Source organism: Muscardinus avellanarius (assembly GCF_963383645.1).
Source record: "Muscardinus avellanarius genome assembly, chromosome: 11".
NCBI lineage: Eukaryota > Metazoa > Chordata > Mammalia > Rodentia > Gliridae > Muscardinus > Muscardinus avellanarius.
This window is the reverse complement of record NC_137797.1, coordinates 11,140,829-11,208,876: the sequence shown is the minus strand read 5'-3', so window position 1 is coordinate 11,208,876 and position 68,048 is coordinate 11,140,829. Positions and strand designations below refer to the sequence as shown.

The following is a 68,048-nucleotide window of genomic DNA, read 5'->3' as shown; positions in this document are numbered from 1 at the left end:
CACACATCTTGAGGGGTTTTGCTTTGAGAATTAGGTAAGATGATGACTAGAGAAATGTTTTGTAAACTGTAAAGGGCTAGGATAGGTGGGAGCTTATCATTACCAGGATATAGATGGCACAAAGATCTCATCCCATGTGCTGAGTTCGATTGCTTGGTAAAGGCCCCCTGAATCTAAAAACTGTGAGGAAAGGGCCTGTGATTGACTAGTAATGTCTGTCACAGGTAAAGGATGGGAGAAACTGGCATGTGAGTGACACGTCATCAACAGTGGTCTTGAGCTCTTTGAGAACAGGGACTCAATGTGTTGATCATGGTGTACCCAGTTCCTGGCACAGGGCAGATCGTTGGGCTCATTAAAACATCGCCAAGCCAGGTGTGGTGACACACATCTGTCATCCTAGTGCTTGGGAGGCTGAGACAGGAGGATGGAAGATTTGAGGACAGCCTCAGCAAGCAGTGAGACTCTGTTCCAAAGTAAAAATAAAAAGGTCTAGGGGTGTAGGTCAGAGGTAGAATGTCCCTAGATTCAATCCCTATTGCCACACACACACAAACAAAAAAAAAAAAACCCAGCTTTGCCCAGTGGATGACTCATTCTGCCTTCTTTCTGTGCCAGGGACCAGGCCCAGCTGGATACGGCCTCTGCGTCTTCCATCCAGGTGGTGGGTGTGGTGGAGGCTCTGATTCAGCACGCAGACACCCTCTTCCCTGGAGGTGAGACTCCTGCCCGGGTGACACCCCACTGTCCCCTCCACCTGGCTGCGGGCTACCCAGTCCTACCCACGGTCCCTGGGAGCCCTGAACTCACCGCGAGTTCTGAAGGGAACCGCTCCTCCACTCCGGGCCTGTTTCTCTTCTGTGAAATGAGGTGACCCACCTGCCTTGTGGGACTGTCACCGAACGGGACAGCGGTCCTGACACACGGGCCGAGGCCGGAGGCTGGCCCGTAAAGGCTCTGACTGGAGACTTGCTCCTGCTGTTCGCAGACATCAGCTTCAACGTGTCGGGCCTCTTCTCGGCCCTCGCCCCCCAGGACCAGGGCGGCGACAGGCCGGCCTCTGAGGAGCGGCCACCTGCCCCTGTGCCCACCCCGGCTGGCAGCCTGGCCCCCACCCCGGGGGCTCCCAAGGAAAGGTGAGGCCTGAAGGCGCATGGCCCCTCCCGGCTCCACCTGGGGTGCCAGGTGATGGCATTATTGGTATTTTCAATGCCAAGGACCGGGCCGGGAGTTGGGAGTGGGTGGGCGTGACTCGGGCAGTGCCCTTCAAGTCCACGTGTGTCCCCTTGATGAGTGTGTGCTGTTACTAAGCACCTACGCTGCCCCGGGGGTTTAGGGAACTGGGAAGTGAGCACCTGACGGCTGGGTGTGGTGCGCACGCCTGTAATCCCAGCACTGGGGAGGCTGAGACTGGGGGGGGGTGAAGGTCGCTGGACCCCCTTGGCAGTGTCTCAAGACTCATTCTCAGCAACCTAGCAAGACCTTGTTTCCAAAAAATATATAAAATAAGCTGGGCATGGTCGTGCACGCCTGTAGCCCCAGTACTTGGGAGGCTGAGACAGGAGGATCGCAGGTTCACAGCCAGCCTCAGCCACTTAGTGAGGCCCTCCGCAACTTAGACCTTGTTTCAAACTAAAAAAAATAGGGTTCAATCCCCAGCACCAAAACAAAAACTTAACAACAACAATAATAATGATAATAATAGAGTTGAGTGTTTAGTTGCATGCAGAATGCCCCGGGTCCGATCTCCAGTACTGCTGAATAAATAAATAAAGCCCTCTGCTCTTCTCTCTGCTCCCTTCACCTGGAAGGCTTTGTGGCACCGTGTGCCCTCCACACCAAGCAGGTATTGGTCACTATCCCACAGACGGCGTGGCCCACCCATGCGTTTCCTCAGATGAAACAGACAAATGAACGCTGCCCTTCGAGCCGGGGTTCCAGGCCACAGGGTCACATGGCTGCCAGGGCTCCCTGCACACAAACCCTGACTCGTGCCAGAAACACCTTCCCGGGGACCCAGCCTGGGGGACTGGTCCTTGGCACAGCCCTAAGTGATGGAGAGCAAGTTGTAGAGGACCCAAACTCTACATACAGGTGGGAGATCCCCCGAAATTCAGGTGGAAGGGGGAGAAGCCTGACCTCACCCCTTCTTCCCTCATCAGGGCAGAGTCCGAAGTACCACCCAGACCAGCCTCCCCCAAGGTCAGCAGGAGCCCCCCGGAGATGGCTGCACCCGTGGAAGACGCGGCCCGGCGGAGTGAGTTGACTGTGGGCAGGAAGGGGACAGGCGGGCGGCCCCAGCCCAGCCCATCTACCTAGACCGCCAGGGACAGGGGTAGTTAGAAGCCCGGCTTTTGCCACCTGGCACTCTGGGCTCCGATTCCAGCTCTGTGACCTCGGGCAGGTGACATCACCTCTCTGGGCCTCAGTCTCCTGTGTGATGGAGCAGGGATCACACTTTCCTCCGAGGCTGTGTGGAGAATGGGCCAGGGCTCCAGCACAGGGAGAAGGGAGACTAGCTGATGTGGGCATGGGGGCGTCGGGCCTTCCAGAAGCCCAGAGATTGCAGAAGGTGAGGCTGGAGGTGATGGCTTCAGAGGGCAACGGAGGGGAAGAGGCAGGGCGGGTAGGAAGTCTGGCCCGAACCCCTCTGGTGCGCTAACCTATGAACGTGGCCGAACACCGAGAGTTGAGGCAGGGGTTTGGGTGGGGGTCCTCACCAGGGCGACAGACATCTGCCAGCCCTGTACTGCCGGGGTACACTGAACCCCTGGGAGTAGCTGGAGCAGCCTCAGGAGCTGTGGGGCCACCAGGGCCTTCCTGGAGGAGGGGGCTTCTGGCCATTTTCCTAAATGAGCAGAGAAAGGTGCTAGTTAGCTTAGAGAGAGCCAGCGAATCGCCCCAGGCCCCCGCTGATGGAGCCAGGGCCAGAGTCCAGAGCCCCTCGGCCGCCTCACGGGTCAGGACTTTGCAGTGGGAATTCTGGGAGGGGGTGGCTTCTGAGAGGAGGTAACCAAGACCCAGGTGTCACAGGGACAGGTGGCTTACATCAGTCTACAATGTGAACTGGGCACGGTGGCGCACACCAATGATCTCAGCTGCTCAGGAGGCTGAGGCAGTATTGCAAGTTCAAGGCCAGCCTGGGTGACTTAGCAAGACCTTGTCTCAAAAGATAAACGCCAGGCGTGGTGGCGCACGCTTATAATCCCAGTACTTGAGAGGCTGAGACAGGAGGATCACACAGGTTCGAAGCCAGCCTCAGCCACTTAGCGAGGCTCTCAGAAGCTTAGTGAAACCCTGTTCCCAAATACAAAATACAAATGGAGGCGGGCGTGGTGGCGCACGCTTGTAATCCCAGCGTGAGGGAGGCGGAGACCAGAGGATCAGCCTTAGCTATGTAGCGAGGCCCTTCACAACTCAGTGAGATCCTGTTTTCAAAAAATAAAAAGATGGAGCCGGGCATGGTGGCGCACGCTTGTCATCCCAGTGCTTGAGAGGCTGAGACAGGAGGATCGCAGAGGTTCAAAGCCAGCCTCAGCTACTTAGTGAGACCCTGTTTCTAAATAAAGTATTAAAAAATAGGTCTAGGATATAGCCCAGAGGTAGAAAAGCCCCTGGGTTCCATTCCCAGTACCACACACACACACAAAGAAGAGATTAAAATATATAAGGCTGGAGGTGTAGCTCAGAGGTAGAATGTCCCTGGTTTTCATCCCCAGTACCACTAAATAAATAAATAAATAAATAAATAAATAAATAAAAGGAACGGGGCATGGTGGCACACAACTGTAATCCCAATGCTCCTGAGACAGGAAGATCACAGGTTCAAAGATAGCCTGGGCAGTGGAGTGAGACTCTCACCCACCTAGGGAGACTCTGTTTAGAAAAATAAAGCTGGGTGTGGTGGCCCATGCTTATAATCCTAGTACTTGGGAAGCTGAGACAGGAGGATCGCAGGCCAGCCTCAGCTATGTATTGAGGCCCTCTACAACTTAGTGAGACCTTGTTTCAAGATAAGAATAAAATAGGGTTGAAGGGTTGGGGGTGTGGCTCAGAGGTGGAATGCTCCTGAGTTCTGTTCCTAGTACCGCAAACAAATAATTTTTAAAAAATAATAACAATGATAATCTGGGAAGTGGGACAGAGTAACTGGGTGGGCACAGAGGAGCTGCTCCAACCGAATCACCGCGGTGGGCTCTGAGGAGTGAGGTGCACGAAGAGAGACCTAGTGGAGAGGCCCCTGCACAAGGGACAGCAAACACAAAGGTCCTGTGGTAGGAGAGCTTGGTGCACGCACCCCGGGCGGGTCTCCTAACTGCGCTCCTCTCCTTCCTCCACAGCTAAGCGCCCCGCGCCAGCCCGGCCCACTGTGCCGCCCCCCCAGCTCTCCAGCGCCCGCTCCTCCCCTCCAGCCCCACCCCTGCCCCCCGGCTCTGTCAGCCCCGGGACCCCCCGGGCTCTGCCCCGCCGTCTGATGGGCAGCAGCCTCCGGGCCCCCGCGGTGCCACCCCCATTGCCCCCTGTTCCCCCTCAGCCTGCCCGACGCCAGAGCCGGCGTTCACCGGCCTCCCCCGGCTCACCCTCCCTCGGGCCAGCCTCCCCCAGCCAGGTCTCTACAAGCATGCGTGCACAGGTGGACCTGAGGGCGACCACAGAAGACGGAGGGGCCCCTGAGGCTGCAGGTGGAGTCCCCACTGTCCCCGCAGCGCCCCCCCAGCCCCGGCACAGGGGCCTTGCCTCGGACACCGACTGAGCAGGCAGCTCCTCCCCAACTAGCCCTCTGTGCCCTTCCTGCCCGCCCTGTCCTCCGGGACAGCCTGCCCCCCAAGTGCCTTGGTGCCCCCTGGGTTGGCCCCCACAGCCAGGAGGGCTCCCGACGCCCTCTGCTTCCTGTTTCCTTTCCAACCTGGGCTTGGGAACCCTCCCCAGCTCCCACTCTCTGGCAGGGTCCCGGGGAGCCACCAGAAGGAAGGACAGGCTTGCCTGATCCTATAGGACTTATTTTTCTCTTGCCAATGTTATTTTTTTTGTAAGGCTGGCAAATAAATTATTTTGGACAAAACTGGAGCAGCTGCCCAAATGATAGTTTTATTTTCTGTCCGCTTTCACAAAGGAGAAGAATGACATGTTCTTTGCCTCCTTTCTCCCTTCCAGTCTGAGCCGAAAACAGCGTTCTGAGGGCTTGCTCTGAGCTGCACACTGTGTTTCTCTGTGCTCGGTTTCCCGTTGACTCTTCTTCCAGGGAAGTAAATAGCCTCACCTCCTGCAGGCGAGCAGGCTGAGGCTGGGAAGAGGTGACGGCTGAGGTCACGCCAAGCAAGGCCTGCCTGGAGTGAGGACCTAGGCCTCGCTGATTCCAAAGCTGGGCTTGTTCTCCAGATCCTGAGCCGTTTCATCTGAGACAGTCTGACGGCCCTGCCACAGTGGTGGTGTGAGGCCCAAATGAGTCTCTGCTTAGAACTACCAAAGCCCCAGCATGGCACACAGAAGCCATTGCTACTGCACTTTCCCCACCCTGGGAGAGAAAAAGCAATCGAGGCTCCCAGGAGCAGGGCTGGATCCGTCCACGGCCTTCCTACAGCCGCCCTGGGCAGGTCTGCCTGTGTGGTGACCTGCAGGTCATGCTACCTGCATGGCTCAGGTCTACACCAGGAGCTTCTGGGAACAGACCAAGGTACAGTTAGGATCAAGTGTCCTTAGCCCGGCGTGGCGGCGCTCGCTTGTAATCCCAGTACTTGGGAGGCCGAGACACGAAGATCATAGGTTTGCAGCGGGCCTTGGCAACTTACTGAGGCCCTCTGCAATTTAGATCTTGTTGCAAAATAAAGAATAAAACAAGGCTGGAGGTGTGGCTCAGATGTTGAATACCCCTGGGTTTAATCCCCAGTACCACGATAAAATAAAATAGGTCTCGGTGTGTAGCTCCAAGGTAGAATGCCCCTGGGTTTAGTCCCCGGTACAAATTAATTAATTAACTGCTTAAATAAGATCCAAGCCGCTTATTGTATGTAAATTATACCTCATTAAGCTTCCCAGGGGACTCAGCACACAGTACAGCCAGCATGGAGCACCATTACCCTAAACCGGGGCTCAGCGCCCAGGAAGACGCGATGGCCTCTAGTCACAACACATTTCCCAGGATTCTAAGCTTAGAACTGGGGCGTCCACGGTTCAGGGGGCGCTGAGATGTGACCCAAAGACAGCTCTGTGGGCGGGTTTCCCCCCCTAGCAACCAGTCCTCGAAAGCTTCTGATTGGCTGAGGAGCGTTTGCGCTCCGCGTTTCCACTCAGGGCTCCTTATTAGTTCAAAAGAGCATCAGTCTCCGAGACTCCCACCCCTTTAAGAGACTAGAAAGAGTTGAAACTTGGCGGCGAGTGGGCCAGAAGAACACGGGGCGGGGCCAGCCGCCAGGCGAGATCCTCATTGGCCCGGTCTATTTGGGGGCGGCGTCACAGCCCCCCTCTCTCTCCGAGCTCGGTAGCTCGCGGCCCGTCTTCTCTCGGAGACTCGCGCTCCATTGGCCAGCGGCCAGCCTGGGGCCACGCCCCCCGGCCCTTCCCGCGCGCCGATTGGCCCCGCGGGCCGCGCCCGGGCGAGCGCGCCGTGCCCGCGGAGGGAGCGCGGCGCGTGCGTGCGTGCGTGCGTGCGGCCGGCCGGCTGCATGGCGCGCTGCGAGCAGCTGCGCGGCGCGGCCCTGCGCGACGTGCTGGGCCGGACGCAGGGCGTCCTGTTCGACTGCGACGGGGTGCTGTGGAACGGCGAGCGCGTGGTGCCGGGCGCCCCGGAGCTGCTGGCGCGGCTGGCGCGGGCCGGCAAGGCGGCGCTGTTCGTGAGCAACAACAGCCGGCGCGCGCGGCCCGAGCTGGCGCTGCGCTTCGCGCGCCTGGGCTTCGGCGGGCTGCGCGCCGAGCAGCTCTTCAGCTCCGCGCGGTGCGCCGCGCGCCTGCTGCGCCAGCGCCTGCCCGGGCCGCCGGGGCCGCCGGGCGCCGTGTTCGTGCTGGGCGGCGAGGGGCTGCGCGCCGAGCTGCGCGCCGCGGGGCTGCGCCTGGCCGGGGACCCCGCCGCCGCCGCCGCCCCGGGCGCGGCCCCGCGCGTGCGCGCCGTGCTGGTGGGCTACGACGAGCACTTCTCCTTCGCCAGGCTGAGCGAGGCGTGCGCGCACCTGCGCGACCCCGACTGCCTGCTGGTGGCCACCGACCGCGACCCCTGGCACCCGCTCAGCGACGGCAGCCGGACCCCGGGTGAGCGCGGGCGCCCTCGAGGGGCACCGGCGGCAGCTCGGGAAGCCGCCGTGGGCCCGGGTCTCCGCCCCCCGGGCGCCCGTCATTCTTAAAGCCCACCCACCGCGGGGGTGGGCTGGGGAGCCGCCAGGGAGGGTTGGTCCCCCCGTGGGAGGGGCGACGGGGCCGGGGTGTGAGCCCGGCAGGTGGAGTGTGACCCGGGGCCGGGGTGTGAGCCCGGCAGGTGGAGTGTGACCCGGGGCCGGGGTGTGAGCCCGGCAGGTGGAGTGTGACCCGGGGCCGGGGTGTGAGCCCGGCAGGTGGAGTGTGACCCGGGGCCGGGGCCGAGCTCGCCGGCTGTGCGAGCCGCTGGCTTACGTAACCCCAGGCGTCCGCCCGCGTGCAGCAGGGCGCGCTCACCCGGCCATCTCATCGTCAGAGGGGACGGTGGCGAGGGTGAGAGCCCGGCACACAGTAGGTGCTGTCGTGTGTTGCAGCCAGAGCCCTCCCAAGTCCGAGGCTCTTCATGAAGCACCTTGTTGATGTCTGTTCTTACGTTTTCCAAATGACTCGAGAGATGGGAGGAGTATTGCTCCGTTTCTCAGTTAGAGAAACTGAGGCCACGAGAGGGGAAGTGCGCCGCCCGCGCGGGGGCACGCAGCGAGGCCGAACTTGACCCCTGTGACACACACTCCCACCCGCAGCTCCTCACTGCAGTGTTCAGCCCTGCAGGGGGGCAGGACAGATGGAGGCTGGCAGGCAGTGGTGAGTGTGTATACACAGGTTAATACCTCACTCGGTAGGCCAGGGACGTGGACAGATGGCCGTCACTCCCTCTGTTGGCCCTTGACCCAGTCAGTCATCGATACCAAACCCTGGGGGGGCGGGGGGTATTGAGGAAGGTGAGACAGGCGCCTTGTGGTGATGGGTGGCGAGGAGGGCTTCCTGGAGGAGGCATGCTACAGGGCAGGGTGGCAGTGACTGAGGAGACGGACACAGCGCCATGGTGGGTGGCAGGAAGGGTCTGGTTCTGGTTCTCTCCTGCCTCTGCCTCAGGCCTGCTTGCCACTGGCCACATCAGCCTCAGGGTCCTGTAAATCTGAGGGAGCTGTGGTGAGGGCTCACAGGGCAGCAGCCCCTGCCTGCCATTGGCCACCCTGTGAGGTCAGGGGTCCAGGGGTCAGGAAGGGAGGTGTGAGGAGCTGGGGAAGAGCTGCCTATGCCTTCCTCACAGGCCTCTGTGAACCCAGACCCCTCGTGGTCTAGGTGTCCACCTGGCTGTGCCATGCGCCCTGCTGGTCACTCCCACCGCCTGGAGGGGGAGGCAGAGGTGTAACAAACAGCACTGAGGTCATGTTTGTGCGCCACTAAATGATGGGACTTCGGAGCAGAGTGGTGTGAAACGTTAACGGAGGCCTCCATTATGCGTAAAATCTGAAGTAATGTGTATCTCTCGCCCCCGGTTTCCCCTTTCCCAACCCCATGGGCCTCCTAACTTTTTTGTGTTTTTGTTCCTGGGTTTGTGTGTGTGTGTGATAGGAAGGATTAGACCCAAAGGTGCTTTTCCACTGAGCTACATCCCCAGCCCTTTTTATTTTGAAACAGGGTCTTGCTAAGATGCCCAGGCTGGCCTTGCATTTGAGGTCCTTACCTCACACCTTACAGGTGTGCGCCACCATTCCTGGCCTGAATTGTGTATGCCTTGTTGCCACGTGGTAGCCATTTGAACTGGCAAATAGAAATGCTCCCTGTCTTAGGAATCTGTGGTCAGCATAGCACGCAGCATCCTTGGACTATGGAAAGTGAGTTAGTGGAATGCCGTGGTCCAAGAGGCAGCGATGGTCACGGACTCCCCCGCTGGGGTGTGGCCCCCCAGTGGGACCTTCACTGTGTTGACTACTCTCTTCAGTGTCTGGTGTAGTGGGTGTCAGTAAACCTGTAGCTGGATGAACCAAGTGGGACATAGGGCCCCCAGAGTGGTCGGCTCAGTCCTGACAGGAAAGGGGCTGACAGAGTTGAGACCATTCATGGGCTGAGAAAAACATTTTGGGGTGACTCAGTGTGGTCCTTCATCCTGGAAAGCATCTTCACCCAGGGAGGCAAATGACTTTGTACCCAGTTCGTAAGAAAACAAGCAGGCTGGGGGTGTATCTCGGTGGTGGAGCAGAGCTTAGCCTGTGAGAGTCCCTGGGTTCAATTCCTAGCAGCACCACCACCACCCCAAAAAAGGAAAGCTGGCAGCAAGGTCTGGGACAGATGTGAAGATGTGAGGGAGACCCTTATATGGTACTGCTCCGGGCCAGCCCGGAGGCCTGGGTCCAGCCTACCTCTGTCCTCATCTTATCTCATCAGGCAAGTTCTTTCTTGTCTGAGGGCCATAGGGCTAAGGATTCTTGCTGTCTCCACTTCTCCCTTTTCTATGCCTTTGGCTCAACTAAATGGAGTATTGTTGGCTCTTGAGAAGGGAGAGAGGAGGCCCAGAGTGTCTGAGCTCAGGCCACCTGAGAAATGTTTACTAGCTGGAGAGCCTTGCTTTCTGCCCTGGCTGATGCAGTGTAAACACTCCCACTATGAATGATTGGTCCTGGGGATTGAACCCAGGGGCGTTCTGCCTCTGAGCTGTACCCACACCCTTTTCTTTCTTTTCTTTTCTCTTTTCTTTCTCTTTTTTATTTGGAAACTGTATTTGTATCTTGCTAAGTTGCTGGGGTTGGCCTAGACTCTGATCCTCCTGTCTCAGCCTCTCAAGTACTGGGATTACAGACCTGCGCCACCACGCCTGGTGCTGTGGATGATTTGGAACTATTAGCATGAGGTTCTTTAATGTGGAGATGGAAAAAGATGTGCAGAGGTACAGCTTCGTGCGGTCTGTACACCATCACCGGTATATATAACTTTAAGAGCAGAAATAGTAGTAAAATGTGGTACAGTGAGCTGAGTAGGCGTGGTGGCACAAGCCAGGAATTCCAGTACTTGGGAGGCTGAGACTGGAAGATTGCAGGTTTAAGGCCAATCTCAGCAACTTAGACTCTCAGCAACCTTATGAGACCCCATTTTAAACGAAAAAGTAAGCTAGGCGTGGTGGCGCATGCTTGTAATCCCAGCATTCCAGAGGCTGAGACCAGAGGATCGGGATTCAAGGACAGCCTCAGATATTTAGTGAGACCCTGTTTCAAAATAAAGAATAAAAAAAATTAGGGCAGGGGTATAGCTCGGAGGTTGAATGACCCTGAGTTCCATCTCCAGACCCGCAAGAACCAACCAACCAAAAAAAAAAAAAAGAAAGAAAGAAAGAAAGAAAGAAAGAAAGAAAGAAAGAAAGAAAGAAAGAAAAGGCTGAGGGTGTATCTTGTACTTTGGAGGAAGAATGCCTCCGGGTTCAATCCCCAGTCTCACACAACACAGAAAAAATGTGGTACAGTGAACCAGGCACAATGGCACAAGCTGTAATCACAGCTACTCAGAGGCTGAGGCAGAAGGATCTCAAATTCAAACCCACCCTCAGCAACCTAATGAAACCCTGTGAAAATAAAAAGGGCTGGGGGTGTGGCCCCGGGATAGAGAGCCCCAGACCCGCCAAAAAAAAAAACGTGTGTGCCACTGCAGCCAGTTTACTCACTGACTTTTAATTTGTTGTTGTTGTTGTTGTTGTTGTTGTTGTTTGTTTTGTTTTACAGGTCTGGGGATGGAACCAAGGGGCATTCAACCTCCAAGCTACACCCCCTGCCATATATCCATATATATATATATATATATATATTTTTTTTTTTTTTTTTTGGTGGTACTGGGGTTCCTGGAAACCCTTCTACCTCTGGGCTACACTCCCAGACCTATTTTATATTTTATTTGGAAACAGGGTCTCTTAAGCCAGCAAGGCTGACTTCAAACCTGCACGATTTCCTATCTCAGCCTCCCAAGCACGGGGATTACAAGTGTGCGCCACCACGCCCGGCCTTACTCTTTCTTTTGAAACAGGGTCTCACTAAGTTGCGGGGGCCTCACTAAGTAGCTGAGGCTGTCTGCGAACTGCAGTCCTCCAGTCTTAGCCTCCCGAATGCTGGGGTTACAAGCGTGCACCATCATGCCCAGCTCTAAATTGACTTTTAATTGTAGCTCCTTTTAACAATCAGCTCACGGGATTTCTGATTAAATGAAGTAGTCCAAATTCCCAAGCCAGCCCAGCTGAGCAATGGGTCAGACCCTCCTGATTGCAAGCCCTTTTGCTGCCCTTCAGGGAGCTGTGTGACCCTGGGCAAGTCCCTAGATATCACTGCGCCTCTGCTTTCTCTTCTGTAGAATGGGCTTCGCAGTGGTGGTGGTCATCATCCAGTCAGGGATATCAGTGTGACGGCAGAATGTTCTGGAACAAAGACAAGCCTGTGGGACAGGCACTGGGGCCTCATTGTGTGAGACAGGATGGTGCCAAGATAGTGCCGAGCTGGGAGACAGGCCTGTCCTTTTCTAAACAGTCCACCTATTGTTAGATGCCTGGGCCGGTTCACGGTTTTGCTTCTGATAGTTACTGTAGCCGCACATATCTCAAGCTTGTAGTTCTCTGGTTCAGTTGGAATTCTCTTGTGATCACTTTCCCTGCAGAGGCCGACTGGGTCAGAGGTGCGAACATTCTCTGCCCGCTGCTTTCCAGTCTGGCTGTGTCAGTTTGGACGCCAGGAGCCTGGCTTCTTGCAGCAGTAACTACGCCTGCTGTTAAGTGTTTTTATTTACAAAGCTCACGGTGCCCCTTTGTGCGCAGTATTTCTTGAACCCCATGTTGCAGCAAGTCCAGGGGAATTCAGAGAGGTTGAGTGACTTGCACAAAGACACACCGTTGCCAGGCTGAAGTAGGGGGCCCAGGCAGGACTGATTAGTCAGCCTGGTTTATATGTAGAGGCTCGGCGAGGCCTTACAACACCCATGGAGGATAGTGCCATGTCCCCATATCAGAGATGGGGAAACTGAGGCAAAAGGACGTTAACTAGCCTGTCCAAGAATGGTGGTGCTGGAGTCTGAGCACGGGCATCTGGCTGCAGGGTTCTGTACCTTCAACGCCTGGAAGCAGGGCTGCGGCTCCTGGCAGTGCCGCCTTCCCAGACCAAGCTGCCTCCCCGGAATCCCAGGCCCGATGCCCTTGGTGCCACCTCCCCACCCTCCTGCTGACCTGGTCTCCTGTCTCCACAGGCACCGGGAGCCTGGCCGCTGCAGTAGAGACGGCCTCAGGACGCCAGGCCCTGGTGGTGGGCAAGCCCAGCCCCTACATGTTTGAATGCATCACAGAGCACTTCAGCGTAGACCCTGCCCGCACGCTCATGGTGGGCGACCGCCTGGAGACCGACATCCTCTTCGGCCACCGCTGCGGCATGACCACCGTGCTCACGCTCACCGGCGTTTCCCGCCTGGAGGAGGCCCAGGCCTACTTGGCGGCCGGCCAGCACGACCTCGTGCCCCATTACTACGTGGAGAGCATCGCGGACTTGATGGCGGGGTTGGACGACTGAGCCCACCCCCCGGCCCTGGAGGCAGAGGTGATGGGCGTGGGGCTTGAGCTCCCTTGAGCGCCAGGCGCTCCCCCGTCCACTTCTTCACCTGGTCATCTGGCCTGGGATAGGTCTGCAGGCCCCTGTGCCTGCTTTCAGCGGTGGCTGGGCACACTGCTGTTCCAGAAGTCACCCCTACAGCTTGAAGGTTTGACCTGGCCTGGCCAGTCACTTCCCCTCATTAAAATATGGGCCCTGGTGCCAGCTAAAGATCCCCCCAGCTCTGAACACTTACCCTCTCCCCCTGCCCAGGGCTCTGGAGTCCTGGGTGACCAGAACCCACTGTCCTGAGAGGACCAATCTGAAGGCCAAGTGATAGTGACTCATGGTCCTAGGTGGACCACGTAGGACCCTAAAGAACAGTGGCCCTTGCATGTCCCGGAGCCCGAGTGCCAATCAGAAGGTCACGTGACGACCCGTGCACGTCCTAGGTCCTGGGTGGACCTGTCGGGACACCAAGTGGTAATGACTCTGATCTCTTAGATTCAGAATAGAATGATCCAGAAGTCCAAGAGACAGTGGCCTCTGGACAATCTGGGTCTGACTGGACCATCCAGAGGTCCAGATTGGGGCCAAGTTTGAAGACACCCCTTCCTGGTCACAGGACCTGTCCAGTGTTGATGGAGGCCACAGCTTGGCAGGAGGCTTTTGTGTCCGCCATGTGGTCAGTGTTTGCTATGCCACCCCCCCACTCCCGGTTATTTATTTATTTATTGTGTGCCAGTGCCAGTTTGGTGAGGCCGCTCTCCATGCCGCCTCCGCCTCGTCGTAACCAGTCCTGTACTTAATAAAGTTCCAGTGTGGGAGTGTTCCCGTGTGTATGTGTCTGTGGCTGGGGAGTGGGGTAGCAGGAGCCTGTGCTCCCTGGAACCGACCCAGCCTTGACCGTCCCTGCACAGAACAACCAGTCCAGTCCCAGAGTGTTCTGTGCGCGGTAGTGCCTTGACCCAGTCACACTTTAAACATGCTGAGTCTTCTTTTGGTGGTCCTAGGAATCAAACCGAGGGCCTTGCACATGCTAGGCCGGCACTCTACCAAGTACCATACCCTAGGCCCGCTGTGTATGGGGTGGGGGTTACTGGGTATTGAATCAGGGGCATTGTACCTCTGGGCTACGCCCCCCATCCCTGTTTGCTCTTTATTTTTATTTATTTGCAATACTGGGGCTTGAAACCCCCCCCCCCCCAGAGGCTATCTCCAAGCTACACCACCAGCCCTTTTTATTTTATTTTGAAATGGTCTCACTAAGTTGCTGGGGGCCCCACTAAATTCCTGCTTCAGCCTTAATCCCTGTCTCAGATTATGGGTGTGTGCTACCATGCTTGGCTCCATTTTGCCCCCCCACCCCCGTGATACTGGAGGTTGAACCCAGGGGCATTCTACCTCTGAGCTGCAACCCCAGCTCTATTTTATATTTTATGGTCTCACCAGGTTGATGAGAGTCTCAGTACTTGCTAAAGCTGTCCTCAAACCTGCAAATCTGTCTCCGTCTCCCAAGTACTAGGATTACAGGCATGAGCCACCATGTTCAGCTCAGAGTCTGCGGATTTGTTTCAGTCCTTTGGAGACTCAGAAGTTTCCTATTACTTGTCTTGTAACTCAGGAAATCGAGGTTTGGATGCCTGATGACTTATGCAAGGGCGCATAAGTGGACGGTGATTGGAACTTGTGACTGCAAAGCTGTAGCCCCTCTCTGGAGAGACAGGAAGGTGGGTGATGAGGCCCCGCCCTCCGGGGGCTCAGGTGAGGTGCTCCTGGAGACGGCCTCCCTCCTGGGGTGCTGCTGGGGAACGACTCTCCGGCTAGCGCCAAGCACCCCGAGGCACGTGCCTGTGTGGCATGGTGCCCGGAGGCCAGGGATGGCTGAGTGGATATGCAGGGCCTCTGCTGGCTCCTCGCCACCGTGCTCTCAGGCTCCTTCCAGCTCAGCCTCCGTCACCTGCAAAGCAAGGCCTGGGAAATCCTCTCCAGCACCCTCCTCAGGAAGAGGGAGGGCCTGGCTGAGCCTGCCTGGTCATGAAGCAGAGCAAGATGTAGCCCATTCTTGGGGGCTTCAGGGGCCTCTTAGAACAAACAGCTCCGCCTGGCTAAGGCATGGGGTTACTGGCTGCCCCTGCAAGGGGGTCTGGACCTCTCAGCTCTGCCGTCCACCCACCCACCATGGCAGGGCAGATTCTTACCAGCCAGGCTTGGGTCATATGCCCATCTGCAAATGTATTTTCAGGGGATGGAGCAAGATATGTTCCCCTCCCTACTCTTCTCCATCAGGGACGGACTGGCCCCACCTGCACCTGACAGTCATTTCCTACCTTCCTCCTGCCAACAGAAGTCAGGTTTTCTTCCTGCTCCCACATGGAGGCAGGTGAGGCCGTGGAGGAGCAGCCCAGTCCCAAGCAGTGAATCTTAATTAACGTCTGTGTTTTAACCAATCCTGGTTACAAGATTCCTCCAGGTCACTGTTCATCTTGGTGCAGTGCAGACATGTGATACACTTCTGACCAATGAAAACCAAGAGAGGCCTGCTAGAGGCCTGACTGTGTGTGTGTGTGTGTGTGTGTGTGTGTGTGTGTGTGTGTGTGTGTGTGTGTGTGATGCCATACATGCATACTGAGGATTGAAACATTGAAACCCAGGGCATTCTACCTCTGAGCTGCACCCTCAGCCCTCCCCCTTTTTTTAAACAGGGTCTCACTAAGTTGCCTAGGGTCTTGCCAAGTTGCTGAGGCTGGTCACAAACCTGTGAGCCTCCTGTCTCCGCCTCCCAAGTATTGTAATTACAGGCATGCACCACCATGCCCAGCTCTCCCCCTCCCCACACACACTTTTTAATTTAGAAAAAATTCAAACTAATAGAAAAGGTGCAAGAATGAGGCAAGAAACACCTTTATGTCATTTACCAAGTTTCACCAGCTGCTGTTTGACCAATTTGCTTAACAGACATATATTTCCTTTTTTTTTTTTTTTTTTTTTTGTGGTACTGGGGATGGAGCCCTTCTACCTCTGGGCTACACTCCCAGACCTATTTTATACTTTATTTGGAAATAGGGTCTAAGTTGCTGAGAGCCTAAGTAGCTGAGGCTGAGCTTTGAACCTGCATGATCCTCCTGTCTCAGCCTCCCAAGGGCTGGGATTACAAGCGTGCGCCACCACACCTGGCTTATTCTTTATTTTGAAACAGGATCTCACTAAGTTGCAGAGGGCCTCACTGAGTAGCTGAGGCTGTTCATGAACTGTTATCCTCCAGTCTCAGCCTCCCGAATGCTGAGATTACAAACATGTGCCCCCATGCCTGGCTCTTATTTTTTTTTATTTTTTTTATTTTTTGGTGGTAGTGGGGTTCCTGGAAACTCTTCTACCTCTGGGCTACACTCCCAGACACCTTTTTTTTTGTATTTTTATTTGGAAACAGGGTCTCTTAAGCCAGTGCGGCTGGCTTCGAACCTGTGCGATCCTCCTGTCTCTGCCTCCCAGGCGCAGGGATTACAAGCGTGTGCCACCACGCCCGGCTCATTTTTCTTTTCTTTTCTTTTCTTTTCTCTTTTTTTTTTTTTGGTGGTACTGGGGTTCCTGGAAGCTCTTCTACCTCCGGGCTACACTCCCAAACCTATTTTTATTTGGAAACAGGGTCTCCTAAGCCAGCGCACACGGCTGGCTTCGAACCTGCACGATCCTCCTGTCTCTACCTCCCAAGCGCGGGGATTACAAGCGTGCGCCACCACGCCCGGCTTATTTTTCATTTTGACACAGAGTCTTACCAAGTTGCTGAGGCTGGACACAAACCTGCGATCCTCCTGTCTCAGCCTCCCAAATGCCGGGATTCCAGGCATGCGTCACCATGCCTGGCTTTATGGAGACTTCTGAGATCCATGTACCTAGGACCACAATGTTTTGCCCTTGGCCCAGCAGATGAAAGGATTCAGGCCCAGCTCCCTCTGCAGCGTCATCAAGTGACCATCCTCCCTGGTGGCTTCTGCATCATGAAATGGGGGACAGGTCAGGCGCGGTAGGGTCCCTCCCTACTGACATCTTGGGCTCTGAGCTGGCCTGGCAGCCGGTGGGGCGGGGGTGCCTCTGTGGCCCACAGCCCTCGTCCCAGTGCCAGCTGGAGGAGGCCCAGCCCCAGGAGGGCGCGCTGGCCCGGGTTCCCGTCTGGACGAACTAAGCTCATTTCTTGCAGCAATGGCTGCGGGCCAGCCCGCAGGACGGGCATTCCTGAGCCTTTACCGCCTCTCCTGCCAGAGGGGACAGTGAGTCCTGGCCTTGGGGGACACAAGGAGAAAACCATCCTTCCATATCACACCTGGAATCTTTCAAGCACATGAGGCCACACCTATCTTCCAGGCCTAGAGACAGACTCTGAGGCTCCAGGGAGGGCAGCGGGCAGCCCCAAATCACACTCCTTCATTCTGACTGCAGCTCCCTGGCCGAGAGAAGTGCAACCCTGGGGCAGCCACTGAGCAGGGGGACACTGCCCTGAAATAAGATAGGGTATGAAAGCCAGGTCCAGGGCAGATAAGTGGGCGCCACCACCCTGTCACCTTGAGGGGGGAGGGGCACACCAGCCCCCTCCTCCGGAAAACCACAGTTCCTGTTACAGGGGACACTGGATTCTGAGAAGACTCCTCGCCCCAGCACAAGCAAGAGGGGCCTGCTGGGATCAGTCGGGGGAGAGGGAGGCCTTGCAGAGGCGCTGCCAAGCCCAGGAAGGTAAACTCAGCCTGGGAGAAGGACAAGAGGGACAGTAAGTCCCGAGCTCTGCCGAGAGAGGTGGCGCCTGGAGTCCCGGGGCTTGGGAGATTGAGGCAGGAGGATTGCGGGTTTGAGAAAAATGTCAGGAACATAGAATCTCAGCAACCTAGGAGACCCCATTTCTAAACAAAACATCTAAATAGAGGCTGGGGGTGTCGCGTGGATATAGAACGTCCCTGGGTTCAATCCCCAGTACCCTCCCAACCCCCCCAAAAAACAAGAAGTTCAGCTGGGGGCGGTGGCACAGGCCTGTCACCCCAGTATTTGGGAGGCTGAGGCCAAGGATCCTGAGTTCAAAGCCAACCTCAGTAACACAGTGAGACCCCACTTCAAAGTAAAGGCTTAAAAGGGCTACCCACCTCTGTACTCAGAGGCAGGAAGTCCCTGGCTTTCATCCCCAGGACCAAACCAAACAAAAACCTCAGCACTAGGAAGAAAATAATTACCCACTTAGCACCACAAACCTGAGTTCTTTCACCTGCCACTTCACGGGTGGGGAAACTGAGGCAAGCAGGGAGCGGCCGTGCAGCTCTGGCTGAAGTGCGCCTCCCTGGTGGGGCCCCATGCCCCCTTCCTATGACTGAGGCTCTGGGAGGCCCCGCAGGAAACGGGGATGGCTGCGGTCATTACCACTCAGCACCAGGGCTTGGGCGAGGGAGGCTCCCGGGGTGCAGCCGGCCCCCTGCCCCATCTTGTGCAGGGTGGGCTTCGCTCTTCTGGAGGGGTTGGCCCGCAGTGGGTTAGGGCTGGGCTGGGAGCCAACGCAGGGCAGGTGGGTTTGCTGGCCCGGCCTCCACGTCTTTCTCCCTTTAGAGGATGCTGGCCTTTCAGAAGGGGTGTGGCTCTACAGAGCAGGAGCGCCTCTGGACACCCCCAACAAGCCGCTCTTAGTGCAGTGCCCTGCCCTTCCCTTCTGCCTGGTTATTTTATTTTATTTTTGCGGGTCTGGGGATGGAACCCAGGGGTATTTGACCTCCGAGCTACATCCCCAGCCGTATTTTGTATTCTTTATTTTGAAGTAGGGTCTCACTAAGTTGCAGAGGGCCCCACTAAGTAGCCAAGGCCGTCCGCGAACCACGATCCTCTGGTCTCAGCCTCCCAAATGCTGGGATTACAAGCGTGCGCCACTATGCCCGGCTTGCCTGGTTCTTGAATGTGAGGCAAGTGCCTCTCCAGGCCACTCTCAACTCTCTCGCTACAGTGATCTTCCCTAGAGCCCAAACCTAGCCTCACTACTCACCCTCTCTATAAACTTCTGTGGCTCCCCAGCACCCTTAGATGAAACCATGCCCAAGCCCTTGACCCGGCCCATGAGGCCCTCCTACATGAGCCTGGAGTGTTGGCTTCCCAGCCTCATCTGCTAGCTTCCTTCCATGTGCTCCAATGCTCCCAGTCCCCAGACTTTCTCATCTCTGAGCTCTTGCCCATGCTGGGATGCCACCCACCCTTCAAGACCTACCGTCTTCACGCTCGGCCTCCCCGTCCCACCACAGCGCTTGGTCAGGACCCCCTAGAGCCACCGCGGGGCTATTTCTTTTCTTTGGTACTGGGATTGAACCCAGGGGCATTCTATCTCTGAGCCACACCCCCAGCCCTTCCTTTATATTTTTTGTTTTGAAATAGGGTCTCACTAGGCCTCTGAGAGTCTCACTAAATTGCAGACTGTTCTTGAACCTGAGGTCCTTTTATCTCAGTCTTCCAAGTACTGGAATTACTTGGAAGTAATTTGCGCCACTATGCCCGGCTATGCTATTTTTTTTTTTTTTTGAGGAATTGGGGGTTGAACCCAGGAACATTTTTTTTTTCTTTTTGCAGTACTGAGGATTGAACCCAGGACATCTGAGCTAAACCCCCAGACCTATTTATTCTTTGTTTTGAAACAGGGTCACACTAAGTTGCAGAGGACCTCACTAAATTGCTGCGGCTGGCCCGGAACCCGCAGTCCTCCTATCTCAGTCTCTCAAGTCCTGGGATTACAAATGTACAAATGTGCACCATCACCGCCCGCTTCCTATGCTATTTCTTAAGTAGATTCACGATTAGATTTTATTCCAACCACGACCCGCTTCCTCAAATTTTTTTTGGGGGGTGATGGTGGTGGTACTGGGGTTCCTGGAAACCCTTCTACCCCCAGGCTACACTCCCAGACACCTATTTTTTATATTTTTATTTGGAAACAGGGTCTCTTAAGCCAGCATGGCTGGCTGGCTTCGAACCTGCGCGATCCTCCTGTCTCTGCCTCCCAAGCGCGGGGATCACAAGCGTACGTCACCTCGCCCGGCCCAGTGCTATTTCTTAAGTAGATTCACGATTAGATTTTATCCCGACCTGCTTCCTCTGCTCTTTCTTAAGTAGATTCTCGGTTAGATTTCATCCCAGGGCTCCTCCTTGACAGCAGGGTGGTGGGGGAAGGGTCCATCTTTGAATCTGGAGGGCATCTGCTGAACAGATGTAAAGGAAGGCTATGCCTGGCTTCCCAAGAAACGTGCCAAGCCTGCAAGAGGGCGCTCAGAGTAGGGACCCCAGCCTGGCCCACCTGGGCCACCTCCTGGGCCTGACGCTCCCAGCTCGGGGCTCTTGGAGATTCAGGCCTTTCAGGGCGGCTGAGCTGTCAGCACGGGCCACCCCAGGCGGCAGCCTCGGCCCTGGCCCCGGGCCCAGCCTTTCTTTAGCCCTAGTGAGCAGTGTGAGCTAGCGGCTGCCACAGTCCCCGCTTCCGGGGGAGGCCCGGGTGGGGCCTTTGTGGCAGAGCTCCCTGGGCCCTCCGCGAGGCCCACGCGGGAGCCACGCCCGGCCCTACTGATGCCGCCTCTCCTACCCCGGCTCCAGTTCCCCTAGGGACTCTGCAGCCCCTCACCCATCTTCTCTGGGCACCCCTCGCGCTCAGCCTGCTGGCCCCAGGCCCCTTCCCGCCAACTCTTGGGCCTAGCTCATCTCCAAACTATTTTCCATTGGCTTCCCCCAATCTCTACCACGGCATAAGTTTTTTTTTTTTAATGGGGGAGGATTGGAGAAGAGGAGGTGGAGCTTGGGCTATGGGGCGTGGCCAAGAGGGAGGAGGGATCGCCATTCTAATTGGCTGCCTCTGCTCCAGCCCTGCCTTCAAATTTCACTGACCCCGCCCCTAACCCTGTCCTGACTTTCAATTGGCTGAGTTTCCAGGGGGCGGGACTCACCGGGTCTGGTCCAGTTAAAAGGGTGGGAGCAGCAGGGGCCCATCTCTCTGGGTGGAGTTCTCAGACAGCTGGTGCAGCAATCCCGAGGACCATCCTCTTGACTTCAGCTATGGCTTGTGTGAGTGTGGGACCCCACCCCAAGGTTCAGGGCACCCGGCAGAAGCAGATGACCAGAGGAGAGCCGGGGCAGTTCAGGAGTTGGGTTCTAGACCCTGCTGTGTGGCCTTGGACCAGCACCTTTTCTGATCCTCAGTGGCCCTATCTGTAAAATGGGGGTGGGCACCATGGGCCCTAAGACCTTCTCTGGCTGAAGAACTTTCTAGATTCTTCCAGGGTCTGACGCATAGTTCTTTCTGCCAAGGCCCGACATTACATTCTGCAATTTTGCGGCCCTTTGAGAAGTGAGAGTGGGTAGGGTGTGGCCAGGGGGAGGGGACGCTTTGGTCCAGGCCTCTGTCCTTACCCCCTCCACTCCAGAGGCCTCCTGTCCCATCCCCCCTGCAGCTGTCCCTGTCACGAGGCCAGGGCCAGGTCACTCTGCTCCAGAGACTCCAAAGAGCCGCCAGGACTCCAGACAGGCTGTCCGCAGAAGGGGTTCTGCCTGGCTTCTGTCCGGGCTGGTCCGGTGCGGTGTGCGGAGATAAATCAGGGAAGAGGCGGCCGGGATCTCCCCCAGGCCCCCAGGGAAAGGGCTCGTTTCTAGCAGCAGGAAGCTCTTGGAGGATTTAACCCCTGCCCACTCGCCTGTGCCCAGCGCCGGTCCCTTGGTGCAGCCTGACCTTCGGCGGCTCTCCCTTTGCAGAGGGGCCTGAGGGTGTTGTCCAGAGCCCTCTGGCAGAGGAGGCTGCAGGGGGTGGGGCAGGCCCCGCAGCTCAGCTCCATGCCCACCCTGCGTGGCCCGGCAAGCCCCCACCCCCGGGCTGGTTCTCCTCCTCTGCTAGACTGGGTCGCTGAGCCCAACCCTAAGCTGACCCGCAAGGTCTAGATCCTGCCTTCTGGGAGCTTGGGCAGTTTCAGGCTTGGACCCTGTTGGGAATAGACTTCCCAGGACCACGGAGAACCAGAGGCTGGGACCTGCGCTCCATCCAGTCCCCTGAGCTGCTCCAGGGTCTGGTCGGAGCGCCCAGGGTGGAAGGACCCGCTCCCACCCCCACCAGCCCCAGGACGCCGCGGGCTGCGAGGCCACGTCCTCTTAACCGGCTGGGCGGGTCTCGTCTGCGCAGGGTCTGGTCGCCAGCAACCTGAACCTCAAACCTGGAGAGTGCCTCCGAGTGCGGGGCGAGGTGGCCCCCGAAGCCAAGAGGTGAGGCCTGCGGGCGGCGGAGGGGCTCGGAGACCCGCGGGGAGGGGCGTGGCCGGCCGCGGCGGGGCGGGGGTTAATGGCCGGCCGCGGAGGCTGCGATCTGCGGGTGAGTCACTCGCTCCGCTGGGTCTGGGAGCCCCCAGCACCGACGCCCCCTCCCTCCCGGCGGGAGCCTCTTAAACTAAACCAGCTGCGGCCGCTCCAGCCCCCTTGGCTCGCCCCGCCCCTTCCGACTCTGGGCGGGGCCTGGGGCCGGGCGGGGCCGGAGGGGCGTCGCCGCGCCGGGGCTCGAGCTGGGGACCCCTGCCCTGCCTTCCTTCCTTCAATCTCTCCTGGTTCCTTCGGCCAGCCGGTCTTTTTCTCAGCAGCCATTTGACCTTGGACAATCAACCTCATTGGGCCTCAGTTTCTTAATCAATGAAACAAGGGGGGCCGCACCCGCCTGTAGTCCCGGGAGGGCTGAGACGGGAAGATCACAGGTTCAGCAGGTTCAAGGCCAGGCTCTGCAACTCAGCAACTTAGGAGGCCCTCCACGACTTAGTGAGACCCTGCCTCAAAATAATAAAATAGGGCTGGGAAGCCGGGCGTGGTGGCGCACGCTTGTCATCCCCGCGCTTGGGAGGCTGAGACAGGAGGATCGCGCAGGTTCGAAGCCAGCCTCAGCTACTTAGTGAGGCTCTCAGCAACTTAGTGAGACCCTGTTTCCAAATAAAATAAAAAAAAAAATAGGTCTGGAAGTATAGCCTGGAGGTAGAAAGCCTCTGGGTTCCACCCCAGTACCACCAAAAAAAAAAAAAAAAAAAAAATAGGGCTGGGGGTGTATAGCTCAAGAGGTAAAATGCCCCTGGGTTCAATCCCTAGACCACATAAACATCAAAACAAAACAGCCAGGCACGGTGGCACAAGCCCGTAATCCCAGTACTTGGGAGGCTGAGACAGGAGGATCGTGGAGGTTCAAAGCCAGCCTCAGCTACTTAGTGAGGCTCTCAGCAACTTAGACCCTGTTTCCAAATAAAATATAAAATAGGTCTGGGAGTATAGCCTGGGGGTAGAAAGCCCCTGGGCTTCATCCTTAGGACCACAAAAAAAAAAAAAATAGGGCTGGGCTATAGCTCCAAGGTAGAATGCCCCTGGGTTCAACCCCCAGTACCACAATAAATAAATAAACAAAGGGGGAAGTTGCTAAGGAGAAGATGGCAGAGGCTGGATGTCGTAGTGACGATGGCCAGCTGGTATTGATAGCCACCCAGGCTCATTCTTACCAAGCCCGCCCGCAGAGGTAGGTATTGCTCTTAGCTCCACTCAACGAATGAACCTTTTGGAGGACGTGCTTGGGATGGAACTCGCAGCCTCCTGCATGCTAGGCCAGCGGTCTAGCCCTGAGCCACACCCCCATCCCCACAGACACATCATTTGCTTTAGGACTCCACAGTGATTGGTCATATACAGTGTCCTGCTTCCTGCGGGATGCCCAGGATTCAGAGACGGACGAGATGAACAGGAGGCTTACCCTCCAGAACCCCCTGGAGGGCCTCCTCAACCTCTCCAAGGAGGCGAGGACACGCTTAGTGTGAGGACAGCAAGGCCTTAGAGACCCTTCTTGACCAGCCTCGCTTAGAGGTGGGGAGACTGAGGCCCAGAGAGGCCAGGGCCTAGCTGAGGTCACCGAGCAAGCTGGTGGGCAGGGCCAGAACCCAGCTCGACAGGCGCGGCCGCCCTGTGGGCCGGCTGGTCTCCTGTGAGGTGTCCCGTGGTGTGCGAGGGGCGGCCGGGCAGCTTCAGAACTTCCCCATCACTCCCTAGTTTCGTGCTGAACCTGGGCAAGGACAGCAGCAACCTGTGCCTGCACTTCAACCCGCGCTTCAACGCCCACGGGGACGCCAACACCATCGTGTGCAACAGCAAGGACGGCGGGGCCTGGGGCGCGGAGCACCGGGAGCCCGCCTTCCCCTTCCAGCCGGGGAGCATCGTGGAGGTGGGCCCCCTGGGGCGCCTGGGTCCCTTCCCTGCCCGGGCCTCACTGGCGGTGGGGGCTGGGGGCTCTGGGAGGAGGCCCTCGCTGCAGCTGGCTCACCCCTCCGCCCCCAGGTGTGCATCTCCTTTGACCAAGCCGACCTGACCATCAAGCTGCCCGACGGCTACGAATTCAAGTTCCCCAACCGCCTCAACCTGGAGGCGATCAACTACATGGCTGCTGACGGCGACTTCAAGATCAAGTGCGTCGCCTTTGAGTGAAGCCAGCCCGCCCCGGGCCCCCAATAAAGGCAGCTGCCTCTGCTCCCCAAAACTAGCTCTGTGTGTGTGTGTGTGTGTGTGTGTGTGTGTGTGTGTGTGTGTGTGAGAGAGGGGGGGGGGTCCCCAGCTGGGCCTCACAAGCGCACACCTGTAATCTCAGTACTTGGGAGGCTGAGACAGGAGGACCCCAGATTCAAGTCAGGGTAGACCCTCAGCAACTTAGTGAGACCCTGTTTTAAAATAAAAAGGGGCACCTGAGGGGTAGCTTAGAGATTAACTGCCCCTGGCTTCAACCCCCAGGACCAACACAAAAGGAGGGGCCCCTAGGCCTGGCGCTTCCTCCAGGTTCCCTCACTCCTGCTGTGGGTACACCCCAAGTTCTTCCTGCGGGTTCTCCAGACTGAGCAAAGAGCCTGGCACACGTGGAGGGCTTGTGACCACTAACAGGAACCAGTCCCGGGTGAGGGTGGAGGGGAGAGCAGCTGGCCGAGCTTGTGGGCGCTGGGAAGATGGAGCGTCGGCCGGGTGCAACCTGTGCCGAGTCCTGGCAACTCGGGAGGCTGAGGCAGGAGGGCTTTGGGGCCAGACAGGGCAACAGAGCAGGACTCTCCCTTGGAGATTGAACCCAATGGCGTTCTACCACTGTCCCCTTTATATTTTTTATTCTGAGACAGGATCTCCCTAAGTTACCAAGGTGGGCTTTGAACCTGCAGTTCTGCTATCTCAGTCGCCACAGTACTGGGATTACAGGCACGCACCACTGTGCCTGGCTTCACTAAGTTGCAGAGGGCCTCACTAAGTAGCTGCGGCTCTCTGCAAATGGCGACCCTCTGGTCTTAGCTTCTGGAAGCTGGGATTACAAGCATGCACCACCAAGCCCGGCTCCCCCCCCCCTTTTTTTTTTTTTTGGTGGTTGGAACCCAGGGACATTCTACCTCAGAGCTACACTCTCAGCCCTATTTTTTAGTCTTTTTCTTTTTTGAAACAGGGTCTCACTGAGTTGCAAAGGGCCTGAGTTGCGAATCGCCATCCAACGGTCTCCGCCTCCTGAATGCTGGGTGCTGGGGTTACAAGCGTGCGCCACCACGCCCGGTTCCCCCATCTCTTAAGGGGGAAAAAAAGACTTGGAGTCAGATGAAGAGTGTGTGGCTTTGCCCGTGTTAACTGGCCTCAGCTTGTTATTTATGCAAAGGGGACAGCACACTCGGCCTGCCCTAGGGACATCCTGGAGATCAAGTGAGCTGTTTCCTGGAAGCCCCACGTGGCAGGCACCCAGCGGGCTGTGGTTGCCCGTGCCTTTTGCTCTGCCTTTTGACCTGTCAGGACTCCAGTCAGAAGGGGAGGACACGGGCCTGAGTGACCAGATGACCGCAGCAGAGCCTGGGCCTGGGTGCCCCATCCTCGCCCTGTAGCCCGGCCACGCAGCCCCTTTGCTGCAGTGAGTGCAGCCAGGGGCCCTGGGCAAGTCCCCACCGGGGCCCACTGCAGCCCCCTCCTGGCCGTTTCTGTGGTGGGAGGATCCGGGTGGGGGCCAGGTGAGCCCTGCAGAGACCCAAAGAGGCTGGCAGAGGTGGAGCAGAGGCCCGACCTCCAGGCTCCCGAGGCCGCCTGCTGCTCACAGCCTCTTCCTTGGGGGGGCAGAGCACAGGTCCCATGGGGCCCGAGATGGCTCCAGAGCCTGTCCTGTTGTGTCTTCCAAGCCAGCCTGTCACCTTGGAGGGCAATGCCTCCCCCGGCTTCTCAAACGCCCAGCACAGCGAGGCCCAGGGGTGGCCGCCCCGATGGACAGCGTCCCTGGGCCTTTCCCTTCCTGTGCACTGCAGGGTCAGTTTTCTAGGGTCTTTCCATCTCTCTGAGAAACAGCTGCAGGAACCGAGTCAAAGTTCTGCAAGGATCCAAATCAGAGCATCACTGGGCTCCCCTAAAGCCCCGGGCACAGTCCCCTCAGGCTGAGGCTAGGCAGGACTGGGCCGGGCGTGGTGGGCGCGCTTGTCATCCCAGCATTCAGGAGGCAGAGTCCGGAGGATCGCGGTTGGCAGACAGCCTCGGCTACTTAGTGAGGCCCTTTGTAAGTCAGTGAGACCCTGTTTCAAAATATAGGACTGGGGGTGTAGCTCAGAGGTAGAATGCCCCTGGGTTCCATCCCCAGTACAAACAAAAAAACAAACAAAAAAAACTCATTCTCTGGGACATCTAGCACCAGCTCTGTGTGTGTGTGCGCGTGCGTGTGTGTGTGTGTCTATTACTGGGGATTGAACCCTGGGGTATTCTATCTCAGAGCTACACCCCAGCCCTAGTTTATTTTTTATTTTGAAACAAGGTCTCACTAGATTGATGAGAGTCTCACTACTTGCTGAGGCTGTACTCGAACCTGCGATCCTTCTGTCTCTGCCTCCCAAGTACTGCGAGTACAGACAGTGACACCATGCCCAGCTCTGTGGGGCCTCTTAAAATCCCCAGCCTCAGTCTCCTCATCTGTAAAATGGGGTCATTTTTTGTGGCACTGGGGTTTGAACCCAGGGGTGTTCTACCTCCCAGCAACATCCCAAGCTCTTTTCATTTACCCGTGATCCTCCTGTTTCAGCCTCCCAAGTACTGGGATTACAGGCATGCACCACCACACCCGGCTAAAATGGGTGTCATTTTGGGTGGATGATCCCCATATCCGTAGTAAGGGCTGGGGCTGGGCCCCTGAGACCTGGGGGTGACCCACCCGTCTGAGAGGGCCGAAGAGAACGGGCTATCTTGAGCCACACCCAATCTCCAGTTCTTCCAGGGCTCCCAAGTGGCCACCAGGAGAAACAGCTTTGGGAGCACGGTTTGGAGGCGCCCTCTGCTGGACACCAGAGGAAGTGTCCCCTAGGCCGGAGGACTGTCTTCACAGTTCTCTCCAGCTGGTTCTCTTTGACACTAGCTAAGCCCATGCTAGTCACCAGGAATGGGACTACAACAGGAGAGGGCAGCCCTTGGGCACAGAAAGACAGAGGCCACTTGGCACAGTCAGACCCCAGCTGCGTTTAAGCCCCAGCTCCATCGCTGTATCTGGGGACTGTTTCCTCACCTATCAAGTTAACACCAGTATCCGCCCTATGAGGCTGCGAGGATTAGGTAAATTGATGTATAGAAATACAGCACGCCTGGAGCCCGGGAGGAGCTCAGTAAACATGAGTTTCTCAAGCCCGGCGTGGTGGCGCACGCTTGTAATCCTCGCGCTTGGGAGGCTGAGACAGGAGGATCGTGCAGGTTCGGAAGCCAGCCTCAGCTTTTATATTTTATTCGGAGACCCTGTTCCCAAATAAAATATGAAATAGGTCTGGGAGTGTAGCCCGGAGGTAGAAGGCACCTGGGTTCCATCCCCAGTACCACCAAAAAAAAAAACCCCATCACTTTCCCCAGTGGGCACACATGCTTGTAGTCCCAGTACTTGGGAGGCTGAGACAGGAGGATCGCAGGTTCAAGGACAGCTTCAGCAAGCAGTGAGACTCTCATCAACCTAGCAAGGCCCTGTTTTAAAATAAAAATAGGAACCGAGTGTCGTGGTGCACGCTTGTAATTTCAGCATTTGGGAGGCTGAGATAGCAGGATCCAGGTTCAAGGCCAGCCTCAGCTACTTAGTGAGGCCTTCCACAACTCAGACTCCATTTCAAAATAAAAGAATAAAAATTAGGACCAGGGGTATAGCTCAGAGGGAGAATGCCCCTGGGTTCCACCCCCAGTACCGCAAAATAAATAAATAAATAAATAAATAAATAAAAATAGGGATGGGGGTATAGCTCAGAGGTAGAACACCTCTGGGTGCCTTCCCCAGTACCACAAAAACAAAACAAAAAAACTAGTATTGACAGCACTAACCTCACAGGGTGGCTGTGAGGATTACCCACGGAAGGCTCTGGAAACATCCTGGGGCACGGAGTCCAAATGCATGAACTGTGAAGAGGGGAGGGGCCCAGGAAGGGGCAGGTGAGGGCAGCGGGGTTCTGGCTTACTGGGCCGGCCGGTGGCAGAGCCTCCTCTGATCTCAGACCACTCTGGGTGGGGGTGGGAGCCTGGTAAACAGCCATGCCGGGCACTCGGAAGAGGCGGCCCAGCTGCTGAAGGCGGCTCTCTGCAGCCAGGACGAGGCCTCTACCCGAGGGAAGCTGCCAAGGGAGGCAGGAGGGCATGGCTGCTAGGGCTTGGGCATCGTTAAGGCAGTTCTCACGGTGCACGGGCTGTGGAGGATAGAAAGCAGGACCCCCCACTTTGAGGGTAACTTCTGCTCAGAGCCTAACATGGAATCCCCATCCAGAGGCCCCCCAAGGGGTGAATTCAACATCCATGGGGTGGGGTGGGGAGTGTACCAGCCACGTGCCTGGGTCCTTCCAAGACTCAAGGTCACAGTCTGGGTCTTGGGGGCCAGTGGCCCGGGGAACTAGGCAGGGAAGCCAGCGATCCAGGTTCAAGTCCCTTCCTCACTCTGAAATAAGTTGGCCTTTCTGTGTACCTGGCATGCAGTGGGCACTCAATGTGTGTGCTACCCTGCTCGCTGGGCTTCAGTCTCTGCTGGTCAGAGGGGAGGGTTGTGTCCTAAGAATCAGTTATTCCTCTCATTGCCGCATTCCTTGGCCGGTTCTGGGGTCGCCTCCTTTGGGAAGCCTCCCCAGTCCTCCCCACTGGAGAAGTGGGCCCTGGGCTCCCCCTGCAGAGGCACCATCCCCGGGCTGTGACGACACTGACCCTCCAGCTACTCAGCCCTCAAAATCCAGGGCAGCAGCTGCACCCGCAGCACTCAGCACCGGACCAGGACAACTGCCTGCAGTCTGGGGGTCAGGCTGAAATCCCCTCCAGGTGGTTTTACCCAGCACCTCACATCCACACCCTGGAGAAACTGAGGCACAACAGTGAGCGTGGCACGGTGTTCATGACACACACCTCACATGACCAACTCTCTTCGCAGTTAGGGTTCCCAAAGCTTGGTCCACGGAGCAGAAGCAGCAGCCCTGAGGACTGACTAGGAATGGAACTCTGCGGCCCAGCCCAGGTCTGCTGGATCAAAACTGTGGGTGGAGCCGGGCATGGTGGCGCACACTTGTAATCCCAGCATTCGGAAGGTTGAGACAGGAGGATCGCGGTTCGCGGACAGCCTCAGCTACTTAGTGAGACCCAGTTTCAAAATAAAGAATAAAAAATAGGGCTGGGGGTGTAGCTGGGAGGTCGAATGTCCCTGGGTTCCATCCCCAGACCCGCAAAAACAACAACAAAAAAACTCTGGGTGGGAGCCCGGGAGCATGGTGCAGCCTGTGATCCCAAGCTACTCAGGAGGCTGAGGCAGGAGGATCGCAGGCTGGAAGCCAGCCTGGGCAAATTTAGCAAAGCCCTGTCCTTAGATAAAAAATAAGAAGCGATGGAGCCAGGGGTGGTGGCACATGCTTGTAATCAAGTACTTGGGAGGCTGAGACAGGAGGATCAAAGACAGCTTCAGCAATTTAGGGAGGCTCTCAGCAACCTAGCGAGAACCATTTCCAAGTAAGAAATAGAAAACGGTGGATTGGGGGTAGCTTGGAGTTAGAATACTCCTAGGTTAAGAGGCCCGATCCTGAGAGAAGAGGTGGGGGTGAGAGAGAGGGAGAGAGGGAGAGAGAGGGAGGGGGAGAGGAAGAGAGGGAGGGGAGAGAGGGAGGGGGAGAGAGGGTGGGGGAGGTAGGAGGGGAAGAGGGAGAAAGGGAGAGAGAGGGAGGGGAAAAGAGGGAGGGGGAGGGGAAGGGAGAAGAGGGAGAGGGAGGGAGGGGGAGAGAGGGAGAGGGAGGGGAGAGAGGGAGGGGAGGGGAGGGGAGGGAGAGGTAGGAGGGGAAGAGGGAGAGGGAGAGGGAGCGCTCAGTGGTAAAGCGCTCCTGGGTTCAAAAATAAAAGTGGGTGGGGCCCAGCGGTCTAGACTTTAGAAAGCCTTTCGGGAAACCTAGTGGCGCTGAAGCTCCAAACCCTCTGCCGTACAATAATCCTACAAAATCGCGACAGCTATCCCTACTTTACAAATAGGGTGAATGAACGAGTCACAGTGAAGGCAACTGGTTCAGGACAACAGAGCTGTAGGGGCCCCAGTATTCAAACTCAGGCGGGCCGGCTCCCTCTTGGAGATCACCAACGAACTGACATCAGCACCAAATTTGGACAGTAGTTTATGGCCATTGACGAATAGCTCCAAAGTGAGGACCTTCTCGGGTCAGGCAGGCTCTATCCTAAGCGATGGGGCCTGGGAGCCGTGTTCTCACTGAAGCTAGTCTGGGGTAGAGGCGGGGCTCGGAGTTGCCCTGAAGGCCGACACCAGAATTTTACCCACGGAGGGAGACGCAGGCTGGCGGCCCCTTTAAAAGGCGGCGCCTGCAGGCGGAACTGTCGAGCAACACTAGTAGGTGCACCCGGGGAGGCCGAGAGCGCTACACCCGGAAGTCTCCTCGGCGAGCGAAGCGTGCGCCGCCGGAAGCCTCGCCGCCATGGGTCGCAACAAGAAGAAAAAGCAGCGAGGTGGCGAGGACCGACGGCCCCGGCTCATTGTCAGCTTCGATGAAGAGAAGCGGCGGTAAGTGGCGCGGCCGGGCCTCGCTCTCTTCCGGCTGCCCGGCAAGGCCGGGGCCAGGTCCGGGCGCGCACGCTCACGCCGAGCCTTCCGGCCCGCCCCTGGGCGTGGCCAGACTCTGGGCCCACTGGCCACGCCCCTCGGAAGGGAGCCGCCTTCTCCAGCGGCGTCCTGCGCGGAAGCCGCCCGCTCATCCCGAGCAGTGGCTGGGGCCACCGTAGTCCAGTCCTGTCCGTCGGCCCTGCAGCTGTCGTTGCTGAATGATGAGCCGGTGAGAATGGCTCCGTCCATTCACTCTCCGGACGCCTGTTGGGCTCCAACAGTGTGCCAGGCTTTGGGCCGGGAACCGAACCCCAGAGCCGCAGCCCCCGCCAGACACGTGACGCCTGGCTGACCGCGGAAAGCCCAGTGATGGGCGCCGGAACAAAATGGAAACGGCAGCCTGTACTAGGGAGATGAAGCGACAGTGCTGGGTCTGTAACCCCAGTACTTCAGAGGCCGAGACCGAAGGATCGCAGGTGTGAGGCCAGCCTCAGTGACTTAGGGAGGCTCTCAGCAACGCAGGGAGACCATGTTTTTAAATAAAATATCAGCCGGGCGAGGTGGCGCACGCCTGTAATCCCATGGTTTGGGAGGCTGAGACAGGAGGATCGCGCAGGTTCGAAGCCAGCCTCAGCTACTTAGGCTCACAGCAACTCAGTGAGACCTTGTTTCGAAATAAAATATGAATAAGTCTGGGCGTATAGCCCAGAGGTAGAAAAGCACCCGGGTTCCATTGCTGGTACCAATAAATAAATAAATAATAAAGAATCAAATAGGGATGGGAGTGTAGCTTGGAGGTAGAATGCCCCTAGATTCAATCTCCAGTAACACACACACACACACACACACACACACACACACACACACACACACGGGGGGGGGGGGAAGAAAAGGGGCAGAGATCAGATAGGATGAGAGTGAACCGCCTAGGCATCAACAGACCCTACAGACGAGGGCCAGAGGTCCTTCTGGGGAAATGGGTGTGGGTCCAGTGGAGGACTTTTGAGGTCCGGATTAAAGTGGCGAGGTTTTCTGTTGTTTGTTTTTGCAGTATGGAGATTGAACCCAGGGCCTGATGCTTGCCAGGCAGGTGCTGTACCACCGAGCGACATCCCCTCCCTGGGTGAAGTTGCTTTCAGCACCTTTCAAGCCAGAGTGGCTTAACTCTCTACGTGGTGACGTTTGCCAGAAGGGCCCCAGCCTGTTCCCTGCGCCCACTCCCTGGCCTTGTCTGAATCTGTGAGCCCTGGAGAGTGTAGAGCGGGAAGAAGCAACGTCACCCTCATTTTGCTAAACACAACACATCAACTATTTCCTAAGACTGGTTTGGTCACGAGGGACCACGGGATGATGTGTGCAGTGTAGGCGTGTGGTAGGGTGTGCAGCGTAGGCGTGTGGTAGGATGTGCGGCGTAGGCGTGTGGAGGTGCACGCACGATGCTCCAGCAGCGACAAGGTCACTGACAGCTCACTCCTTAGGATGCGTCTTGGCACTAAACAAAGTATGACTGTGCTCTGTGAGCTCGGGGAAATAGCTGTCACTCTGCCTCGATGCCCGCTCTTACAATGGGGCTTGCTTCCTGCTGCCAGGGTTGTTGAGGGTGGAAAGTGCCTGGCACTGGATGTGAGTGCGGCATGGGCTCCTTTGCTTCTACTCCTGTGAGCCCTGCTTCCCCTCTGCTCCCTGATCCCCCATTCCCTGACCCTCTGCCCCCTGATCCCCCATCCCCTGACCCTCCGCCCCCTGATCCCCCATCCCCTGACCCTCCACCCCCTGACCCTCTGCCCCCTGATCCCCCATTCCCTGACCCTTTGCCCCCTGATCCCCCATCCCCTGATCCTCTGCCCCCTGACCCTCCGCCCCCTGATCCTCCGCCCCCTGACCCTCCGCCCCCTGACCCTCTGCCCCCTGATCCCCCGTCCCCTGACCCTCCACCCCCTGATCCCCCATCCCCTGACCCTCCACCCCCTGACCCTCTGCCCCCTGATCCCCCATCCCCTGACCCTCCACCCCCTGATCCCCCATCCCCTGACCCTCCGCCCCCTGACCCTCTGCCCCCTGATCCCCCATCCCCTGACCCTCCGCCCCCTGATCCCCCATCCCCTGATCCCCCATCCCCTGACCCTCCGCCCCCTGACCTTCCGCCCCCTGACCCTCTGCCCCCTGATCCTCCACCCCCTGACCCCCTATCCCCTGATCCTCCGCCTGCTGACCCCCCATCCCCTGATCCTCCACCCCCTGACCCCCCCATCCCCTGATCCTCTGCCTCATGACCCCCCATCCCTTGATCCTCCACCTCCCCATCCTCCGCCTCCTGACCCCCCACCTCTTGCTTGCCTCCTTCCTGCAGGGAGTTCCTAACTGGCTTCCACAAGAGAAAGGTAGAGCGAAAGAAGGCTGCCATCCAGGAGATTAAGCAGCGGCTGAAGGAGGAACAGAAGAAGCTCCGGGAGGAGGTGCTGGGAGGGGAGAGGGCGGCCCAAGGCTCGGGACTACAGCCTCGAGGGGTCCCCGCGTGGTTGCAGGGGTGCGGGGGGGGGGAGCAGTTTCTACAGGTCTGGGGAGGGTGGAGAGCACGCGCCTGCGCCTGGCCTTGCGCGCTGAGCCTTGGCGGTGGGCAGTGCCTCTGCTCCAGACTGGGCAGAGGCCGCGCTCACTGCGTTCCCTTCCGTCTGGCTTCAGCGCCACCAGGAATACTTGAAGTTGCTGGCAGAGAGAGAGGAGGCGCTGGGTAAGTCCCGCCTTGGCTCGCCCTGGATCCAGTGAGCCTGAGCTCTGCGTCCTTCGGGGTGGGGGGGAGGGGTGCAAGCTGCCCAGGTGACCTCTGTAGCTCCAGGGGTCTTGGTGAGGAGCTGGGGCCAGGGTGGTCCTCAGATATCTCTGAAGTACAGTGGATGAGAGACCAGGAGGAGACCCCCAAGCTCATGGTAAACTGAGCTTGAGCAGAGAGCCCGGTTTCGGAAGATGGAGGGGCTGGGGTTGGAAGGGCAGCACCCACTCCACCGTCACGTGGTCTGTTCTGAGGGGGGGGACTAGCCTGGCTGTGAAGGGTGGGGCATGGACTACTAGTTACTGCAGGCCCGCCTCTGGGCCGTCACACTCCAGGCTGGGAGGGGGGGGTTGGCACTTGGCCGCTGGCTCTGGGGCTGAGGCCTGGTCTGTGCCTACCCTGCAGAGGAAGCAGATGAGCTGGACCGGCTGGTGACGGCAAAGACAGAGTCGGTGCAGTATGACCACCCCAACCACACGGTCACTGTGACTACCATCAGCGCCCTGGACCTCTCTGGGGCCCGGCTGCTTGGACTACCCGTGCCTGAGGTGGGTCCCAGCCTGGGGAAGAAGGCACAGGGCGGATGGGATTGTCATGGGTTGGCTCCGTGCTGGCCCATGTCACGGGTATCCAGCGTAACGGGCTCCTTCCCATCTCGACCGGCAAAGGCTGCCTGCCCACTGAGCGGCTGAAGGAGCAGGTTTCTTTTTGTGCCAGCCTCTCCGTCTTCATCAGTCAGGTGGGAGCTGATGGCGATGGCCGTGAGAATGAAAGTGGTGAATCCATGTGGACCACGTGTCACTGTGCCCAGCCCCTCATACATGCTCAGCAGAAGGTCATTTTGATCATTCCCTTCACGGTAAACAGCAATCTGTGTACATCTGGCACATCTGTGTGCACTGGCAGCGAGCTTTCAACATGTCGGTTGTGACTCATCATTTGCAGTCAACCTTAAAAAGAAAAGAGCGAGGTGTGGTGGCTGACTCTTACAGATACACACCTTGATTAGAGATTATGCACCAGTAATCCCAGTACTTGGGAGGCTAAGACAGGAGATTTGCAGATTTGAGGTCAGACTCAGCAACTTAGCAAGACTCTCAACATCTTAGTGAGGCTGTATCAAAGTAGAAGCCAGGTGTGGTGGCGCACACCTGTAATCCCAGTACTGGGGAGGTTGAAACAGGAGAATCACAGGTTTGAGGCCAGGCCCAGCGACCTAGCGAGAGTCTGCTTCAAAATAAAATTAAAAAGGTTATGGGAATAGCTCAGAGGTAGAATGCTCCTGAGTTCAATCACTAATACTAAAATAAATAAATAAATAAATAAAATGAAATAGGACTGGAGGTCTAGCTCAGAGGTAGAATGCCCCTGGGTTCAATCTCCAATAGACAGAGGGAGGGCTGGGACTTTATAATGCATGCCCCAGATTCAATCACCGCTACTGCAGAAATAATAAAAGAGCCGGGCGTGGTGGCGCACGCTTGTGATCCCAGCATTTGGGAGGCTGAGCCAGGAGGATCGCGGTTCACAGACAGCTTCAGCTACTTAGTGAAGCCCTCTGCAACTCAATAAGACCCTATTTCAAAATAAAGAATAAAAGCTAGCCAGGCGTGGTGGTGCACGCTTGTAATCCCAGAAATTGGGAGGCAGAGATGGGAGGATCCGGGTTCTCAGCCAGCCTCAGCTACTTAGAGGCCCTTGCAATTCAGTGAGACCCTGTTTCAAAATAAGGAATAAATACCGGGTGTGGTGGCGCACGCTTGTAATCCCCGCGCTTGGGAGGCAGAGACAGGAGGATCGCGCAGGTTCGAAGCCAGCCCCGCGTGCTGGCTTAGGAGACCCTGTTTCCAAATAAAAATGTAAAAATAGGTCTGGGAGTGTAGCCCGGAGGTAGAAGGGCTTCCAGGAACCCCAGTACCACCAAAAAAAAAAAAAAAGGAATAAAACATGGGGCTGGGGGTGTAGCTCAGAGGTAGTATGCCCCTGAGTTCAATCCCCAGTACCATAAAAATAAATAAATAAAAAATAGGGCTGGAGTGTATCTCAGAGGTACAATGCCCTGGGTTCAATCCCCAGTACCACAAATAAATAAATAAATAATATAATTGAAATACCATAAGGCAGCACAGTAAGTACATGTTACCTTGTTTCATGAAATGTCTCTAAATGTCTCTTGCAGTTAAAGCTGTGTTTCTCTAATTTAAGTAAAAATAGGTTTACATGTCCAGTCCATCCCTTGGCGTCTGGGGAGGATGGTTCCAGGGCGCCATCGGATGTCAAAATCTGAAGATGCTCTGTGTCCCTTAGTCAAGACCGTGTTTGCGGTCTTAACTTTGACATCCTCCTGTGTGCTTTCAGTGGTCTCTAGGCTATTTATAACATCTAAGGCGCTGTCAGTGCCGTGTAAGTAGTTCCTACCTTGTATTGTTCAGGGAATAATAACATGGAAAAACTGCTGGTGTTCAGCACCGAAGCAGCGTTTCCCAGATACCTCCCCCGGGGGCGGGGGGCCGGGGCGCAGCTCGCAGAGTCTCAGCCCAGACCACGTCCCACACCACTCAGCCTCCGTCCCCCACCACTGGCTCGCCGCCTTTGTGGCCTGGCGCCCATCGGCCGCTGTGTTTGCTCTTCCTCAGGGCCTGATTCACACGGTCCTGTTGCCGTGAGCCTCGCGTTTTCACCCGTGAGTGTTCAGGTGTGTGCTGTAAGCTGCCGGCCACGCCCAGGCCACGCCCACTTGGACAGCCGCCTCTCCCAGCCGCTCTCTGACAGTCCTTGTCCTGCGCTTTCCAGGCGGCGGCCGGAGCCGAGTCCAAGGAGGAGGCGACATCCGCAGAGAAGCCCACAAGAGCCTTACCCAGGAAGTCCAAAGACCCGCTGCTGTCTCAGCGGTGAGCCTGGCCTCTGTCTCCTGGTCCCCTGCTCACAGCCGCCATTAGCGACCCTGCCTGTGGACCCCTCCCACTGACCCATGGGTTGGGGTGGGGCAGGCCCTCTGGAGTCAGGCCAGGCCGTCTGCGGGATGGATTTGGCATTTTGGGCTTATCCCGACTTTCTCTCCATGAGCTGGATGGTCGCCCACCCCCAACCCAGCTCTGCCCAGCACCCTGTTCCCCAGGGTAAACTGAGGCCTGGGTCTCTCTGGCCTTCCTTTTGCCACAGGATCTCCTCCCTCACGGCATCACTGCATGCACACAGCCGTAAAAAGGTCAGGAGGAAACGTCCCCAGCGGGCACAGGACTCTGCCAAGAAGCCCCCAAGTGCCACTCGGACCAGCAAGACCCAGCGCCGACGGATGACCGGCAAAGCCCGGCACAGTGGGGAGTGACCGAGAGCCCGGCGCAACCCGGGGAGGCCACAGGGCACTTCCTGCCGCAGCCTGGTCCCCCTGCCACCCAGCTGCACTGAGATGGCGTTCCACAGCACCTCTGGGCTGGGGCTCTGCTCGCCCGAGGACCACTCTGGGCTCGAGCCCCAGAGGAGCAGGCAGCTGACAGCTGGCCAGGACGGGCCTTCAGAGCCAGGGTTGGGTATCTTCCCAAACGTGCGGCTGCCCAAAATCCATCCGATCTGTGGAACTCGCCAGACGTGTGCGTTTGTGGTCTGTCCGTGTTGCACCAAGGCTGGGTCTCTGGGGAGGTGGAATGGTCAGGGCAGTTAGGGCAGGGTGGGTGACAGTGCCAGGCCTGCCCTCCGCCGGCTGAGGTCCTGGGCCCACCCCTCACACCTGACCTCATCAGGCTCCTCCGCAGGAAGTGAAGAGGTAGGAGCCGGCCAGACCTGGAGCAGCTTCCGGGCTCTCGAGAGCGCCGCAAGGGTTGGTTAGGCCTTACTGGTTCCCACTGTGTTGGGATGGAGCCCAGGGCCTCACACTTGCTAGGCAGGTACTCTGCCGCGGAACCCACCCCCAGCAGTTTAATCCTTTTTTTTTCTTTTTTTGAGGTACTGGGGATGGAACCCAGAAGCATTCTACCTCCGAGCTACACCCCCAGCCCTATTTTTTTATTCCTTATTTTGAAACAGAATCTCACTGAGTTGCAAAGGGCCTCACTAAGTGGTAGCTGAGGCTGTCTGCGAACCCAGATCTCAGCCTCCTAAATGCTGGGATTACAAGCGCGTGCCACCATGCCCAGCTCTTTTTTTTTTTTCCCTCCTGAACCAGAGATTGAACCCAGAGGCATTGTACCTATGGGCTATACTCCCAGCCCATACTGTTGTGAAACAGGATGTCTCTAAGGTGCCGAGGGTCTCACTGAATTGCTGAGACTGGCCTTGAGCCTTTGATTCTCCTGTCTCAGCCTCCCCAGTACTGGGATTACAAGCCTACTCCACCACACCCCACCCAATCCTCATGTTGTGTGTGTGTGTGTGTGTGTGTGTGTGTGTGTGTGTGTGTGTGGTGCTGGGAATAGAATTCTGAGGCATTTACCTCTGAGCTACACTCCCTGTCCAATTTATTCTTTAATTTATTATTATTTTTGTGTGTATGATACTGGGGATGGAACAGAGGGCCCTTCTACATCCAAGCTGCACCTCAGACCTATTTTATTCTTTTATTTTGAAACGAGGTCTCACTAAGTAGCTGAGGCTGGCCATGAACCCGTGATCCTCCTGTCTCAGCCTCCCAAGTACTGGGATTAGAAGCCTGCGCCACCACCTCGCTCAGTCCTCACTTGGTTTTTCTTCTTTTTTTTTTTTTTTTGGACTGGGGGTGGAACCCAGGGGCCTTCTACCTCCGGGCTATACTCCCAGACCTATTTTATACTTTATTTGGAAACAGGGTCTCACTAAGTTGCTGAGAGCCTCACTAAGTAGCTGAGGCTGGCTTCGAACCCGTGTGATCCTTCTGAGGCTGGCTTCGAACCCGTACAATCCTCCTGTCTCAGCCTCCCAAGCGTTGGGATTATAAATGTGCGCCACTCAGCTGGGCATGACTAGCCATTTCTCTCCCCGGCCCCCAATACTCTGTTTCCTTCCTTGGGAGACCACACATGTTCTAGCCTGCTAGGTCTGTCCCTCCAGCTGTGCTGTGAGCTTTCTGAGGGACAAGTTGTTTCTTAGTCATTTCTGTGTTTCTGCTTCTGGCACAGGCCTGTGTCACTGTAGGTTCTCAGCCACCTGCGTGGGGCCCGTCCTCCGTTAGGGCCTCCACAACAATCCTCAAATTAGAATTGTTTTTTCCCCTGCAGTACTGGGGTTGGAACCCAGGGGCATTCTACCTCCAAGCTACACTCCCAGCCTTATTTTTTATTCTTTATTTATTTTTGTGGGTCTGGGAATGAAACCCAGGGGCATTTGATCTCCCAGCTACACCCTCTGCCTTATTTTTTATTCTTTACTTTGAAACGGTCTCACTGATTTGCAGAAGGCCTCACTGAGTAGCTGAGGCTGTCCGCGAACCACGATCCTCCAGTCTCAGCCTCCCAAATGCTGGGATTACAAGCGTGCGCCACCACACCTGGCTTTATTTTGAAACAGGGTCTCACTGAGTTGCAAAGGGCCTCACTAAGTAGCTGAGGCTGTCCGAGAACTGTGATCCTCCTGTCTCAGCCTCCCAAATGCTGCGATTACAAGCGTGCGCCACCACACCTGGCTGGCCACTGCCTTTTACAGGTGGCTCTAACTGCCTGGTTTTCAGCCAAATGTCATGAGCCAGGTGCCCCAGACAGGCAGACTTTCTTGTAGGCTTCAGACACACAACCTTGGGGACAGCAGGTACTGCTTTCTGCTTTCTCTTGTCATGGGGAGGTGGAGCCCATCACATGTCTAGAGGCGTCAGGGCAGCAGTCTGGCCTTGCTTGGTCTTGTGGGACAGCGTACCTCTCATGGTCTGCCAGAAGATGCGGCTGGGGGCTCAGAAGTGGTAGGCCCCCATGATGGGTTGGTGTTTTTCTGCTGGTTGTTTCTGTAGAAATTGCCAAAAATGTGGATACCCTCACAGTGGACCACCACCAGCCTCCAGCCCGGTAGGACCTGCTTGGGCCATAGTGGTTGCCAGGCAGCCCAGGAGATGGCCTCGGCCACGCAGAACCAGGACCTGCCCCCGCCATCTTCATCAGCTGCCTGGGAAAGCCCAGTGGCTTTTATCAGTAACTTCAGTCATGCCAGATAACCACAGTTTTAGCTTAGACCACTGTAAGGCAGGTGCGAGCTACACTTGAGTCTTAGAAGGATAAAGGGGCAGAAGTCACCCAATTTTCATAAGGTTCATAAGACAGGCCCTTCACATCTCAGAGGAGACAGACAGTGATGTCTCCCTGGGGGTATCTCCCTGCATCTCTACAGCCCCGGGGTGCCCAGAGACAGGGGCAAGGGCATTCAAGAAGGCTGTGGAGAGAAGGCCACCCTTGGTGCAAGTCTTTTATTTTTTGTGGTACTAGGGATTGAACCCAGAGGCATTCTACCTCCAAGCTATACCTTCAGCCCTATTTGATTTATTTGAAAACAGGATCTCACTAGGTTACTGAGAGCCTCACTAAGTTGCCGAAGCTGGCTTTGAACCTGCACCCTCCTGTCTCAGCCTCCCAAGTGCTGGGATTACAAGTGTGCGCCTCCACGCCTGGCTTGGTGTTGAGTCTTGAAAGATGCTGAGCCTGACGGGACCTGGGGCAGAGGGTGGTGTGCAGACAGGCGCTGGTGAGCAAGGGGAGGCAGGGTCAGAGGTTACTCAGCAATCTGAGCTGAGGGTGGGCCTTGTCCTGGGGACAGTGTGTGTATGGGGGGGGGTGTTGACCAGGAGGGAGGGTCAGCAATTTATTTTAGACCTCCGAGTGGCAGTGTGGAGGGTACAGTGAACAGACTGGAGGCTCCAAACCCCATCTGCAGTTATTCAGGGGAGAGGCAAGGAGACCCTCCTCACGCAGGTACATTCACTCTCCACTGTTAACCGAGCACCTACTCTTGTCCCCTGGGCCTCTCCACTCCTACTCCCTGGGGGAAAGCCAGCTTGGTGAGCTTAAAGCTTGGAATCTGTTACTGTTACCACCTCTCCTTGGTGTCCCAATGAGTCTGCACAGCTGTACTGATGGAATATAAGTGGCTGGAGTGCAGGGACCACTCCATCTTACTCACCAATGTATCCACAGTGCCTGGGACTTAGTAGGTGCAGGGGCGCGCGTCTGTCCTCAGAGGCAGAGGCCTTGGCTTCAGGTGCGGCCCTTCCAACGACAGGCTCCAACGCAGTGCGTCCGTCGGGGCGCAGTGGCAACCCCTTGCCTCGCTCACGGCTCCCTGGCCTGGGGCTCCTCTTCACACAGGGCTCTTCTGTGCAGTCACGGCCACTTTGTCTTTTGACTGGTTAGCAGGTTGTGTGTCGCTTTCTTCCAGTTGGTCCCTTAACCTTACTTGTTTACAAAATCCTCTAATATTCCATCCCATAATATTTACAACTGTGCTATAACATTCCACAGCACGCTGCCCATCAAGCTGCGTCTCAGCCAGGCGTGGTGGCACACCCTTGTAATCTCAGTGCTCAAGGCTCCTTGGCCTCTCTCCTCCCTGGGAGGAGGATCACAGGTTCGCAGCCAGCCTCCGCTGCTTAGTGAGACCCTCGGCAACCTAGTGAGACCGTTTCAAAATAAAGAATAAAAATAGGACTGGGAATGTAGCTCAGAGGTAGAACGCCCCTGAATTCAATCCCAGTTGCTAAAAAAACAAAAACAAAAAACACTTTTTCACTGTCAATCAAACTGTCACTCAGAGCTCATGAGAGATGGCTGTTCCTCCCGCCAGGTGAGGAAACAGGTTCAGAGGGATGGAGTGGGATCAGGACCGTGGGTAATCACGCTCCTTTCCCAGAGCTCTGAAACGGGGTGTGGGGGTTCCCAGCCAAGACAAAGGTGTGGGGACAGACTGCAGGGGCAGAAGGGAACGGTGAGGTCGTAACTAAAGGGGAAGCAGTGCTGTGCTCAGCCCTGAGCCCTCTCGCCGTTCCACGAAACTCGAGGGGCTTTTGCTTGTTTGTAGTATCGGGATTGAACTCAGGGGTGCTCCACCACTAAGCTGAGTCTATAGTGCTGTCTACTTTTTAAATTTTATTTATTTTTTGCAGGTCTGGGGGTGGAACCCAGGGGCATTTGACCTCCAAGCTACACCCCCTGCCCTATTTTTTATTCTTTATTTTGAAACCGGGTCTCATTGAGTTGCGGAGGGCCTCACTAAGAAGCTGAGGCTGTCCGCGAACCGTGATCCTCCGGTCTCAGCCTCCCGAATGCTGGGATTACAAGCGTGCCCACCACGCCCGGCTCTACTTTTTAAAAAAATTTTTTTAAAGAAGTTTATTAAAACGATAGAAATACAGAAAATAGAAATACAGCCCCATGCCAGAGTGGCATGGAGGGGAGACTCGAATGAATACACCTACTTTTTATTTCTTAAGACAGGGTCTTGCTAAGTTGCCCAGGCTGGCCTCAAACTTGTGATCCCCCGGCCTCGCCTCCCGAGTCGCTGGGGTCACAGAAATGCCCCAGCTTTCCTGGCTCGGAGCACGGTTTTCATAGCAGGCGCTGTCATCCAGCAACTGAGGGGCTTTGGGTGACTCACCCTGACCTGAGTTTTCCTCTGATACAGTGGAGATAAGGCTGCTTTCCTGTCCCCAGACGGCACAGGCATAAACGTGCCCGGGGCAGGCAGGTGAGAGTGGCTTTGCATCCTGGGCAAAAGAGGGGCTGCTGTCACCTGGGTTACTAGGAGCCCTCTACCACGGCGCAGGGCACCGGGGCCTTCGTCCACTGAGATAGCCTCAGCACAAACAACGAAGAAGAGACTCCTCGGATACTTAATGAACTCTCAGATGTGCCACCCTCGCTGGGCATGGCGACGCACCAGTCATCCCAGTACTTGGGAGGTCGAGACAGGAGGATAGCAGGTTTGTGGCCAGACTCAGCTACTTAGCAAGACAAAAAAAAAAAAAAAAAAAGATGGGGGTGTACCTTGGAGTTAGAACGCCAACTGGGCTCAATTTCCAGTACTAAATAAGTAAGCTCAAGACTCCAAAGCTGGTCTTCAATCTCGTTCTGCCTCTGTCTCTGTCTCACGCACATGCCCATATTTTCCCCTGAATGTGTTTTCCTTGATTTCCAAAATAAATCTCTGCCCTCAGTATCTGACATGTGCTTAGATTCCTTTCCTGACTCGAGGTCTCTTTGAGACCTCCTCCATGGACACTAGGTCCTCCTGACTGTGAAAACTGGAATGGGAGCTGGCAGGTAGGTGGTGCAGTTAATATTAGCTTAGAAGTAGAAAGGACTAGCCCGATGTGATGGCGCACGCTTGTAATCCCAGCATTTGGGAGGCTGAGACAGGAGGACCACAGTTCCCAGCCAACCTCAGCGACTTAGGCCCTTTGCAACTCAGTGAGACCCTTTTTCAAAATAAAGAATATAAAATAGAGCTTGGCGTATACCTCGGAGGTAGAATGCTCCTGGGTTCCATCCCTAGTATCACAAAAAATTAATTAAAAAAATAAATAAAAACAGAGCTGGAGGTGTAGATCAGAGGTAGAATGTCCCTGGGTTTAATTCTCAGTACCGCAAAAATAAATAAATAAATAAAAAATAAGAGAATAAAATAAATTTTTAATAGGGCTGGGGGAGGGGTGTAATTTGGAGATAGAGTGCCCCTGGACTCAATTCCCAGTACCACAAAATAAATAAAATAAAATAGGGCTGGGGATTGCAGCTCAGAGATAGAATGCCCCTGGGTTCAATCTGCAATACTATAAGAAAGAAGAAAGAAAGAAAGAAAGAAAGGAAGGAAGGAAGAAAGAAAGAAAAAGAATGAAAGAGGGTGGATTGAGCTGGGTGTGGTGGTGGTAATCCCCGCACTTTGGAGGCGGAGATAGTAGGATCAGGCAGGTTCAAAGCCAGCCTTGCTGGCTTAAGAGACCCTGCTTCCAAATTAAAAAAAAATTAAAAATAGGTGTCTGGGAGTGTAGCCCGGAGGTAGAAGGTTTCCAGGAAACCCCAGTACCACCAAAAACAAACAAACAAACAAACAAACAAAAGAGGGATTGAGCTGCAAGGCCTCCTACATGGCAGGCAAGCACTCTAAGTCACCAGTTCCAGCCTTTAAATTTATTTTATTTATTGGTCCCGGGTACTGAACCTAGGGGCATTCTATCTCTCAGCCACACCCTTTTTATTTAAAAACAGTGTCTCGCTAGGTTGCCGAGATTCTTGTTAAACTGCTGAGACTGGCCTTGAACCTGCAATCCTCCTGTCTCAGTCTCCCAAGTACTAGGCTTGCAAAGTGTGCATTTGGTGAGTGGAAGCGGGGTCGTCGCCCCTGTAAGGGGTGTTTAGTTGTCCACGAGGCCTTGACTGCAATCCTAATCATAGTGCTTTGGTTTTAGTACTTGCCTCTATTTACTGGAACTCTTCTGATCCACTGTTTTTACTTCGAACTATTTATTTACATCCTTATAGGGTCCTATTATACATACTATACCAAAAACAGAGGGTAAGTCTCTAGCCCAGTGTTTGGGCTAAAACCAGCCCCGAGGACTGTGGTCTGACTGGACCAACGGGACCGAGGTGAGAAGAGGCCAGATCTTGCCCGCGCCCTCAGGTCCTCCGGAGCCCTAAGTGGCCAGGGATGGGGCCGCACCTGCTGACGTGCGGCGAGTCCCGCGCTCCCAGGCATCTGGGCACCGCCCGCCTGCGCCCCGCCCCGTATCCTTGGCTGGTCCAATCCCGCAGGCTCCATGTAAATGAAGCTCTTAGAGCGAGCCTATGCCGGAGCGGCGGGGGCGTGGTCTCCCACGGGGGGGTGGTGTCGTTTTGATTCATTGTTAAAATAAAGGCCGTGACCCTGGCACTCCCACCTCCGCTGCCCGGGCGTCTGGAAACCCGAGTGGAGGTGAGTACCCGGAGGCGGAAAAGGGCGGCTGGGGAGGGGGCGAAGAAGGGGGAGGAGTTGGGAGATGGGGAGGAACGGGCCGACTGGATGGGTGGTCCAGGGTCGTATCCGTTTAAGGGTTTTCCTGTATCCACATCTAAAGTGCAGTCTAGAGAAGGAATCTGCCAACTGATCGGGGGTGGGGGAGGAAACAGGAGCAGCGAGGGGCACGTGGAGTAGAGCCCCCGCCCGTGCCCAGGAAGTGCGCGGCATTCTCTGTCTCATCTGACAGAGAATGCCGCTCATCCAGCCATTATCCATCCACCACCCGCCACCACCGGAACGAGGAGGGGAGGTGGCCACCCAGGGACAATCGGAGACCCCGGAGCCACGAAGGGGCACTTGGTGCCTTAACCCGCCCCCCCACACACACTGCCCTGTCCCTCTGGTTTCCCCTCTTCTGTGGAGGAGATGGAGTCTTCCCCCTGGCCATCCCAGGGAAGGAGTGAAACCCCTCAGCTTTTTTAATTTTAATTTTTATGTTTTATTTGGAAACAGGGTCTCACTAGATTGCTGAGAGCCTCACTAAGTAGCTGAGGCTGGCTTTGAACCTTTGCAATCCTCGTGTCTCAGCCTCCTAAATGCTGGGATTACACCACTGCCAGGCTTTTATTCTTTCTTTTGAAACATGGTCTCACTGAGTTGCAAAGGGCCTCCCTAAGTGACAGTAGCTGAGGCTGTCCTGGAACTGTGATCCTCCTGTCTCAGCCTCCCAAATGCTGGGATCACAAGCTTGCTCCACCACACCCAGACTGAGCTCCTCCTCTGGGAACTTTGGGGAAATTTTACCGGGTAGGCTAGGTATGGACAGACCTGGGGCTTCGTAAGGTGCTTCTGTGTTTGGGGGGCGTCAGATGCCACCCCGCCACCACCACCACCTTCCATACTCTTTCGGGGCTCCCTATGGGTGGGGAGGAGAACTTTAATCACTCTTCTGAGACAGCTTGGCTTCCAGGACGAGGATGTTGGAGTCTTGGGCTCAGCTCAAGCCATCAGGATTTCTGTTTGGATAAGCTGCCACAAACTTGCTGTGCAACCACTTTTGTGTAAGGCTTTGTCCTTGGTCCTGAAAGTTTCCCATGGGACCCGTGTGTGTTGGCAGAGTGACCCAGTGCCCCTTACTTCTACCTCCAAAAAGAGTGGGAGGCACACGCACCTGGATGTGATTCCAGCTCAGCCATATACCTGGAGTGTCAGGGAACCTCTCTGAGCTTTAGTTCTCTGATCTGAAATTAGCATTAATTTAGCCGGGCGTGGTGGCGCATGCTTTTAATCCCCGCACTTGGGAGGCAGAGACAGGGGGATCGCGCTGGTTCGGAGCCAGCCTCTTTGGCTTAGGAGACCCTGTTTCCAAATTTAAAATATATATAAAATAGGTCTGGGAGTGTAGCCCGGAGGTAGGAGGGCTTCCAGGAACCCCAGTACCACCACCAAAAAAAAGAAAGAAAGAAAGAAAGAAAGAAAGAAAGAAAGAAAGAAAGAAATTAGCATTAATGTGAATTACAACTTTGGGGTGCTCTGGAATCACCTAGGAGGATTACTTAAATCCTTAAAAATTGTATTTTTTTAGCTTTTTTTTTTTCTGCAGTACTAGGGACAGAACCCAGAGGCATTGTACCTCTGAGCTATACCCTCAGCCCTATTTTTTAGTCTTTATTATTTTTGAAACAGGGTCTCACTGAGTTGCAAAGGGCCTCGCTAAGTAGCTGAGGCTGTCCGCGAACCGCAATCCTCCAGTCTCCGCCTCCCAAAAGCTGGGGTTAACAAGCGTGCGCCACCACGCCAGGCTGGAATCTGTATTTTTTTTTTTTTTAAGAGGCTGGGCCTTGTTGTATTGCCCAGGCTGGCCAGAACTCTTGGGCTCAACTGATGGTCCTCCCTCAGCCTCCTGAGTAGCTAGGCCTACCTGAGTGTGCCACTGCACCCAGCTGGGAATCTGCATTTTTATGAGCAGCCCAGGAGGGTATAACTCAGAGTCCTTGGAACACACTTGAACAACACCGCAGAAAGGTCTAGAAAACATATGTCAAGTGCGTGGCCACATGCTTGGGTGCCTAGTAGGTCTTACTGCTTGCTGACTGAATGAATGAACAGGTGAGTGGGTGGAGAACCTTCGATCCCTGGTCCTTGTGTGGCTTGGGAGACCAGGGGCTGGGGTCCACAGGGGTGTCCAGCCAGTCATCTTGTCCTTAAGCCCCACTGTTCTCCTCAGGACCCACGTAGAGAGTGACCTGTTGGATCGCAGGAGCTTCCCTGGCCTGGCTCATCCGGGATGGAAGAGGTGGCTGGGGATGTCGCCTGTGAGCGCTTCGAGGCCAGTGTGCTTTCCCAGAGCTGCTGTCAAAACTGCTTCCACCCTGAGGAGGCCCACGGCGCCGGGCAGCAGGTACGCGGCTCTCCCAAGTGACGAGGGCGATTCGGATGGGGAGTGGGTGCCGGGCTGGGCCTGGCCGAGCCGTGACCCTGTCCGGGAGGTTGTTGGACCATGCAACGCTTTTCAGTCTTTAGACACAGCCCTCCTGCTTTTATGTTTATCATAGCTGCATTCAATCTATTACTTGCTTTACTGTTGCGTTTTTTGAAGGGGGGTGCTGGGGACAGAGCCTAGGTCCCCGCATATATTAAGCATAAGCTCTACCACTGAGCCCCAAATCAACATCCTTTTTTCACTTGTGTGAAGCAAAACTTTACAACAGGACATCTAGAAAATTAAAAATTTTGTAGAGCCAGGCGTGGGGGCGCACACCTGTAATCCCAGTACTTGGGAGGTTGACACAGGAGGATTGCAGGTTCAAGGCTAGCCTCAGGAATTTAGTGAGTTAACAAAGCTAAAACTTAGCCGGGGTGGTGGCGCATGCTTGTGATCCCAGCATTCGGGAGGCTGAGACCGGAGGATCGCGGTTCGCGGACAGCCTCAGCTACTTAGTGAGGCCCTCTGCAACTCAGTGAGACCCGGTTTCAAAAAAATAAAGGATAAACTGGGTATGGTGGCGCACGCCTGTAATCCCCGCGCTTGGGAGGCTGAGACAGGAGGGTCACGCAGGTTCGGAGCCAGCCTCAGCTACTTAGTGAGGCTCTCAACAATTTAGTGAGACCCTGTTTCCAAATAAAATATAAAATAGGTCTGGGAGTCTAGCCCAGAGGTAGAAAGCCTCTGGGTTCAACCTCAGTACCACCACCAAAAAAAAAAAAAAAAAAAGTTAGCTGGGCGTGGTGGCGCACGCTTGTAATCCCCGCGCTTGGGAGGCAGAGACAGGAGGATCGCGCAGGTTCGAAGCCAGCCGTGCACGCTGGCTTAGGAGACCCTGTTTCCAGATAAAAATGTAAAAATAGGTCTGGGAGTGTAGCCCGGAGGTAGAAGGGCTTCCAGGAACCCCAGTACCACCAAAAAAAAAAAAAAAAAGGATAAAAAGCAGGGCTGGGGGTGTCACTCAGAGGTAGAATGCCCCTGGGTTGCATTACCACTGCCACACACCAAAAAAAGTTAAAACTTAAAGTTAAGAGCCGGGCTTGGTGGTGCACGCTTGTAATCCCCTCGCTTGGGAGGCGGAGACAGGAGGATCTCACAGGCGCTGGTTTGAAGCCAGCCGCGCTGGCTTAAGAGACCCTGTTTCCAAATTTTAAAAAGTATAAAAAAAAATAGGTCTGGGAGTGTAGCCCGGAGGTAGAAGGGTTTCCAGGAACCCCAGTACCACCAAAAACAAAACAAACAAACAAACAAAAAACCTTAAAACCTTAAAGTTAAAAAGAAAAAGGAGTTGGGGTGTAGCTTGGAGGTAGAATGCCCCTGAGTTCAAACCCCAGTATCACACACATATAAAAAATAAAATATAAATAATATATAAATAAATAAATAAGCAAACAAATAAAAATAAGAAAGCTGGAAGCTGGGCATGGTGTGGTATACTTGTCATCCCAGCACTCGGGAGGCTGAGACAGGCGGATCTGAGTTCGCTGCCAGCCTCAGCTACTTAGTGAGGCTCTTTGCAACTCAGTGAGACCCTGTTTCAAAATAAAGAATAAAATATAGAGCTGGGGGTGTAGCTCGGAGGTAGAATGCTCCTGGGTTCCGTCCCCAGTACTGCAAAAAAGTAAATAATGATAATATGTATATTATAAAGGTATTTCCAAGCCAGTTGTCATAGCGTGCACCTGTAGTTGCAGTATTTGGAAGGCTGGAACAGGAGGATCACGGGTTTGAGACCAACCTTGGCAATTTAGCAAGACTCTCACCAAACTAGCAAGACCCTGTTTCAAAACATAAAATCAAAAGGCCTGAGGGCGTAGCTCCAGTAGACTGCTGAGGGACGGAGGAGGGCCGAGTGAGTGAGGCCCGCGGTGCCAGGTGCCAGCATTCCTTTAGGTCCGCTTATTTGTGTATTTATTTATTTGTTTATTTATTTATTTATTTATTTTTATTTTTATTTTTTTGGTGGTACTGGGGGTGGAACCCAGAGGCTTTCTACCTCCGGGCTATACTCCCAGACCTTTTTTATATTTTATTTGGAAACAGGGTCTCACTAAGTTGCTGAGAGCCTCACTAAGTAGCTGAGGCTGGCTTTGAACCTGTGTGATCCTCCTGTCTCAGCCTCCCAAGCGCGGAGATCACAGGCGTGCGCCACCACTCCTGGCGTCGTGCCAGTTTTGCATGACATAACTAGGCGTGGGAGGTCGAGTGTCTTGGCAAGGCCTTGGTCAGCCTCTGCCTCCATTTCCCAGGCAACAAGGCTCAGACAGGGAAGCCATTGGGTGGGGCTACTGACAGGGAAGGAGCAGCCTGGAGGGGCCCAGGTCCATGGGGACCAGACCCACCAGACAGACAATCAAAGCTGGGGACTGCCTGCCCGGCTGCCTGTGGGGACACCGCAGGGCCCTGGGCTTGGGGGAACGCAGGGGGCTGGTGCCGCCTGAGGCTGGGTCCTACTGAGCCAGTGGAGCCCAGCCAACCACCCCCCGACGTTTCCAGCTTTGCCATCCCCTGGGTAGCCAAGGCGCCAGGCCCGGCTGTGGATCTGACACCTCCTGCTGCCCAACTCTGATCAAAATCTGGCCGCAGGGCAGGGGGTGAAAGGAGTCCAGACGGGCCTTCCATGCCCGGCCCCCCTTGGCACTCCCAGGCCCTGCTGGTGATGGCCTTTGGGCCCTGGAAGCCTGTGCCCAAGCAGGGCACTGACCAGCTGCAGCCCCCGCCCTGGCCTGGGCCGCGGGGTCCCCAGGGAGCGGTGCCAGGCTCCCACCCTCCGCTCTCAGGTGAGCCTCGGATCGGATTCCTGCGGTTTCATGTGCCCCATTGTTCTTGGCTGGGCCCTGGCTTATGAAAAGGTAATGAGGGCCCCTGCTCCCGAAGCCGGCCCTCTAAGGTTTCCGCCGCCTCTGCCGCTGCCGCCGCCACGGCTGGAGTTGGGGCCTGGAGGCGGCAGCGCGGGGGCCGGAGCCGGAGCCCCCCGGGGACGAGGGTGCTGACAGCCGACGGCCGCCACTTCCAGAGCTGCTGCCCAGGTAACCCGAGAGGAGGCGGGACGCGGGTGCCGAGGCCCTGTCTCCCACCAGGGGAGGGCCCTGCCGTCCCGGGAGGTGGGGGCCCTGGGGGGCCTCCTGGAGCCGAGCCGCCGTTCCCCCTGGGTGAGCCCAGCGCCAGCCCCCAGTGCGGCCTGGCAGAGGGCAGGAACAGGAGCCGGAGGCAGCACTGAGCCCCGGCCTCCCCTGGGGCTCCAGCCTCCCTCCCTGGAGCCCCCTCCCCCACACCAAGGTGGGGCAAATCTCGACTCCCCCCGAGGTCCTGCGGCCCCCTCCCCTGCCCTCCAGGCCAGCCATGCCCCGCTTTGCGCATGTCCTCTGGCTGCTGAAGACCCCCTGTGTGCACCTCGGGCGCTCGGGCACGCCTGCACGCATGCGCTCACAGATGAGCCTGCACGCGCTTACAGGAACGTATGCGTCAGTGCACCTAACAGGCCCAGGTACATATGCACGCACGTGTACACACGTGTGCTCCAACACACAAACACACGGCACACATACCTACACCCAGGCCCGTTCGCGTGCGCCTGTGTGGGCACGGCAGGCACCCCTGCCAGCCCGGCATGGGTCCCAAGGGGCCCTCTCCTTGAGAGATCCCAGGAGGAGATGTCTGGAGACCCACCCCGCCCTGTGCGGTGCGGGAGGGGTGTGCGGGGGAGGGGCCCACGTCCGCTGAGCTGTCTCCTCTCTCCAACCCGGCCCAGGAGCCCAGGAGCCCTTCCAGTGCCGAAGTGCCCTACTGCGACCTGCCCCACCGCCCGCCTGCCCCCGAGGACCCGCTTGGCACCCCAGCCTCCACTGGCCAGGCTGCAGTGGGCCTGGACTTCAGGCAGGGGCCCGAGAGGTGGGTAGAGCCCCAGGGCCCCCAGGGTGGATGCCCTTGCCTACCCCCCCCTTCTGAGGGCTGCGTCTAGCTGAGGGCTGCTGGGTGGTCACATGGTCAGTCCACCGCCTGGCACAGGCGGCAGCAGGCACGTTCCTCAGGCCCACTGGGAAAACTCAGCTCAGCCTGTTCCTTTTTGCACCTGGGCCTCCGAGCCTGCTGCCTCCCAGCCTGCCTGCCCACCCCGTAGTTCCCCAGGACCCAGCTCGGCTTGGCTCCAGGCCCTGTCACCCATGCCCAACCTAGCCCTCCAGGGCTCCAGACTTCTGTGAGACTCCCTCCACCTAGCACCAGCAAAGAAAAGAAAAAAGAAAAAAAAGAAAAGAAAGGGGTTTCACCAAGTCTGCGTTGCTGTGGGAATATGTGTTCCTCACAGGGGGGCATTATTTTTAAAGAAACTTTCTGCTTTCAAATATAGTTTGGAAAGTCTGGAATAAATGAATATCTCCCCTAAAACTCGTCAGGGCACTTAGTCGGCGGACATGCACTGTGGGTTTGGCTGGGACAGGTAAAGAATAGGTCTTACGTCCCACACTTATTTGGCTGCAGAACTCTTAGGATCACTTTCCTATTGCTAACTTCTGGGCCGGTGCGTGTGGCCCTGTCTTGGGGATGATGCTGCAAGCCCACCGGGGCGCGTGCACGCTGGCTGGCTTCTCCAGCAGGGCTTCCCTGTGGCTCTCCTCTGGGTGGCCCCGCTGTGTCTTGCCTCCTTCACTAGCCTAGCACGAGTCTGTGTTCTCAGTCTTACTGAGCTTGGGGTCCCTGTTCTTGTTCTAGGGGCAGAGGGTCGGGGCCCGGGCAGTAGTAGTTCTGGCTGACAACCCGGCTCTGCTCTCTCCAAGCGTTGGCCAGTGTCTTGACCTCTCTGGGTCACATTTTCTTCATCTGTAAAGTAGGACTTCAAGGGAGACCATGTAGCTCCTATAGAGAACTCAGCCCAAGCCGGGTGTGATGGTGCACGCTCGTAATCCCAGTACTTGGGAGGCTGAGATAGGAGGATTGCAGGTTTAAGGACAGCCTCAGCAAGCAGTGAGGCTCTCGTTAACCCAGTGTGACCCTGTTTCAAAATAAAAATAAAGTAGGGCTCAGAGGTAGAATGCTCCTAGGTTCAACTCCCAGCCCATAGAAAAAAAGAACTCAGCGCAGGAGGCCCTTGGTGTTGGCTCCCTGTTCCTGGCCCTGTAAAGCACACTCCTTAATCTCTATCTCTTTTTTTTGAGGAAACTCACGACCTTGATTTCTGTCCCAGGAGCCTGTCCCCTATAGCAGGACTTCCTAAAGAGGGGCCCGCAGCCACCCCCAGGAGCGAGAGCCGGGACCTCGAGGCTGTGCCCTACTTGGAGGGCCCCGACTCTGACACCAGCTCCAGCCCCCGTGCTGACCCCCCCGATGACACCAGCAACTTGTCATCTGTGGTGAGCAGGGGTCGCTGATGTGGGGGCATCGCCGGTCACCCTCCACCCCAGCCCTGGCTGTCCCTGAACCTCGCTCAGCCAGCGGGAGGGCAGGGTCGCGGCCTGGGTGGCGCTGGGTGGTCCTGGGGTCTGTCTAGGGGAGCAGTGGGAGAGGTCTCAGTCGGCCGGGAGCTTAGGTGAGTCAGCAGTGGGCTCAGGGGCCCAAACCTCTCAGGCCCCAGAGGCTGGCAGGTCGGGCGTGGTGCCCAGGGCAAGCTTGGGGCCAAGCCCTGTCCTGGTCACACAGTACCCAGCTTATGAACACTCCTGGCATCAGTACCCAAAGATAGGAAGGGAGCCGGTTCCTACTGCTCTGAGACCGTTCCGTGCAGTGGCGCAGGCCTGTAACTCTAGTACTTGTGAGGCTAAGATGGGAGATCACAGGTTCGAGGCCAGCCTCAGCATCTTAGTGAGACTCTGTTTCAAAACAAAAACTAAAAAGGGCTGGGGGTGTAGCTAGGAGGTAGAATGTCCCTGGGTTCGATCCCCACCAGGACCTCACAGCCTGTGCACGCATGGTGGCGGTGGCCCACCACCCTCGGAGGCCCCCATGGGGCTGAGGCTCAGAGGGGATGGGCAGCTTCCAGACCGCCCTGGGAGGTGGCGGGGCTGGGACTTGAACCCGCTCCTCCCAGCTGTGCAACTTTGGACAAGTTCTTGGCTTCCACCATGTGTCTACTTGCCAGAGCTGAAGGGAGATGAGCTGAGTGAGCATCTGTCAAGGGCCCAGACCGTGCCAGGCATACAGCAGGTGCCCTTTAAATGTCCCTTCCTTTCCCCCTCTGGTGCTGGGCGTGCGAGCCCTGGGGCCGTCTCCTCCCACAATGCCCTCTGTCCTCCTCTTCCCTGGCAGGACTGGGAGGAAGTCCCCAGCTGGGACCAGAGCGTGATGATCCCACGGAGGCCCCAGGAGGGGCCAAGAAACGACAGTACCCAGAGGGTCACCGGGTCCCCCGCGAGAGGAGACACTGCAGGCCAGAAAAAGGAGGGTGAGTCGTGCCAGGGTGGTCCCTGGCGGGGATGCTGGCCTGGGGTACCCATACGACCATCTCACTGGCCGTTGGGGGCCTGAGTCTTAACTGTAGTAGTGGCAGCGCTCATGTGTTTTGGAGCAGCCGTGAAGTACCAAGCCACCTGCATTGCATACTTCCTCCCACAGCGGCCAGGTTGGGATCTCTAAGCTGCCAGGGATGGAAACCGGGTAAATGTAGATGGGATGAAAAGGTGTCAGGGCTGGCTTCAGGCTCGGCTGCATCCAGGTGTTCAAACAGCACCAGAAATCTGGTCTCTGCTCCCCTCTGCTCTGAGACCGTTCCGTCCTTAGTGAGAACCTCCCGGATACTGGCATGCCGGCTTCTCTAAACAAGGTTCTCACCACAGCCCAGCATGCCTGGCTGTGTCCCACCAGCTCATCAGCTTCCTCAGAAAAAGGATGGTTTTCCCAACCATGGTAGATAACATCCCGGGAAGGGCTCTCATTGGGACCCAGTGCAGTGGTCAGGGTCAGCCCCCTGTGCAAGCCTCATGCCTGGGATATGGGGAGAAGAGAGGCTCCCAAGGAAATCAGGGTGATGGCTCCCAGGGAGAGGGGAGAGGCTGCTGTCAGGCCATGCCCATAGGGACCAGGGACATTGGCCATCATCAGCTGGACTGTGAGTTCGTGCTGAGTCCCAGAGTCTGACCCTCAGTCACTACTTCATGTTACCTCCTGGTCTCTGTCTTCAGCATGGATTGGATTTGGGGATGTGGGGCCAGGATGTCCACATCCTAACCCCAGTGGGCAGTCCTGGCCTCCCATGGCTCCTGCAGCACTCAGCCACCAAACACGTAGGCCTTAGATGTATGTAAAGATGCTGGCCACCAGCCAGGCACAGTGGTGCACGCCTGTAATCCCAGCACTTGGAAGGTTGAGAAAGGAGGATTGTAGGTTCAAGGCCAGCCTCAGCAACTCAGTAAGACCCTGTTTCAAAATAAAAAGTAAGCTGGGATGCCGGGCGTGGTGGCGCACGCTTGTAATCCCCGCGCTTGGGAGGCAGAGACAGGAGGATCGCGCAGGTTCGAAGCCAACCGCGCGTGCTGGCTTAGGAGACCCTGTTTCTAAATAAAAATGTAAAAATAGGTCTGGGAGTGTAGCCCGGAAGTAGAAGGGCTTCCAGGAACCCCAGTACCACCAAAAAAAAAAAAAAAAGTAGGCTGGGTGTGGTGGCACATACTTGAAATCCCAGTATCTGAGAGGTTGAAACAGGAGGATCACAGGTTTGCAGGCTGCTTCAGCTACTTAATGAGGCCCTCCACAACATAGTGAGACCCTGTTTCAAAATAAAGAATAAAAAAATAGGGCTGGGGGTATAGCTCAGAGCCCTGGGTTCAATCCCCAGTACTACCAAAATAAAAAATGAATAAATAAATAAAAAGTACAGTTGAATGGGGGGGGGTGTAGCTAGGAGGTAGAACGGCCCTGGATTTCATCATCAGTTAAAAAAAAAAAAGAAAGAAAATATGCCAGAAATCAATGGGTTACAGGATGCCCACCTGTAATCCGAGCTGCCTGGGAGGCTAAGACAGGAGGATTGCAGGTTCAGCGTCAGCCTCAGCAACCTAGCAAGAGCCTGTCTCAAAGTAATAAAATAAAGTAGGACTAGGGAGTGTAGCTTGGAGGTAGAATGCCCCTGGGTTTCATCCCCAGTACCAAAGAAAAAAAGGGAGGAAAAGATGCTGGACACCAATGGCCCAGGATGCATTGCTGCTTGGGAGCCCGAGGCGAGAGGATCGCAGGTTCGAGGCTAGCCTCAGGAACTTGGTGGTAGAGCACCCTGGGTTTGATCCCCATACGGAGAAAAAAAATAGGCAGATAGACAAGGAGAGAGAGGTGGTGGCGGATGAATGAAGTGAAGGGAAGAGAGAGTTACATGGTGTCTGGGGAATGGACTCCCAAGGGGGCCATGCGCCTGCCGCCCTTCTGTAGCCCAGAAGCAACAGAGAAACCTGAATTAGGGCCGTGCTTATGGGGCACAGAAGGAATAGACAATGAGAGACCTGGGACGTGGACTCATGGGGCTCAGGGCAGGAGGGGCACGGCGGCAGCTCCTGGCATCTGCACGGAGGCGAGCCACCAGGACCAGGATTCTTCCGGAGCCTCTGAGGTCTGCCCCGCCCCCTTCGATAATCAGATCTGTCACCAGCACCCCGTGTGGGGCTGGGAAGAAGGAATGACATGGGGGACCGACTGCCTCCTGGGTGCGGCTGCTTGGCGGGGTCTTGCGCCTAGCGCCTGCTTTAACTGTGCCGTGTGACCCACTTAAGGAGAAGCCGGCCCCGCCGTCCACCTGGTGGCAGCTCCCTGAATTGCAGGCAGGCCGCCAAGGCTCAGGGGGATTTAGCCAGCTCTGGGATGCCCAGGCCTCCTTGACACCTCTCTTTGGACACCTGCCAGTTGGCAAAGCTCACTCAGCGGGCAGGCCGTGCAGAGGACGGGACACACCGTGCCCCGGGCCATCCATGGAGCCTGTCCTGCGTGCCTGTGCAGGGCTGCAGGGCGAGGCAGATCCTGGACTGGCAGGGCGCAGGGGGCAGCTGGAGATGGTGGGAAAGGGAAGGCTCTGGGTCCAAGGCACTTAGCTGGCTGCAGGGGCCAGCTCCACCGTGCCCTTGCCGACGGGCACGTAAGCGCCAGGCTGGAGCAGAACTAGAGCTGGAAGTGGAAGCACACTGTACTGAGCACCTACTGTGTGCCGAGCACTTTTCTAAGCCCCATCTGGAGGCCAAGGCCCTGCCCAAACAGAGCTAACTGTGGGGAGAGCGGACGACCAAATACATGAGGTAGATGTGGGGACGTGGACCGAGGGCTGCTCCTGATGGGCTGACCAGGGACCCCAGGTACAAGAAGGAATCAGCCAGGCGGAGAGGACGGCGCGCTTCCCAGAGTCAGCAGCAAGAGCGAAGGCCCTGGGGCGGCGGAGTATGTGTTATTTTGGAGGAAGTGCAGGGAAGGTGGGTGCTGAAGCCGGTGAGTGGGAGGTGCTGCAGGAAGCTGGGTGGGGGTGGCAGAGAGCAGGCCTGCAGTGGGAATCCTGGTTGTACTCCAGATGCAGGAAGGAGCACCTGGAGTCTTATTTGTTTTCTGTTTTTATTTTTAAATAATCTTAGATGTACAGAACAGTGACACAGATCGTGCTGAGAGTTCCTACTGGACCCTTCGCCCAGGCTCCATCTTTGATCAGAATTAAGAGACTGATGGTGAAACCTGGCGTGGTGGCGCACACTTGTCATCCCAGCATTCGGGAGACTGAGACAGGAGGATCGCGGTTCACAGACAGCCTCAGCCACTTAGTGAGGCCCTTTGCAACTCAGTGAGGCCCTGTTTCAAAATAAAGAATAAAAGCTGGGCATGGTGGGCACGCTTGTAATCCCCGTACTTGGAAGGTCGAGACAGGAGGATCGCGCAGGGTGGAAGCCAGCCTCGGCTACTTAGTGAGGCTCTCAGCAACTTGGTGAGACCCTGTTTCCAAACAATATATAAAATAGGTCTGGAGCCAGGCATGCTAGCGCACACTTGTAATCCCAGCATTTGGGAGGCTGAGACCAGAGGATCATGCAGGTTTGAAGCCAGCCTCAGCTACTTAGCGAGGCCCTCTGCAACCTAGTGAGACCCTGTTTCAAAAGAAAGAATAAAAAAAATAGGGCTGAGGGTGTCACTTGGAGGTAGAATGCCCCTGGGTTCCATCCCTAATACCGCAAAAAAAAAAAAAAAAGAAGGAGAAAAATAATAGGGCAGGGGGTATAGCTCAGAGGTCAAATGCCTCTGGGTTCCATCCCCAGATCTACAAAAATTAAATATATATATATATATATATATATATATATGAAGAAATTAACATTGATACAGTACTATTAGGTACAATATCACAAACTTTATTAGATTCAGTATTTTTTATTTGTGTGTGTGTGTGTGTGTGTGTGTGTGTGTGTGTGTGTGTGATGCTAGGGACTGAACCCAGGGATATTCTATCCCTTGCCGTATTTATTATTTGTTGTGGGTCTGGGGATGGAACCCAGGGGTATTTGAAGTCAGAGCTACATTTCCTGCCTATTTTTTTTTTTTTTTTTTGCGGGTCTGGGGATGGAACCCAGGGGCATTCAACCTTCGAGCTACACCCTCTGCTCCATTTTTTATTCTTTATTTTGAAACCGGGTCTCACTGAGTTGCAGAGGGCCTCACTAAGTAGCTGAGGCTGTCCTCGAACCGCAATCCTCCGGTCTCAGCCTCCCAAATGCTGGGATGACAAGCGTGCGTCACCATGCTCGGCTCCCTGCCCTATTTTTTATTCTTTATTTTGAAACAGGGTCTCACTAAGTTGCAGAGGGCCTCACTAAGTAGCTGAGGCTGTCTGCGAACCACGATCCTCCATCCCAGCCTCCCAAATGCTGGGATTACAAGTGTGCGCCACCAAACCCAGCTGGCATTTTATTTTTTATTTAGAAAAAGGGTCTTGCGCCGGGCATGGTGGTGCACGCTTGTAATCCCTGCGCTTGGGAGGCAGAGACAGGAGGATCGTGAAGGTTCGAAGCCAGCCACGCACGCTGGCTTAGGAGACCCTGTTTCCAAATAAAAATGTAAAAATAGGTCTGGGAGTGTAGCCTGGAGGTAGAAGGGCTTCCAGGAACCCCAGTACCACAAAAAAAAAAAAAAAAGAAAGAAAGAAAGAAAAAGAAAAAGAAAAAGGGTCTTGCTAAGTTGCTGGGAGTGTCACAAAGTTGTGAGGCTGGCTGTGAACCTGAGACCCTCCTGTCTTAGCCACCTGGCTCGCTGTTTTCTTTCTAATAGCCATACTCTTCCTCTGCCCCAGGTCCAGTCCGGAGCCCCATCCTGTTCTCAGTTGTCTCAGTTCCTTTGTGTCCTGTGTTCTGTTCTGTTTGCTTTATTTTTACAGTTCTGGGGACTGAAACCAAGGATGCTCCACCACTGAGCGGTACCCCCATCTCTTCTTAATTTTTTTTTTTCAGTACTAGGGATGGAACCCAGGGCATTCTACTTCCAAGCCACACTTCCAGCCTTAGATTTTATTCTTTATTTTGAAACAGGGCCTCACTAAGTAGCTGAGGCTGTCCACAAACCCACAGTCCTCTGTCTCAGCCTCCCAAATATGCCCGGCTCTGGTTTTTTTTATTTTTATTTGTGTGTGTGTGTGTGTGTGTGTGTGTGTGTGTGTGTGTGTGTGTGTGTGTGTTACTATGGATGGAACCCAGGGGCATTCCACCTCCAGGCTACACCCCCAGCCCAGCCCTATATTTTATTCTTTATTTTGAAACAAGGTCTTACTAAGTTGCAGAGGGCCTCACTAAGTAGTTGAGGCTGGCTACAAACCTGTGATCCTCCTGTCTCGGCTGCCTGGCTCTTAAATGTTTTTTTGTTTTGTTTTGTTTTGTTTTGTTTTTTTCTTTTTGAAGTAGGATCTCACTAAGTTGCCAAGGCTGACCTCGGCCTCAAGCTTGTCTCAGCCTCCTAAGTAGTTGGGATTACACATTACAGGTGTGTGCCGCTGCACCTGGCTTGCGTCTGCCTATCTAAGACAGTTTTCTAGCTTCTCCTTACCGTTTCCTGCAGGGCTGTGAGTGGGGGCATCTGGCCTTTTGCTTTGGAAAGGATATCTCTGGGAAAATCTGACGGGCACACATGCTGGGCTTGCTACTGGGGGCTTAGGGTGGGGAGGCGGCTGGAGATGAGAGAAACAAATAGACTGGGAGGGATTTTTTAGGGTGACAGAGGGACACTGGCCCATCAGGAAGCAACAGTGCCACTTGGCGGGGAACAGGCTGCAGGCAAAGCAGGGAGGGGACCTGAGGCATGGCCTCCAGGAAGGCAGTCGCCGTGCCTTCAAGACAAGGCCGCAGCGCCTCTCCTGGGCACCAGCGTGGGACACACATGTGCAGCTGGGGGCTGAGAAATTCTGAGGGGTGGAGAATTACACCAAGGTCACGAAGAAGCCATCATGGACCCGGGAGTCTTGAAGGGTCGCTGTCGAGGGCAGTTCTGTGAGTGGGAATTGCCAGGGTTAAGACAGAAGGTGAGACTGCGTCCTGGGCAGGGCCTGAGATTCTGCCCCTGGAGGAGCCTTGGGGCAGGAGGGGCCTTCAGGTAGGAGGTACAGTGCCTCTAAAGCTGTCACTTACCGAAGAGGCTCATCAGAAGAAACCCGGGCATTGGCGGGGACCCCGCTGTGTAAAGCAGGACGGGGAGGAGAGAGCTGTAGGGCAGCTGCCAGCCCCCCCCCCTTACTTAGGGCCACACAGGATACTGTCAAAACTGCTCCTTACATGTCTGCCTCTTCTCTGATGTGATCTTGCAGGCCTGGGACCCACCCCCCATTGACTGAGGCTCCAAATTTCTGACCCAGTTAGAGGCGCCCCAGCCCTGGTCCAATTGGCCCTGATCGGAGGAGTTGAATAGTGAGATCTTGGAAGCAGGAGTGGGGTCTGTCTTCATCGTGGGTCCCCGGGGACAGAGACCCAGACTCTCTGCCTCACCTGGAGTCTCTCTCCTCTCTCTCCAGACACTGGCGGTGGGAGCCGGAGCGCTGGCCAGCACTGGGCAAAACTCCGGGGAGAAAGCGGGTGCTTCTCCTTGGAACGACACCGCTCGGGACCTGCCCAGGCTTCCTCTGTGACACCACAGCGCAGATCTCCAGGCGCCACCCCCCAGGCTTCCTCTGCCCAAAGAGACGTTGACCAGGCTGCCTTTGCACAGCGAGAACACTCCCAGACCTCTCCCCCACGACTCACCCAGAGGGACAACCCCAGGACCCCTCCCACCCAACAGGACACCTCCAGAGCCTGGTCCACACAGCGGAACACCCAGCGAACATCTTCTCCCAGCAGAACCACCCAACGGGACAACCCCAGAGCCTCCTGCGCCCAGAGGGACAACCCCAGAGCCTCCTCTCCCAACAGACCTTCCTGCATCCAGCGGGATAACCCCAGAGCCTCCTCTCCCAGCAGAACCACCCAGTGGGACAACCCCAGAGCCTCCTGCGCCCAGAGGGACAACCCCGGAGCCTCCTCTCCAAATAGAACCACCCAGCGGGACAACCCTAGAACCTTCTGCACCCAGAGGGACAATCCCAGGACTTCCTGTGCCCAGAGGGACAACCCCAGGTCCTCTTCTCCAAATAGAACCACCCAACGGGACAACCCCAGAGCTGCTTCTCCCAACAGAACTTTCTGTGCCCAGCGGGACAACCCCAGAGCCTCCTCTCCAAATAGAACCACCCAACGGGACAACCCCAGAGCCTCCTCTCCAAATAGAACCACCCAGCGGGACAACCCCAGAGCCTCCTGCGCCCAGAGGGACAATCCCAGGTCCTCTTCTCCAAATAGAACCACCCAACGGGACAACCCCAGAGCTGCTTCTCCCAACAGAACTTTCTGTGCCCAGCGGGACAACCCCAGAGCCTCCTCTCCAAATAGAACCACCCAACGGGACAACCCCAGAGCCTCCTCTCCAAATAGAACCACCCAGCGGGACAACCCCAGAGCCTCCTGCGCCCAGAGGGACAATCCCAGAACTTCCTGTGCCCAGAGGGACAACCCCAGAGCCTCCTCTCCCAACAGAACCACCCAACGGGACAACCCCAGAGCTGCTTCTCCCAACAGAACTTTCTGTGCCCAGCGGGACAACCCCAGAGCCTCCTCTCCCAACAGAACCACCCAACGGGACAACCCCAGAGCCTCCTCTCCCAACAGAAACACCCACCGGGACAACCCCAGAGCCTCCTGTGCCCAACAGAACACCTCCAGGACCTCCCCCACCCAGCGCGACAACCCCAAAGCCTCCAGTACCCGATGGGAGCACCTCAGAAGCGCCTGCACGCAACGGGGCCCCACACACTCCTCTTCCTCCAGGCGAGACTGCCCTGGGAACCCCTCCCCACAGAGATGCTCCCAGGACAACCCTGGACCCTTGTCCCCCCGCGGCCCCACTCAACGGACGGGGCCCAGGAACTCTTCTCCCCATCGCACCAACAAAGACATCCCCTGGGCCTCTTTTCCGCTCAGGCCCACTCAGAGTGATGGCCCCCGAACCTCCTCCCCGGTGCGCTCCAAGCAAAGCGAAGTGCCCTGGGCATCCATCGCCCTCCGGCCAACCCAAGGTGACAGGCCTCAGACCTCATCTCCCACCAGACCGGCCCAGCAAGACCCACCCCAGGCCTCCTCGGCATCCCGGGCCACCGGTTCCTCCCATAACCCCGGCCACCCGGGTGCCTCGCGGACTCAGTCGCCTGCATACCCTGCCCCCCGCGGGGCTCCCCTGCCTTCCTCTGAGCCCGCCCAGGCCCCCTGCGCTGTGTGCATCGGACACCGCGACGCGCCGCGAGCCTCCTCACCCCCTCGCTACTTGCAACACGACCCCTTCCCCTTCTTCCCGGACCCCCGTGCCGCAGAGATGGAGCTGCCCCACCACGACCCCCCCTACATGCCACCTGCCGTGTGCATCGGACACCGCGATGCCCCCTGGGCAACCTCGCCCCCACGCCACGCCCAGTTCGACCCGTTCCCCTTCCTCCCGGACACCTCGGACACCGAGGCGGAGCCCCCCCACCACGACCCCCCTCAGTTGCCCCCAGCCGTGTGTATCGGGTACCGCGACGCGCCCCGGGCCTCCTCCCCACCGCGCCAGTTCCCGGAGCCCTCCTCCTCGTTCCTGGACCTCCCCAGGGCCAGCACCGAGAGCCTGGTCCCCTCCACAGACTCGCTGCTCGAGCCGGCGCGCACGCCCACCCCGGTGTGCATCGGCCACCGCGACGCCCCCTCCTTCTCGCCCCCGCCGCGCCAGGCCCCCGAGCCCGCCCTGTACTTCCAGGACCGCCCCGGGACCAGCACGGAGAGCCTGGCGCCCTCCACCGACTCCCTGCACGGCGGCCCCCCGCAGCCCCCGCACGTGTGCATCGGCCACCGCGACGCCCCCCGGGCCTCCTCCCCGCCGCGCCACCCGCCCGGAGACCCCGCGCTGCTGGCGCCTTCGCCCCCGCCGGGCAGCTCGGGGGGCTCCCGGGGCGCGGCGCCCCCCTGGGAGACCCGGCACAACCTGCCGAGGGAGGAGTACTCGGTGCTGGCCGACCTGCCCCCGCCCCGGAGGCTGGCGCAGAGGGAGCCCGGGCCCCCGGCGCAGGGCAGCCCCGGCCGCGCCGAGGTGGAGCGCCTGTTCGGGCAGGAGCGCAGGTGAGCTGGGGCGGGCGGCCACCCGGCCGGGGGAGGCGGCCAGCGGCTGGACTGGGGCGAGATTGCCCGGAGGGAGGCCGCAGGCCCCTCCCTGCGACCGATCGCGGGCTGTGTGACCTTGGGCAAGCCCCTAGGTCTCTCTCTTTCTGCATATTAGGGCTGTGTTTTGTTTTTGAGGATTAAGCCATTCACAGCCTAGTGGTCAAAGGCCACGTCCAGAGCGGCCAGGGCCACTGCGCACCGGTGCCATCTGCTCCTGTGATTTAACCTATCTGAACCTCAGTTTCTTCACCTGTCCGATGGGGGAGACACTAGCACTTTTATTTCAATGAATTTAAATTTTCAACCCCAGCAAAGGAAACCCAGAGGTCCCTGAGCACTCCCCGAAACAGAGGTGTCTGCTCAAACCCAGAGCCAGAGGCACAGAATTCATCTTATTTATTTGGTGGGGCCTGGGATGGAACCCCGGGCCTCGCGTGTGCTGAGCAGGGGTTCTGCACGGAGCCCCCAGCCCGAGCCATGTCGCCCCGCAGCCTCTCTGGAGATTAAACTGTTCCTTTCTGGGATGGGAGATAGCACTGGAGGTCCAGGTGTCCAGGTGTCTGACGAGTCTCCTTGGTAGCAGGGGACACATCCCCTCCTTACCGGGCTGAGATGTCCTTCCCCAGCAGTGCCAGACACTGGTTTTCAAGGTTCAGAACTAGAATTCCGTGAGTTAAGAGCCGGGTGTAATCCCAGCATCTGGGAGGCTGAGACAGGAGGATCGCGGTTCGCGGACGGCCTCAGCTACTTAGTGAGGCCCTCTGCAACTTAGTGAGACCCTTTTTCAAAATAAAGAATAATAAAAAAAAAAAATAGGGTAGTTCGAATGCCCCTCCTGGGTTCCATTCCCAGACCCGCAAAGAAAAAAAGAAAAAAAGAAAAAAAAAAAGCGTTCTATGAGTTAGGGTGGAGAGAACCAGAGGAAGGGAAGGAATCTCAAAACCGTGAGTGCATAGCCAGTGATTATTAGGTATTCACCAAGTTGTCATCAGAACATTTGCAGCCCCTAAAAGGGCGTGAATACTTTGTACCTAAACTTCCTCTTTGCTGCCCCCCGAGACGTTTCTCTGAGACTTGAATCTGCGTGAGAAACCTTATCTCTTATTCTTCAAATTTCCTTTTCCAGTAAACTTGATCCGTCTGCTCTCCAAGGGACAAGTTTTGTAGACTCCAGCATTCGTGTGTTTTTTTCTTTGACCTTAAAAGAAAACAAACAAACAAACAAAATATGCTGAGTGTGGTGGTGCACACCTGTAATCCCAGTACTAGGGAGATTTAGACAGGAGGGTTGCAGGTTCGAGGCCAGCCTTAGCAATTTAGGGAAACCCTGTTTCAAAAATGCCCCTGGGTTCAATCCCCATTACAAAAACAAAAACAAGTTTTAGCTTTGCAACGGAAGTAGCAGAAAGTCGGGGAGTTTCCCTGTACCCCCGGACCCTGGGCGTCCACAGCATCCACTACCAGCATCCCCACCAGAGCCGTACATTTGTTATAGCCCGTCTCCCGAGGCCCATAGTTCACATCAGAGCTCCTTCTTGGTGTTGTACATTCTGTGGGTTTTTTCTATTATTATTATTATTATTTATTTATTTATTTTGGTGGTACTGGGGATGGAACCCTTCTACCTCCGGGCTACACTCCCAGACCTATTATATATATATTCTACTATATATATATATTTTTTTATTATTATTATTTTTTAATTTGGAAACAGGGTCTCTTAAGCCAGCGAGGCTGGCTTCGAACCTGCGCGATCCTCCTGCCTCCGCCTCCCGAGCGCGGGGATTACAAGCGTGCCCACCACGCCCGGCCATTCTGTGGGTTTTGACAAATGTATGACGAGGAGCATATAGAAGATATTTACTGCCTTGAAAATACCGTGTGCCTCCCACCTTTTTATGATTATAATTTTTGATCTGATTTCTATTCACATATCTTTTTCTTATCTGATAATTTAGCAAGGACACTAAAGTCTCTCTCTCTCTCGCTCGCTCGCTCACTTTTTTTCCCTTGTGGTATTAGGAAGCACCACCTCTGAACTACACCATATCCCTGTTTTATTTTATATTTATTTATCTATTTATTTATTTAGTGGAACTGGGGATGGAACCCAGGGGCCTTCTACCTCCAGGCTACACCTCCAGACCTGTTTTATATTTTATTTGGAAACAGGGTCTCACTAAGTTGCTGAGAGCCTCACTAAGCTGCTGAGGCTGGCTTCGAACCCGCGGTCCTCCTGTCTCAGCCTCCCAAGCGCTGGGATTACAAGTGTGTGCCACCACTATTTTATTTTTATTAAACTTTTTTTCGTACTGAGGATTGAACCCAGGGACTCTACCTCTGAGCTACCCTCCCAGCCATATTTTTTTATTCTTTATTTTGAAACAGGGTCTAAGTTGCCAAGGTTGGCTGTGAACCTGTGATCCTCCTATCTCAGCCTCCCAAGTACCGTGATTACAAGTGTGCGCTACCACACCTGGCTTAAAATTTTTTATTTTGAAAAAAGGTCTTGCTAAGTACTGGCCTCAGACTTGCAAACTTCTAAACCTCCTGTCTCAGAAAGCTTCAGTACTCTAAACCAAGTACTGGTTTTATGGGCATGTGATACCACAGGGGGGTTGATTATTTACCCTTTAAGCAAGGTTTTATAACTCCACTGAGTATGCTCTTTTCTTTCTTTCTTTTTTTTTTTTTGTGGTGGTACTGAGGGTTGAACTGGGGCATTCTACCTCCAAGGTACACCCCCAGCCCTTTTTATTTTTGGTTCTGAAGCAGGGTCCCCCAAGGTTGCTGTGAGTCTTGTTAAGTTGCTGAGGCTGGCCTTGAACCTGCGATCCTCCTGGCTCTGCCTCCCAACCAAGTACTGGGATTACAGCTGTGCATCACCACACCTGGCTCATTTTTTCCCTCTTATATGGCACCTTTTCCGAGTGGAATTCCATTTGTTCTCTGAAGGCAGATTGTTTAGACTATGCATGTGTTTAAGGAACACACTGGAATTTAGTGGTGGGTGTCGGCACTTTTATTTTTCTCCTCTTTATTCATCTGACACTTACTTATTGAGCGTGTACTCTGCCTGAGTGTGGTTTTGTGCCTAGAGCACTCTCCTAGATGGGCTATCACAATTAAGTGTTAGGAGTTTTGGCAAGATATATAAGCCATTTTCCTCGGATGCCCTTGGCATCTTTTAGAATCAAATAAGCCTTCCACAGTTGCCTGAAATTAAAAGTCTTTCTCGGATTTCCTAGACTTGATAGCTTTACTTTTTTAATACTATTTGGAGATCAACGAGCCCGTCTGTGCTTCCAAAGGAAACCGGTTTCTTGGGTTGTCCTCGGCGTAGCCACGCCAGCCCTAAGGAACCGGCGGCCCCCGGAGATGCGGTGGCCACCGCGCCAGGACAGCTGGGTCTCCCTGAGGGTCTCAGAACCTTCTGGAGTCCCTTAGCAATGCCTCGTGGAGGGAAGAAGAATTCCCAGAAGAAACACCCATCTAGCAAGCTAGGGCTTTTCTTCACCAAAGCTCCCAGTCTCAGTGCTGGGGGAATCATCAAGGGCTCTCACAGATCAAGGAAACTCACTAGATCAGGTTGGAGCCCTCAAGGTCAGAAGCACTCCATGGGACTCGAGGTCCTTTCCTGGTCAGCTCCTAGGAACTGCCGAGAACTCAAATTATTGTATGGATCTGATTTTAATGATGTTGGCGAAAGCCACACAACAGCAACCACAAACCCAACCTGGCACTTATGTGTCTTACTCTGCAAAACCTCTGCAGCGTTCTGCGTGGTTCTTTATCTGAAGGCCGGGAGCGGGTCCCAGGGAGACCTGAGCGGTGCTTCCTCTTGTCTCCCTTTCTGGGCGGACACTGGGCCACCTCACGCCATCGTCACGGCTCCACCAAGCAGTTTATTTTACTTGCTTGTTTCTGCAGTGCGGGGGGTGGAAGCCAGGGCCCTGCACGTGCTGAGTTATGCCCTTCTCCTCGCCTCACCACTTTAGACAAAGCCAGACTCTCAGACCCCATGGAAATAATTATTCACTAATAATAATTATTCAATTATTATTGTTATTATTTTGGTGGTACTGGGGTTCCTGGAAACCCTTTACCTCCAGGCTATGCTCCCAGACCTATTTTATACTTTTTATTTGGAAACAGGGTCTCTTAAGCCAGGGTGGCTGGCTTTGAACCTGCGCGATCCTTCTGTTTCCACCTCCCAAGCACCGGGATTATAAACGTGCGCCATCACGCCTGGCTTGGTTGGGTCTTTTGAGGAGCCACAGACCCACCTTACTATGGGAAGGGACAGAGGGGTACCCACAATCAGTTTGGTGTTCTTTCTTTTCAACAGAAATGTGTTGAATATATATATTATTATTATTATATAAAATTATAAAATTATTATATAAAATTATAAAAATTATTATTATATAAACTTATGTATATATTTATATTATATTTAATTATATATATAATTTTTGCAGTACTGAGGATTTTTTGGGGGGTCTGGGATGGAACTCAGGGGCATTTTACCTCTGAGCTATACCCCTTGCCCTATTTTTTATTCTTTATTTTGAAACAGGGTCTCACTGAGTTGCAGAGGGCCTCACTAAGTAGCTGAGGCTGGCCACGAACTGAAATCCTCTGGTCTCACCCTCCCGAATGCTGGGATTACAAGCGTGCGCCACCATGCCAAGCCAGTACTGAGGATTTAACCCAGGGGCATTTTTACCTCTGAGCTATATCTCCAGCTCTATTTTTTATTCTTTATTTGGAAACAGGTCTCACTAAGTTGCGGAGTAACTCGCTAAGTAGCCGAGGCTGGCCACAAACCCTGCGATCCTCCTTTCTCAACCTCCCAAGTACTGGGATTACGAGTGCGCACCACCACGTGGTGCCATTGACTATTAATAACTATGGCTATACATTATTAAGCAAGATAGCTACCTAGAGCCACAGGCTCTTAACACGGTCTCACTAGGTGGCTGAGAATCTTGCTACATTGCTGAGGCTGTCCTTGAACCTGCAATCTTTCGGTCTCAGCTTCCTAAATGCTCGGATTGCAGGCATGTGCCACTGTGCCCGGCTGGAGCCAGTGACTTTTTATGCAGGATAGAGGCCATCTCCGCTGGATGTGGTGACATTTCCCCAGACAGTTTACCTTGGCCCTTTCTGCAGCTGCTGGGGAGGACATAATGTTTCTCCATAGTGCTAAGGGCTCTCTTGTCAAGAGCTGGGATGGCCTGGGGCTTCTAAGGCTCCGTGCTAGAGTCCTGTAACTCACTCCCAGGGGAGGACAAGACGGCAGTGGCCTTGAGGACTCCTAAACTTACAATATGGACAGAAAAAGGCTGGTTAGAATGAAGCAAGGGACACAAAACCTTCTGTCTCTCACCCCCACTGCATGTAAGGTGAAATAGCATTGTGCGTACCAGTACTTGCGTACCAGCACCTGGAA

At 55.7% G+C, this 68,048-nt stretch overlaps 5 protein-coding genes across 7 annotated transcripts in view; all 5 read left to right on the top strand.

Annotated features, from left to right (window-relative positions):
- Positions 1 to 4,753, top strand: part of SH3BP1 (SH3 domain binding protein 1) — a gene marked incomplete at both ends in the record, with an annotated part of 14,465 nt that extends 9,712 nt beyond the window's left edge. Inside the window, 4 exons of the mRNA XM_080705296.1 lie at positions 619 to 716; positions 989 to 1,136; positions 2,163 to 2,257; positions 4,341 to 4,753. Of these exons, the coding sequence (XP_080561422.1) occupies positions 619 to 716; positions 989 to 1,136; positions 2,163 to 2,257; positions 4,341 to 4,753 (754 nt within the window). The remainder of the gene's footprint in view (positions 1 to 618; positions 717 to 988; positions 1,137 to 2,162; positions 2,258 to 4,340) is intronic.
- A 1,909-nt stretch (positions 4,754 to 6,662) lies between these two features.
- Positions 6,663 to 12,716, top strand: PDXP (pyridoxal phosphatase; the record flags this gene model as incomplete). The annotated part of the gene is made up of 2 exons (XM_080706019.1): positions 6,663 to 7,242; positions 12,400 to 12,716. The coding sequence occupies 2 exons, from the start codon at positions 6,663 to 6,665 to the stop codon at positions 12,714 to 12,716; spliced, it is 897 nt and encodes a 298-aa protein (XP_080562145.1).
- An 8,017-nt stretch (positions 12,717 to 20,733) lies between these two features.
- On the top strand, positions 20,734 to 24,259 carry LGALS1 (galectin 1). Its single transcript, XM_080705577.1, has 4 exons — positions 20,734 to 20,798; positions 21,904 to 21,983; positions 23,787 to 23,958; positions 24,072 to 24,259. The coding sequence occupies exons 1-4, from the start codon at positions 20,790 to 20,792 to the stop codon at positions 24,216 to 24,218; spliced, it is 408 nt and encodes a 135-aa protein (XP_080561703.1). The 5' UTR covers positions 20,734 to 20,789; the 3' UTR covers positions 24,219 to 24,259.
- Positions 24,260 to 30,688: 6,429 nt separating this feature from the next.
- NOL12 (nucleolar protein 12) lies at positions 30,689 to 36,911 on the top strand (the record flags this gene model as incomplete). 3 transcript variants are annotated; one of them, XM_080705486.1, is made up of 6 exons in its annotated part: positions 30,689 to 30,774; positions 33,164 to 33,269; positions 33,505 to 33,544; positions 33,989 to 34,131; positions 36,377 to 36,474; positions 36,746 to 36,911. In XM_080705486.1, the coding sequence occupies 6 exons, from the start codon at positions 30,689 to 30,691 to the stop codon at positions 36,909 to 36,911; spliced, it is 639 nt and encodes a 212-aa protein (XP_080561612.1). The 3 variants fall into 3 exon arrangements, with proteins under 3 accessions (XP_080561612.1, XP_080561611.1, XP_080561610.1); XM_080705485.1 differs by having other exon boundaries at positions 33,496 to 33,544; XM_080705484.1 differs by having other exon boundaries at positions 33,496 to 33,544; positions 33,989 to 34,174; positions 36,390 to 36,474.
- A 9,840-nt stretch (positions 36,912 to 46,751) lies between these two features.
- Positions 46,752 to 62,555, top strand: LOC308269405 (TRIO and F-actin-binding protein-like; the record flags this gene model as incomplete). The annotated part of the gene is made up of 12 exons (XM_080704788.1): positions 46,752 to 46,865; positions 49,597 to 49,729; positions 49,840 to 49,978; positions 50,285 to 50,436; positions 50,597 to 50,840; positions 52,132 to 52,297; positions 53,190 to 53,325; positions 55,352 to 55,573; positions 55,863 to 55,918; positions 56,213 to 56,342; positions 59,887 to 60,903; positions 61,102 to 62,555. 12 exons carry the CDS (start codon positions 46,752 to 46,754, stop codon positions 62,553 to 62,555), a joined length of 3,963 nt encoding a protein of 1,320 aa, XP_080560914.1.
- Between the last annotated feature and the right edge of the window lie 5,493 nt (positions 62,556 to 68,048).

What these genes read in the sequence shown, in the direction of transcription:
- LGALS1 (XM_080705577.1), top strand. An exon ending in GTGGCCCCCGAAGCCAAGAG is followed by an intron (nt 21,984 to 23,786) that starts GTGAGGCCTGCG and finishes ATCACTCCCTAG; the next exon opens with TTTCGTGCTGAACCTGGGCA. An exon ending in AGCCGGGGAGCATCGTGGAG is followed by an intron (nt 23,959 to 24,071) that starts GTGGGCCCCCTG and finishes CTCCGCCCCCAG; the next exon opens with GTGTGCATCTCCTTTGACCA.